At 42.7% G+C, this 60,948-nt stretch overlaps 2 protein-coding genes across 10 annotated transcripts; one reads left to right on the top strand and one right to left on the bottom strand.

Annotated features, from left to right (window-relative positions):
* Window positions 1–220: 220 nt before the first annotated feature.
* On the bottom strand, window positions 221–29,303 carry kdm1a (lysine (K)-specific demethylase 1a). 9 transcript variants are annotated; one of them, XM_031829180.1, is made up of 21 exons: window positions 29,198–29,303; window positions 28,289–28,340; window positions 27,145–27,444; window positions 26,735–26,909; window positions 26,486–26,619; window positions 26,038–26,209; window positions 23,244–23,350; window positions 22,876–22,957; window positions 21,550–21,644; window positions 20,558–20,575; window positions 20,035–20,177; window positions 17,824–17,914; window positions 17,553–17,687; window positions 15,236–15,309; window positions 13,444–13,555; window positions 12,752–12,884; window positions 12,462–12,649; window positions 7,847–7,961; window positions 5,771–5,898; window positions 5,354–5,500; window positions 221–1,327 (listed from the first exon to the last, which is right to left on the bottom strand). In XM_031829180.1, the coding sequence occupies exons 2-21, from the start codon at window positions 28,331–28,333 to the stop codon at window positions 1,142–1,144; spliced, it is 2,580 nt and encodes an 859-aa protein (XP_031685040.1). In that variant the 5' UTR covers window positions 28,334–28,340; window positions 29,198–29,303; the 3' UTR covers window positions 221–1,141. The 9 variants fall into 9 exon arrangements, with proteins under 9 accessions (XP_031685040.1, XP_031685042.1, XP_031685041.1 ...); XM_031829182.1 differs by having other exon boundaries at window positions 26,741–26,909; XM_031829181.1 differs by having other exon boundaries at window positions 26,735–26,906.
* Window positions 29,304–30,058: 755 nt separating this feature from the next.
* tmem30b (transmembrane protein 30B) lies at window positions 30,059–41,575 on the top strand. The gene is made up of 8 exons (XM_020488315.2): window positions 30,059–30,293; window positions 37,646–37,838; window positions 38,215–38,322; window positions 38,431–38,538; window positions 38,637–38,727; window positions 38,850–38,987; window positions 39,822–40,028; window positions 40,689–41,575. The coding sequence occupies exons 2-8, from the start codon at window positions 37,650–37,652 to the stop codon at window positions 40,865–40,867; spliced, it is 1,020 nt and encodes a 339-aa protein (XP_020343904.1). The 5' UTR covers window positions 30,059–30,293; window positions 37,646–37,649; the 3' UTR covers window positions 40,868–41,575.
* Window positions 41,576–60,948: the final 19,373 nt, after the last annotated feature.

The raw sequence follows: 60,948 nt of genomic DNA, 5'->3' as shown, positions 1-60,948 counted from the left end.
GTTAGAGCAGTCACCTCGACTAGCTTGTCAATTTAATAGATCATCTTTGAAAGTGTGTACACTTCAGGAGATAATTGGGAAGCACCCTCTGTGTGTGGACACAGGAAGCAAGTCATTGACCATCTCCTCCACTCATAATTGCCTGGGTTGTGTTCACTAGGAATGAAATGGAAGAAGTGAAACAGGGAGGTACTATCTGAACCTGTTCAATAACAAACAATTTTTTGGGACACACATGCATTTATTAGATTTGTATACCCAAATGTTGAAAACATATCAAAAAGGTATGCAACGCCAACAATAAAATACACCAAGACAAGCTGCTAAATACAATAAGTAACAAAAACATTCACAACATAAGTCATAGTATTTATCTTTTCCTCCACTACTCCTCTATGCATCATACCCTACACGGTACAGGTCCTATTCAGTAGGAGGCATACAACTAACATTATCCTTAAAACAATCAATACAATGCACTGTAGGCTACAACATCGTAGCAGCTAGAATATGTTTAATAGAAAAATACATCAGGAGTGAAACAGTGCTAATGCTAGCTAGGGATGGATCAGCGAGTGATTGGCTGTCCTTTGTGGCTTATTGGCTGCTGATCCTTCTCTTCAGCCCCTCCATCCATTTAATGTTAGGGAGGTGGACCAGTAACAGGAAGGTCGCTGGTTCAAGTCCCAGGCTGGGCAACGATAAAGTGGACCAGGGTTAGCATTACACCTAGTGTAGTGTCTTCCTACTGGAATAAGACTGGGAACCAGATCTGTCCTCCCAAAGAGGCTTTCATTACCTTCAACAACCAGATCCTAGCATGAGCCTGTTCAAACAGCACTATGGTTAACTAGCGGTGCTGGAAGGGACACGAAACCAGCTGAGAGTTCCATTGGAGGTTCCACTTAACTGCATTGACTGTCGAGGGATGAGGGGGAACGATGCAGGATAAGAGATGTGCCCGAGACATGACTGGTGCTGGCTCGGTCCTTTGGGAATGTGCAGTTTGTTTGTCCAGTAACATCGATGGTGGTTAAACATTAACACAAAATGACAGGCAAATTATTTTTTTACACCTTAGTTAGCGGGAGTCACCGACATCACTTGAACATAGAAGGACACTGGTAAAAGGGGCAGGGTTCTAGACACTGGGGGAGGGCTGAGGGGCGGCAGTCGGCGTGGCTTGTCGGGGGAGGGTGTACATGGCGCCCAGGAACTGGTCGGCGATGCGTCCTGCCTCTCGCAGGCCGCTGAGCAAAGCGCCGTGCACCGTGGCCGGGTAGTTGCGGATCGTGTGCTCGCCGGCGAAGAACAGACGTGGGACGGGCTGTGAACGAAAGGGGGGGGGGGGGGGGGGTGACAAACATATCAACCAAAACAGAAATATGAGTGTTCCTATGTCAGAACGACTTGGATTTGCTAAGGAGGACGAGATTTTGCAAATATGCTCTGGTTGTTCCGGGTATGTTTTTTAAATATAAACTTGCGCTAATATCCAGTGTTCTCATTGGCTTAGAACAAGGTGAAGGTTCTGATGATGTAATAGATTGGGCTTTACACTCTTTATTCATAAGGACAACATGCATGTATGCAAAATAATGTCGGGTTCGGGCCTTTGCCACTCCATTCACTATATACGAATCAAAAGTGGGATGCCAGTACAGAAATAAGTAGTGGAGTGTGTTATTAGGGGTTCAGCAGTGATGGTGACACCTTATCATATTTGATCTGGTTCATTATTATTATACTTATTTCTCAGGTCCACCATTTTGAGAAAAACGCTACTCTTCTGGCAACAGATTCTTGCATTTGGAGATGTGCATCCATAGATGCAATATACCAAAGTTGGTGCCAATTGGTCCAGTGGTTCTGGATAAGAATACTTTGAAAGTAGTCAACCTCATTAAAAAAGATCAAAAATACATACAATTGAATTCTGATATTTGGCAAGCGTGGTAAACATTACATAAGTAACTCGTCCTAGGGCAAAGTGAAATGTTTCCTGATCGTGGCATAGTGGGCACATGACTGAACCCTGGCATTGCTGCTTGCAGCTATATGTATATATGTAGTGTTCACAGCTTCTTTGGTAGAGGGGGCAGCATTTTCACTTTTGGATGAAAAGCGTGCCCAGAGTAAACTACCTCCTACTCAGTCCCAGATGCTAATATATGCATATTATTAGTAGATTTGGATAGAAAACACTCCTGAAGTTTCTAAAACTGTTTGAATGGTCTGTGAGTATAACATAACTCATATAGCAGGCGAAAGGCAAGATACAGGCATAGGCAAGATACAGTAGATGGTATCGAGTACAGTATATACATATGAGATGAGTATGTAAACAAAGTGGCATAGTTAAAGTGGCTAGTGATACATGTATTACATAAGGATGCAGTCGATGATATAGAGTACAGTATATACGTATGCATATGAGATGAATAATGTAGCTAGTGATATATTTACATCATTTCCCATCAATTCCCATTATTAAAGTGGCTGGAGTTGAGTCAGTGTCAGTGTGTTGGCAGCAGCCACTCAATGTTAGTGGTGGCTGTTTAACAGTCTGATGGCCTTGAGATAGAAGCTGTTTTTCAGTCTCTCGGTCCCAGCTTTGATGCACCTGTACTGACCTCGCCTTCTGGATGATAGCGGGGTGAACAGGCAGTGGCTCGGGTGGTTGATGTCCTTGATGATCTTTCTGGCCTTGCTGTAACATCGGGTGGTGTAGGTGTCCTGGAGGGCAGGTAGTTTGCCCCCGGTGATGCGTTGTGCAGACCTCACTACCCTCTGGAGAGCCTTACGGTTGAGGGCGGAGCAGTTGCCGTACCAGGCGGTGATACAGCCCGCCAGGATGCTCTCGATTGTGCATCTGTAGAAGTTTGTGAGTGCTTTTGGTGACAAGCCGAATTTCTTCAGCCTCCTGAGGTTAAAGAGGCGCCGCAGCGCCTTCTTCACGATGCTGTCTGTGTGAGTGGACCAATTCAGTTTGTCTGTGATGTGTATGCCGAGGAACTTAAAACTTGCTACCCTCTCCACTACTGTTCCATCGATGTGGATAGGGGGGTGTTCCCTCTGCTGTTCAATCATCTCCTTAGTTTTGTTGACGTTGACGTTGAGTGTGAGGTTATTTTCCTGACACCACACTCCGAGGGCCCTCACCTCCTCCCTGTAGGCCGCCTCGTCGTTGTTGGTAATCAAGCCTACCACTGTTGTGTCGTCCACAAACTTGATGATTGAGTTGGAGGCGTGCGTAGCCACGCAGTCGTGGGTGAACAGGGAGTACAGGACAGGGCTCAGAACACACCCTTGTGGGGCCCCAGTGTTGAGGATCAGCGGGGAGGAGATGTTGTTGCCTACCCTCACCACCTGGGGGCGGCCCGTCAGGAAGTCCAGTACCCAGTTGCACAGGGCAGGGTCGAGACCCAGGGTCTCGAGCTTGATGACGAGCTTGGAGGGTACTATGGTGTTGAATGCCGAGCTGTAGTCGATGAACAGCATTCTCACATAGGTATTCCTCTTGTCCAGATGGGTTAGGGCAGTGTGCAGTGTGGTTGAGATTGCATCGTCTGTGGACCTATTTGGGCGGTAAGCAAATTGGAGTGGGTCTAGGGTGTCAGGTAGGGTGGAGGTGATATGGTCCTTGACTAGTCTCTCAAAGCACTTCATGATGACGGAAGTGAGTGCTACGGGGCGGGCGGTAGTCGTTTAGCTCAGTTACCTTAGCTTTCTTGGGAACAGGAACAATGGTGGCCCTCTTGAAGCATTAGGGAACAGCAGACTGGTATAGGGATTGATTGAATATGTCCGTAAACACACCGGCCAGCTGGTCTGCGCATGCTCTGAGGGCGCGGCTGGGGATGCCGTCTGGGCCTGCAGCCTTGCGAGGGTTAACACGTTTAAATGTCTTAATCACCTCGGCTGCAGTGAAGGAGAGACCGCATGTTTTCGTTGCAGGCCGTGTCAGTGGCACTGTATTGTCCTCAAAGCGGGCAAAAAAGTTATTTAGTCTGCCTGGGAGCAAGACATCCTGGTCCGTGACTGGAATGGATTTCTTCCTGTAGTCTGTGATTGACTGTAGACCCTGCCACATGCCTCTTGTGTCTGAGCCGTTGAATTGAGATTCTACTTTGTCTCTGTACTGACGCTTAGCTTGTTTGATAGCCTTGCGGAGGGAATAGCTGCACTGTTTGTATTCGGTCATGTTACCAGACACCTTGCCCTGATTAAAAGCAGTGGTTCGCGCTTTCAGTTTCACGCGAATGCTGCCATCAATCCACGGTTTCTGGTTAGGGAATGTTTTAATCGTTGCGTTGCTATGGGAACGACATCTTCAACGCACGTTCTAATGAACTCGCACACCGAATCAGCGTATTCGTCAATATTGTTATCTGACGCAATACTAAACATTTTCTATACAACGTTTGATATGTTTCTACGACCAGTAATCAATCGTCCGATATTTCTGCTGGAAGTTGCACGCGCGTTTCGATTTGTTTACCAAACGCCCTAACAAAAGGAGGTATATGGACTTTATCGAACAAATAAAAAATTGTGTGCATTCTAATGAAGATCATCAAAGGTAAGTGGATATTTATAATGCTATTTCTGGAACATGGCAGATATTTATTTTGGCTGGTTTGGGCTCTGAGCTCCGTACTCAGATTTTTGCATGGTATGTTTTTTTTATTTTTATCTGACACAGCAGTTGCATTAAGGAGAAGTGTATCTAAAGTTCCATGCATAACACTTAGTATTTCTGTAAATTGATGTGGCTCTGCAAAACATTACTGAACATAACACGCCAATGTAAAATTAGATTTTGGGATATAAATATGCACTTTATCGAACAAAACATACATGTATTGTCTAACATGAAGTCCTATGAGTGTCATCTGATGAAGATCATCAAAGGTTAGTGATTCATTTTATCTCTTTGTGCTTTTTGTGACTCCTCTCTTTGGCTGGGTTTTTCTGTGACTTGGTGGTGACCTAACAATCGTTTGTGGAGCTTTTGCTGTAAAGCATTTTTGAAATCATACACTGTGGCTGGATTAATGAGAATTGTATCTTTAAAATGGTGCCTAATACTTGTATGTTTGAGAAATTTGATTTATGTTGATTTGTTTTTGGCGCCCTGCAATTTCATTGGCTGTTGGCGAGGGGTTCCCTGTTCCCAGACAGGTTAATCACAAAGCAGAGTACTGCACAGAAGTAGCCTATTCCTGGACCTGAAAGCACTTTGAATGGAGATTTTCCACTGAGTGTACTTATTGACCCAGGACTGGGCTTAATTTGTATCTGGGAAACTGTCTCGTAATGTATCGTATTTCTTAGTGGTCAGATGTGTTACCTGTGACGCTCCGGGGATGGCGGGACCGGGGGTGATGGGCTGGGCCATGAGGTCATAGTCGTTACCGGAGGAACCGGCCGCCACGTACGAGTAGGAGCCCCGTGCCCAGGGGTCGGCACGCCAACGCGTCACCACCGTTTCCTTGGGCTGCCGTGACAACAAAGAAAAGACACAGTTTCCATACCGATATTAGATTCCAGTAAACATGGTTGGGAAATACTAGACAGTTCCAACACGAATAACTACATATGAACCATTTTTTCATGATGTATTTGACTGGTGGTTGGAAAGGACTCAAACTATAGAAATTGATATTATGATTCAAGTTTACGTTACGTTACGTGGTGGGAGGACCGGTGGAGGCCATATTGAGTGTTATTCTATTTTTATGTACAAAACAAGCAAATTCACACATACCTGAGGTACAGCGCTGCTTCCGAAGATACCTTTGAGGATGGCGAGGCAGCGTCCGACAATGACGTCGTCGCTGATGTTCTCCATGATGCCGGCCGCCTCTCCGGCCATCAGCGCCAGCAGTATGGGGGCTGGGAGGGAACACATGGGTCAATTTCGCAGTAACACTGTCAAAAAGGAAGTTGTGTAAAGTAACTACGTAAAAATACTTTAAAGCACTACATTTTGTGGGGTATCTGTACTGTATTTTATTTAACTAGGCAAGTCAGTTAAGAACAAATTATTATTTACAATGATGGCCTAGGAATAGTGGGTTAACTGCCTTGTTCAGGGGCAGAACGACAGATTTTTACCTTGTCAGCTTGGGGATTCAATCTAGCAACCTTTCAGTTACTGTCCCAACATTCTAACCATTAGGCGACGTGCTGCCACAACTTTTACTCCCTTACATTCCTAAAGAAAATCTGTACTTTATACATTTTCCCTGACACCCAAAAGTACTTGTTACATTTCAAATGCTCATGCAGGACAGCTATATGGTCCAATTCACGAACCTATCAATATATCGCTATGACAGACTTACTAAGCACAAATACTGCGTTGGTAAATGATGTCTGAGTGTTAGTGTGCCCCTGGCTGTCTGTAAATAACAAGCAGCAAGATAAGTGTACCATGTGATTTGCTTAATATGAGGAATTTGATGGATGGCATTTACTTTTATTCAAGTATGACATTTAAGTAATTTTCCCACCACTGTACTTAAGTACATTTAAAACCAGATACTTTGTCTTTTAATGCGTGACTTTCACTTTTATTTGAGTCATCTTCTATTAAGATATACTTGAGTAAAAGTAAAGATGACAATTGAGTAATTATTCCACCACTGAAAATGTAATATTAATTTAGAGAAGGAAATTCTGTCAAAAAGACAATGTGTGACTATATCCAAATATCAACGTCTCTAACTCAGTTGCTTATAAATCTATCCTGTCCTTTATCTGCCACGGGAGAAGACTTGACAATTGAAAACCACATGGTGGAAGAAGCTTATCATCAGGCTGGCTTTCACCTGATCAGTGCAATGAAGGAGATCAAAACAAAGAGTCACAGTTGACTAGTTCACTGTGCTCACCTTTAGGGCTGGGTGGTATACTGTATTTCACATGGACTGGTATGAGTTTTTACTTTACATTCTATAATGGTATTTCAATGTTTGGTTTGTTAAATGTGATATGCCGTGTGTAATGTCCATTTTTATAGTTGACTTTGCTACTGGAGTCATCTCTCTCTCTCCATGTCGCTTTCCATAGATTTAGCCCCGCCCCCTGACACTCAAGGAGCACATTTGTTTTTCCTTGAGCACGAGACACTTGCGTTCCGTCTGCATGGTCAATGCAGCACATGCAACAATGTTGATGACAACAATGCTGTTTTCACTTTGCTTCTTAATTTAATTACACTATCAATTAGTCTTTTCTTAGTAAGTTGGGCCTAAACCTTGTTAGCCGCTAATACTAGTCGCTAGGTAGCTAATAAATGTACTGAGTCAGAGCAATCATAACTAGCGATACAGCCTGATAATACCAGTGCATGTTTTTTGTGCAACAGTATCTTCTAAATCAAAGACGAATATGTGAAGCAAGAATGTTAGCTACATGAAGTTGCTCAGAGAAAACATTCAATGTAGCCAAAGATTAGAGTCCCCTAGGAAACACTTGTCAACACTTCGGTTCCTACCGTGTCACAATAACTCCTCCCTGGCATTTTCATTTGTTGTTATTAAGTCAAACACTGTATTCAAAGTGCCCACTATTATATTCTAAATTTAAAATTTGAATAATCATTCAATTTCAAATGATTCCAACAGTTCACCCAAGTGTTTTGCTCTAAATCACAATGCAATTGCAACATTTGGTAAAAAAATAAGGCCTAGATTGTTTGCCTATATCTAGCAGCACTACGTGTCAGTGTGGAAATTCTCAAATGAGTGCAGGAAATTGTGAACTTATTATTATTAAAAACATAACTATTTTTTGACCATGAAATTATATTTTGTCCATATCACCCAGCCCTACTCACCTTTGTAAAGGTTCCAGAAGAGGAAGAGTTCTCCCCTGCTGGCTGTAGTGCTGCCCACATGGCCAAACAGGTTCACACTGGGGTCCCAGAACACACGGTCAAAACACAGCACCACCTGGTGACGGGAGGAACATACATCAGCATGAGTGACTCAATACACCCCACAGATACCAGTCTATTCAGGACAGTTTCTCAGACACAGTTTGGAGTTGAGCAATGAGTCAATAAATTGGGCAGGGAGCCAGAGATTGAGGGAAATTCTGAGCTCTAGGCCTTTCTGATGAAGCTAGTGATCAGAACGAAACCAGAAGTGTCAGAAATCAGAATTGAACTGTTTTATAAGGAGACACCAAAGGGAAAGTTGGAACCGGACCAAATGTGAAGTCTGAGCAACTGCATTTCAACATCGTTCTGACCCACAGTATCAAACGCAACTGAATTATATATATCTCTATTGTTCCAACTGCCTGTTCTATATTTGTGAGAAGTTGTTTAAGACCCATGTCACGCACAATAATCTTTTCATATGCAAACGCTGTCATTAGAAGCAGATTGCTCCATTCAAGTGATCCAGAGACGGAGCTCCCTCTGGTGGACACGAGGTGCCACAAACAGGTCTCATTGCATAATAATGCCGCATTTTCTGCTGCAGCCGAATTAGCAGATTGAAACTCTGCAGTAGATGATGCACATCAGGGCTCAGGAAGAAAAGAAGAGGAGCGAGAGAGAGAGAGTGGGGGAGGACTCTTATCTGATTACTAACAGATTTCCAAAACACTCACTCACCCGCACATTCCTCTCTCCCTGAATTGCTATAAAGCAGGATAAATAGCTGTGTTGGGGAGAGAAGTAACCTTGTACTTTTTATTTTATTTTAAATGAAAGCCATAAAGAGTTGGTTACAATTCCAATTTCATCCTTCAGAAAATGTTGAACAAATAAAAGAGCAAATAATATGGCTAAAATCCAATATACTAATACAAATGTATAAGGGAGGTATCATGTTTATGAACGACATCGTAAATAAGGACTGTGAAAGTGTTACACCAGCAATTCAAGGTGTATGGAGGTGTATAACCAACTCAACGCAGCTCTGGCACAAAAAAATGGAAGAGGCAATTGCTCAAAGTAATGAATTGGTTTTGTCTGCCTCCAATGAAAAACCATCCATGGCTTAAAATGACTAGTATAAATCATAAAATGTATCAGTTAAGGTCGATAGGTTTGACAACTACACTGCATAAAATCCATGACAGTTGGGAACAAGTCTAAAGGTCCCAATACCATGGCTACGGGTTTATGAACAGATTTACAAGTGACGCATCGAGCCGTTCTTTTCAATTTAAACTATTGTATAAAATTCTCGCCACAAAAGGAATGCTTAATATATGGAGCTTTGGACAGTCAGCTCTGTGCAGACTGCCATGAGGGAACAGAATCAATAGATCATCTCTTTTGGTACTGTTTTTGGCATCAGGTCAAGGAGTGGTTGTTAAGTCATAATGTCTGTGTTCACACGGACCTATAAACAGTACTGTTAGGAGATCCGGAAAACTATAATCAATCAATGGGAAATATGATTATACTCTTAGGTAAAGTGTTTATTTTTTAGAGGCAATCTCTGTAGAAATGGTCCAAATAGGAGGTTCAAGAACCTTGTAAGACATCAGTAAAATAGAAGGATGTTGTTGCAAAAGTAAAACGGTAATGTACTGGGAAAGATGGGTTTGTCTGAACTAAGACCGGAGTGATTCATTGATGGGCCGATACACTTGGAGTCCAGTCCAATTAAAAAAAATAAAAAAACGGTATATATATATTTACACACACACAGTCAAAAGATTGGACATCTACTCATTCCAGGGTTTTTCTTATTATTTTGATTTTTTAAACTATTTTCTATATTGTAGAATAATAATAAATAATAATTAAACCCTAAACTATGAAATAACATTTGAGATTCTTCAAAGTAGCCACCCTTTGCACACACTTGGCATTTTCTCAACCAGCTTCATGAGGTAGTCACCTGGAATGCATTTCAATTAACAAGTGTGCCTTGTTAAAAGTACATTTGTGGAATTTCTTTCCTTCTTAATGCGTTTGAGCCAATCAATTGTGTTGTGACCAGGTTGGTGTGGTATACAGAAAATAGCCCTATTTGGTGAAAGACCAAGTTCATATTATGGCAAGAACAGCTCAAATAAGCAAAGAGAAACAGTCCATCCTTATGTTAAGACATGAAGGACAGTCAATCTGGGAAACTTTTAAAGTTTCTTCATGTGCAGTCGCAAAAAACAAAGAGTTAATGACGGGCTCTCATGAGGACCGCCACAGGAAAGGAAGACCCAGAGTTACCTCTGCTGCAGAGGATACGTTAATTAGAGTTACCAGCCTCAGAAATTGCAGCTCAAATAAATGCTTCAGATTTCAAGTCACAGACACATCTCAACATCAACTGTTCAGAGGAGACTGTGTGAATCAGACCTTCATGGTCGAATTGCTGCAAAGAAACCACTACTAAAAGGACACCAATAAGAAGAGGAGACTTGATTGGGCCAAGAAACGACAAGTCCAAATGTGAGATTTTTGGTTCCAACCGCCGTGTCTTTGTGAGACACAGAGTAGGTGAACGGATGATCTCCACATGTGTGGTTCCCACCGTGAAGCATAGAGGAGGTGATGTGATGGTGCTTTGCTGGTGACATTGTCTGGCACACTTAACCAGCATGGTTACCACAGCATTCTACAGCGATACACCATCCCATCTGGTTTACGCTTAGTGTAAGGGCTATTTGACCAAGAAGGTGAGTGATGAAGTGCAGCATCAGATGACCTGGCCTCCACAATCACTCAACCTCAACCCAATTAAGATGGTTTGGGATGAGTTGGACCGCAGAGTAAATGAAAAGCAGCCAACAAGTGCTTAGCATATGTGGGAACTCCTTCAATACTGTTGGAAAAGCATTCCAGGTGAAGCTGATTGAGAGAATGCAAAGGGTGGCTACTTTGAAAAATCTCAAATATAACATATTTTGATTTGTTTAACCCTTTTTTAGTTATTACATTATTTCATAGTTGTGTTGTCTTCACTATTATTCTACGATGTACAAAATAGTAAAAAGAAAAGAAAAACCCTGGAGTAGGTGTGTCGTTTGACTGGTACTGTATATCACAGGGCCTTCAGAAAGTATTCACATCCCTTGACTTGTTCTACATTTTGTTGTGTTACAGCCTGAATACCCCAGAATGTCAAAATTACATTTTGTTAAGATTCTTTTAGATACACCGAACCAAAATATAAACACAACATGTAAAATATTGGTCCCATGTTTAATGAGCTGAAATAAAACATCTTAAGATTTTCCATTCGCATAAAAGGCTTATTTGTATCAAATTTTGTGCACAAATTTGTTTATATCCCTGTTAGGGATAATTTCTCCTTTGCCCCAAAAATTCCTACACCTGACAGGTGTGGCTGATTAAACAGCATGATCATTATATAGGTGCACCTTGTGCTGGGGGCATTAAAATGTCCAGTTTCGTTACACAACGCCACAGAAGACTTAAGTTGAGGGAGCATGCTGTGATGAAACATTTTATGTTTGTGCTTTTCTAATAACCAATTTGACTGTGTTCTTGCAAGTGACTGATTGATCGTGCCTTGGAGGGAATCCTCACTATCAGAATCTGCAATCTGGTAATACGCCCAGAACATTGTTTGAGAACGAAAGGGATATTTCAGTTTGGAGAGAGGTATTGGTCGGTCACATGCATGAACCAAACATTAATGATGAATAAGCTAAATCATGCAAATATAACATGTCTTATATACTGCTTACACAGACAGCTAACGGGACTGCCCCGGCGGAGCTCACTTCAGACAGCTACTTTATGCATCTCCAGCATGCTGTTAATAAAGAATGATTCATTTAAGATTGACTTTGAGTGTCCCTGTGTAGAATTTCCACGACAATGTCATTGTAAATTCTCAAAAATCTATTTAAATTACAGGTTGTAATGCAACAAAATAGGGAAAAACACCAAGGTGGGGTGAATGCAAGGCACTGTATATATTTCATTTCCGTTTTTCAACAAGTCCTCCAACCAGGGGAGAGTGGTGCAGGGGCATAATAATAAAAACCTTGTTCTCCACACTATGTCCAAAACCCCCAGGCTGAATAATGCTTGATACAATGTAATAAAGATGCTCATGTAAATTGATAGGGTGACTGAATGAGTGAAATACATGTCTTAACAGCGGGAGAGATTATCAGAATTTGACTTCACTTCCTGGTAGTTTAGTATCAAGTGAGCCAAGAGGCTTTTTATCTGTACCCACGTCCATTTTTACAGCAGCAGGCTTCTCACTGAAGGTCAAGTTCCTTCTTCAAGGACACAGCAGCAAGACTGCAAAATGAGTCTTCCATCCATCTCAGTCCAGATGGGTAGAAACACCGAAAATAACAGAGACACAAGATGTCACAGCACCCCAGAGAGGGATTTTCAGTTCCTTGTTTTAGCAGCAAGACTCCCAAAGGACTTGTACCTCAGTACAAACACCAAACATAACAGAGACGCAAAGTGTTACAACGCCAATTGGAGGGGAGTCCTGTACCTTGTTGAGGTTTCCAAAGCCCATCCTCTGGATAGCTGCGGTCTTCCACTCGGGCAGGGGGGGGACAAACTGCACGGCGGGGGGCTGTTGTTTCATGACACCCAGGGGTAGGGTGCACAGCACCGCGTCACACTTGTATATGAAAGTCTGGGTGGTGGAGCGCGTGTTGACTGCTATCACTTCACAGCCTGGAGATATACACATGGTTAGTCTAGTTTAACACACATAAACAAAAAGAGACGCACAGATTGACAAACAGACAGCTACTCACACACATCCTGTAAACTTACCAGAGGCTGTGTACCGGACCTGCCGTACTGCAGTGTTCAGTTTGATGTCCAGGCCCTCGGCCAGAGCCACAGGGACACAGGAGTAGCCGTTCCTCACTGTCAGGTGGCTGCCTGTGAACTCAAAGTCATCGTCCTGGACAGGAGAGGGAGGGAGAAAAAACAAAAAGTGGGTTATATATGGTTTACAGGGACTAGAAAACATTCAAACGGGCTCAATGTCAGTTATGTGTGGTTTATGGAGACTAGTCTGGTGGTTTGAATGGCCTAGATTCAACTGGACCTGGTGTCTAATAGCAGTTTATAGTAAGTGCATACTGATGTCATCATCTGATCTAGTGTGGATGTGCTTACTAGGAGAGAAGTGCCAGGACAAGACAGATTGGTTTAGTGGAAGGGCAAGAAGAAATCTTAAAGGTAGACTCAGCAAGATGACGTTGCAATGAACAGCACCGTAGATAATGAGATGCGCGTGATTCAATCCTTTGCTCTCACACAGTCACACAGTCACACAGTCTCTGCGCTTCACGCTGCTACAACCTGGTAGCTACTGGAGCAAAAGAGCTGACAAGTTTAGCCTCGAGCTTCAACGCTCTTAGCTGTTGCAAAAATTCACCCGATATTGTGTTTACTTTTAGTATGCAACTCATCTCGCTAAGTCAACCTTTAATGAGTGACTATGAGTGGGAGTGTACCTGGTCCCAGTGCTTGAGCGAGAGGGTGGAGAGGGGTGTGGCGTTGGCGAACTCCAGGTTGGCAAAGTGCCAGTCGAGGATCTGTCTGTCCCGGGACGACAGGTACACGTCACTGTGGAGAGAATATCAGAGGGTTAGATAAAGAAAGGATGGATGCGAACACATCTAGCCCGCTCCCAGACCCGCCGGTGGCCCGCTCCCAGACCCGCCGGTGGCCCGCTCCCAGACCCGCCTGTGGCCCGCTCCCAGACCCGCCTGTGGCCCGCTCCCAGACCCGCCTGTGGCCCGCTCCCAGACCCGCCTGTGGCCCGCTCCCAGACCCATCCTGTGGCCCGCTCCCAGACCCGCCTGTGGCCCGCTCCCAGACCCGCATGTGGCCCGCTCCCAGACCCGCCTGTGGCCCGCTCCCAGACCCGCCTGTGGCCCGCTCCCAGACCCGCCTGTAGCCCGCTCCCAGACCCGCCTGTAGCCCGCTCCCAGACCCGCCTGTAGCCCGCTCCCAGACCCGCCTGTGGCCCTCTCCCAGACCCGCCTGTGGCCCTCTCCCAGACCCGCCTGTGGCCCGCTCCCAGACCCGCCTGTGGCCCGCTCCCAGACCCGCCTGTGGCCCGCTCCCAGACCCGCCTGTGGCCCGCTCCCAGACCCGCCTGTGGCCCGCTCCCAGACCCGCCTGTGGCCCGCTCCCAGACCCGCCTGTAGCCCGCTCCCAGACCCGCCTGTAGCCCGCTCCCAGACCCGCCTGTAGCCCGCTCCCAGACCCGCCTGTAGCCCGCTCCCAGACCCGCCTGTAGCCGGCTCCCTGATCCTTCTGTAGCCGGCTCCCTGATACAAAATATTGTCAGGTTTTGCAAATGCTTCACTGGATCAATCTGAAACTTTTTTTACACACTGCTAAATTGAGCCTAAACTGCAATATTATATTATGGCCTTCTGTGTTTCAAATATGATGGACCCCCAAAAAAATTCGACGGGTCTGACCCTTCAGAGGTTTTAAGAATACGCTGGAGTTCAGGGGTTAAGAAATAGGGCCACAACAGGCCTTTACGCTGGAGTTCAGGGGTTAAGAAATAGGGCCACAACAGGCCTTTACGCTGGAGTTCAGTGGTTAAGAAATAGGGCCACAACAGGCCTTTACGCTGGAGTTCAGGGGTTAAGAAATAGGGCCACAACAGGCCTTTACGCTGGAGTTCAGGGGTTAAGAAATAGGGCCACAACAGGCCTTTACGCTGGAGTTCAGGGGTTAAGAAATAGGGCCACAACAGGCCTTTACGCTGGAGTTCAGGGGTTAAGAAATAGGGCCACAACAGGCCTTTACGCTGGAGTTCAGGGGTTAAGAAATAGGGCCACAACAGGCCTTTACGCTGGAGTTCAGGGGTTAAGAAATAGGGCCACAACAGGCCTTTACGCTGGAGTTCAGGGGTTAAGAAATAGGGCCACAACAGGCCTTTACACTGGAGTTCAGGGGTTAAGAAATAGGGCCACAACAGGCCTTTACACTGGAGTTCAGGGGTTAAGAAATAGGGCCACAACAGGCCTTTACGCTGGAGTTCAGGGGTTAAGAAATAGAGCCACAACAGGCCTTTACACTGGAGTTCAGGGGTTAAGAAATAGGGCCACAACAGGCCTTTACACTGGAGTTCAGGGGTTAAGAAATAGGGCCACAACAGGCCTTTACACTGGAGTTCAGGGGTTAAGAAATAGGGCCACAACAGGCCTTTACACTGGAGTTCAGGGGTTAAGAAATAGGGCCACAACAGGCCTTTACACTGGAGTTCAGGGGTTAAAGGTTTACCTGGGTGGGTTGGCCTCTAGCTCCTGGAGCTTCTCCTCCAGTTTGACCTGCGACTCCACCAGCTCATCATACTCCTACAGGAGACAGGGGACAGCAAGGTATAAACACTGTGGGACATACAGAGGTGTGTGTGTACTGTATGCTAAGTGATATTAAGGGAAACAGTATGTTCTGCATACACCCCCAAAGAGGTTCTAAGTCAAGTAGGAAGGATAGCAGCTTAGTCAGTATGTTCTGCATACACCCCCAAAGAGGTTCTAAGTCAAGTAGGAAGGACAGCAGCTTAGTCAGTTAAATACACCCCCAAAGAGGTTCTAAGTCAAGTAGGAAGGACAGCAGCTTAGTCAGTTAAATACACCCCCAAAGAGGTTCTAAGTCAAGTAGGAAGGACAGCAGCTTAGTCAGTTAAATGGGCTGACTCACCCTATCCAAATTTCACCACTTACCCCTGCAGCCACCAGCTGGCTGACACGGCCTAAAAAAATATGCCCAACTAAAACGAAAACCCCACAACCTTCTGCCCAAGGCTACCCCGACCATGACCTAGCCTCTACGTGTGTATCAAACACGCTCTCAGTGTGTGTGTGTGGACCATTTTCAACCAGACAGACACGCCTTAGAAGTGGCTTTTTCAGGAGGCAGTCGACCGAGGCAGTCGACAAGTTCAGACAGCAGCTGTGTTTAAACTTGCCTCCTGAAAGTACACGTCTGAGGTGAAGCTTTATCCGTGCCTTTAATGACACACCAGACAAGGCATTAGACCAGTCAAACACATGCTGCTGAAACGGTCTGTTTTGCTCAGAGCTAATGCCATTGTCACAACTTATAGCATTTTTTCGTCTCTATCCTAACATTCTATTTAAGTCGAATTCTCACTTAGTCGTGTGTTGATGTCAATAGGAGGCCGAATGAAAGTTGGACTTAGGTGAAAGTAAGGTATCAAGTACACTTCTTTGTCCTTGGCTTAATGGCCCAAATCCAATCTCTCCATTTGTTACATTAACATTATTTCTGTTAAAGCTCTTAGGCTGCGTTTAAACAGGCAGTCCGACTCAGATTCTTTTCCCACTAATTGGTCTATTGGGCAAACGATCTGAAGTAGGCTGCCGGTGTAAACACAACCATAGTGTGACAGGCAGCAGTCTCTAGTCAGTAGTCTCTAGTCATTAGTCTCTAGTCATTAGTCTCTAGTCATTAGTCTCTAGTCATTAGTCTCTAGTCATTAGTCTCTAGTCATTAGTCTCTAGTCATTAGTCTCTAGTCATTAGTCTCTAGTCTATAGTCAGCAGTCTATAGTCAGCAGTCTATAGTCAGCAGTCTATAGTCATTAGTCTATAGTCATTAGTCAGTCTCTAGTCAGTAGTCTCTAGGTAGTAGTCTCTAGTCAGTAGTCTCTAGTCATTAGTCTATAGTCTCTAGTCATTAGTCTCTAGTCATTAGTCTCTAGTCATTAGTCTATAGTCATTAGTCATTAGTCATTAGTCTATAGTCTATAGTCATTAGTCTATAGTCATTAGTCTATAGTCATTAGTCTATAGTCATTAGTCTATAGTCATTAGTCTATAGTCATTAGTCTATAGTCATTAGTCTATAGTCATTAGTCTATAGTCATTAGTCTATAGTCATTAGTCTATAGTCATTAGTCTCTATATTTCTCCTTGCAAATCAGTTTACTCAAATGAAGAAAATACTTGAATGGAGGAGATCCTTGCTACATAACAACCACAAAAATGACAATGGAAAGTCTTTATGAGTTGATGAGTGAGTGGTAGAGAGACTAGGCCTTTACTGTAGCTGCAGGCCATTCTGCTAGTCAAGCTGCTATTTGGAGTTCCAGTCCACAGAAAACATACTCTGATAATCACATGAAAGTGGCTTAAAATAGGTGTGATTCAAAACGCATACGTTCATAACGCCTTTAATTGAATCAAATTGTGTCTGGAGCCTAGAAATAGATGATTGCTCCTGCTAACAACTCCAGCTGTTAGATTTATAGCTTATCCATGTGGTGTGTGAGTCGAGAAAGTACCACACCACAGAGGAATGGAATTAGTTTGTTTTGGAAAAACAAATAAGTAAACAGGAAAGTAATCAAAGTAATGTGTCATTAACTGCTTGCAGCTTCAAGTCATTTGTATGGAACAAGTCAATTGAGGTGACGAAGATTTCAATCGCATTTTGTTCCTATCCACTTCAAAAACCACCATTATCAATCATCCCTTCATCCATTTTCATCTATCCTTCCTCTGTACCTCTACTCTGCCTCTACTGTAGGGTGGTGTGACTGAGAATGTGAGTGGTTGACTTGTGGTCTCACCTTGCAGAGTGCGGTCAGGTCGCGGTGCTTGCTCTTGACCAGGAACTCAGCGGTGATGTCTCTTGGGGGCTTGACCTCGCTGGCCTCCTTGTGCTGCTGATGCAGCTCTTTGACCCTCTCCTTGGTACCCACCATCTGAGGACATGAGGGAAAGCGAGAAAGGTAGATATACAAAAGAGGAGAAAAAATATTAAAAGGAGGGACAAAGTACATCTACAAGCAAGCTACTCTTGTTGTTATTTTGACCTGAGATAGTGGCTCTCATGGTCACCTTGTTCAACAGCTCCTTGAGATCCTCTTGGGTCTTGACTATCTTCTTCCAGTGTTCTATCTGCTCATCTTTCACATGTTTCTCCTGCAACCTATTGGATGATACCAGACAAAGAACACCTCAGCCTATTGGACGATACCAGACAAAGAACACCTCAGCCTATTGGACGTTACCAGACAAACGAACACCTCAGCCTACTGGACGTTACCAGACAAACGAACACCGCAGCCTACTGGACGTTACCAGACAAACGAACACCGCAGCCTACTGGACGTTACCAGACAAACGAACACCTCAGCCTACTGGACGTTACCAGACAAGCGAACACCTCAGCCTACTGGACGTTACCAGACAAACGAACACCTCAGCCTACTGGACGTTACCAGACAAGCGAACACCGCAGCCTTTTGGACGTTACCAGACAAGCGAACACCTCAGCCTATTGGACGTTACCAGACAAGCGAACACCTCAGCCTATTGGACGTTACCAGACAAAGAACACCTCAGCCTATTGGACGTTACCAGACAAACGAACACCGCAGCCTATTGGACGTTACCAGACAAACGAACACCGCAGCCTATTGGACGTTACCAGACAAGCGAACACGCAGCCTATTGGACGTTACCAGACAAGCGAACACCTCAGCCTATTGTACGTTACCAGACAAGCGAACACCTCAGCCTATTGGACGTTACCAGACAAGCGAACACCTCAGCCTATTGGACGTTACCAGACAAGCGAACACCTCAGCCTATTGGACGTTACCAGACAAGCGAACACCTCAGCCTATTGGACGTTACCAGACAAGCGAACACCTCAGCCTATTGGACGTTACCAGACAAGCGAACACCTCAGCCTATTGGACGTTACCAGACAAGCGAACACCTCAGCCTATTGGACGTTACCAGACAAGCGAACACCTCAGCCTATTGGACGTTACCAGACAAGCGAACACCTCAGCCTATTGGACGTTACCAGACAAGCGAACACCTCAGCCTATTGGACGTTACCAGACAAGCGAACACCTCAGCCTATTGGACGTTACCAGACAAGCGAACACCTCAGCCTATTGGACGTTACCAGACAAGCGAACACCTCAGCCTATTGGACGTTACCAGACAAGCGAACACCTCAGCCTATTGGACGTTACCAGACAAGCGAACACCTCAGCCTATTGGACGTTACCAGACAAGCGAACACCTCAGCCTATTGGACGTTACCAGACAAACGAACACCTCAGCCTATTGGACGTTACCAGACAAACGAACACCTCAGCCTATTGGACTTTACCAGACAAACGAACACCTCAGCCTATTGGACGTTACCAGACAAGCGAACACCTCAGCCTATTGGACGTTACCAGACAAGCGAACACCTCAGCCTATTGGACGTTACCAGACAAGCGAACACCTCAGCCTATTGGACGTTACCAGACAAGCGAACACCTCAGCCTATTGGACGTTACCAGACAAGCGAACACCTCAGCCTATTGGACGTTACCAGACAAACGAACACCTCAGCCTATTGGACGTTACCAGACAAACGAACACCTCAGCCTATTGGACGTTACCAGACAAACGAACACCTCAGCCTATTGGACGTTACCAGACAAGCGAACACCTCAGCCTATTGGACGTTACCAGACAAGCGAACACCGCAGCCTATTGGACGTTACCAGACAAGCGAACACCTCAGCCTATTGGACGTTACCAGACAAACGAACACCTCAGCCTATTGGACGTTACCAGACAAACGAACACCCCAGCCTACTGGACGTTACCAGACAAACGAATACCGCAGCCTTTTGGACGTTACCAGACAAACGAACACATCAGTGATAATAATGTGCCATTGAGAAAGAGGGATACTTTTTTAAATGAAAAACAAAATACAACCACTATCACAGAATTTGAACAAGTTGCTCGGCCGTTAATCTCTAGTGGGCAGATTCAGCACGTAATCCGAAGAATCTGTCGCGACGGGATGGAATGCGTAGGGTTTGGGGTTTTGACGATTATTTGGGTATATCAGGATTGGGTGAAAGTGGTGCTTAAACTTGAACTGCTTCGCACGTGTGGTGAAATTAGTGAAGAAAACTCCCAATTTCTAACACGTATGGACCCAGAACTAAATCATGCAGCTCACCAAATTGCCCAAGATTTTATTTCTGGGTTAATTGAGATGACCTGGCCAAAGGGCCAAACACTTACTGAATGACCACCTCCAGGGCCTGTCCCAGAGACACAGGCTTGTTGTTAAGGAAGTTGAAGTCCAGCTGGTGGCTGAGGTAAGAGGTGGCCTCCAGCAGACGATTAAACTCCTGCTCCACCATCTCATCCTTCTCCTTGGGCACCTGGGGGAGCAGTCATTCATACAATGACATGTTAAGAATCAACCATAGGATTACAACATTTGATACTAACAATTTGATGTCAATCATGAACATGAAGTCAGCAGGGAGGGCAATCCAATTTAGAAAGCAATCCTTATTTTCTCTGCAAAAAGAAATTGACCTAAAGGAAGTATCGTTTACCATTAAGGTATCGGATTAGAAGGGAAAAAATTGCTGACTACAAACATACTACAGCCAATTGAACCATAGACACACTCAAGAACAGACCCAGTTCTATTACAGTCTACTACACAGTTGCTTCATTGGGAACTGACAGCAGATTTGATGTTAATTATTAACAATAGATGAACAATGTTATCATGTAGAAAAACAATACATACACTTGTGCATCGTTCGCCCTTTAGCAGTCAGCCAGGAGATGAACCAGGAGGTGAACCAGGAGGTGAACAAGGGAGGGATTGAGGCCAGGGGTCAAAGAAATAACAAATTAGATAAACAAAAAACACACTTAACATTGAACAGATTTACATACACTTGAAAATGACAATTAGCGCCCCCTGCAGGAAAGGAAAACAGTTGCACGTGGTGTGGGAAGCAACCGTACGCATGTCTACCACCTCTGTGAACTTTGTCATATTCATTAGGTACACAACAGAAGACAATGGACTGAAACAGGGAGGGACTACCTCAACATGTCTAATAAGAAAGGCTTATTTATATTGTATTTGGGGTTTTGCCCTAATGAATACAACCCTGGCCTGAAAATAACCTCAAACATCGTACCGCTGCATGACAGAGAGGAGGGAGAAAATAATCGTTCAGAAAGGACACTGCTGTTTATTTCCAGTCTAACAGTAATACATTGGGAGAGTCCGGTCTCAACCTGGAGAGGGCTGAGCTATTCGGCAATGCTAGGCTAAGCGCTAACTGAATCCACCCTGTTAAGCGGCTAACTGAATCCACACTGCAGACAAAGTGAAGGGCCCTGCTAACACAGCACATAGTTGTGTCCTGAATAAAATCTAAACATCTTCAGCACAAGAGTTAAATAACAAATAGAGCAAGTTAACATAGGGGAACGAGAACCAAATAGTGATGTACCCAAATAGTGATGTGTACAATAGCAGTAGGTTCCAATGTTAGAAAGTTGCATCTGGAGTAAGCAGACATTTAAACTGCTGAAACCGAGCACGCTTGCACGAGACACCAACACGGAAATGTAGGCCTCATAGAGCATTACACCAAAATGAATTGTCATATCTACACACAGGCATTCCACTCCAACTGCAGTTCATTGGCATCAACGGGGAGCGTGGCCTAAACCTCATAATGCAAAGTAAGTTAACTAAATAGTTAGCGATGCAGCACTCACAGCTTGACCGTTTGCTTCGTACAGAGGGCACTTCTGTTTAATCTTGGCCAGCTCCATGTTGACCTGCTTACTGACCACTGCCATGGGATTCCCTCCTAGAACACACCAGATAGAACATCAGGATATAGGCCTACACAACCATAGAACCATCACATAGCCTCCATTTCATCAATTTCAACTACAAGGCTGTTTACTAGCCTGGCAGATCACTTGATGATAACTATTGTGTACATATTATGAACACACAACAAACTGAATACGAACAAACGTGTTATCTATTAAAACACATCTTAGGAATCTCATCGTCCTGATATTCAACAGTCGTTTTTGTATCCTTTTTAAGAAACTGGAGAAAAGTGGTGAACAAGTATTGTTTTTGCCTCTCCTGTCCTATTTATTCACACTACATTTGATTAGACGACATTGAAATGGTCAACACCACCCTCTGCTGGTGAGAAGCTGTCCTAACAGGAACACTGACAAATTCAAAGTAGAGGTATCATGAAGTCAATAGATACTTCAGAGTAAATTGTTCCTTGATAATAGGTGAGAGGAATTTGAGGCGAATTGGAAATGACTGTTTAAAGTGAGTTTCAATCATCTACATCCTCACCTGTACATGTATGTAATTGTGTCAATTTTGTTTTGCACGTCTCTGGTTCATCCTTACTAGGGTTGCAAATCTCCGTTAAATTTCCCAGAATTTCTAAAAATCCCAGTTGGAGGATTTCCTGCTTATTCCCCACTGATTCTGGGGATCTTCCCATCTGGATTTCCTGCTTATTCCCCACTGATTCTGGGGATCTTCCAATCTGGATTTCCTGCTTATTCCCCACTGATTCTGGGGATCTTCCAATCTGGATTTCCTGCTTATTCCCCACTGATTCTGGGGATCTTCCAATCTGGATTTCCTGCTTATTCCCCACTGATTCTGGGGATCTTCCCATCTGGATTTCCTGCTTATTCCCCACTGATTCTGGGGATCTTCCAATCTGGATTTCCTGCTTATTCCCCACTGATTCTGGGGATCTTCCAATCTGGATTTCCTGCTTATTCCCCACTGATTCTGGGGATCTTCCAATCTGGATTTCCTGCTTATTCCCCACTGATTCTGGGGATCTTCCAATCTGGATTTCCTGCTTATTCCCCACTGATTCTGGGGATCTTCCCATCTGGATTTCCTGCTTATTCCCCACTGATTCTGGGGATCTTCCAATCTGGATTTCCTGCTTATTCCCCACTGATTCTGTGGATCTTCCAATCTGGATTTCTGGAAAACATGGTCTTTAGCAGAAGTTAGCAGAATTTTGTAACTGTAATCCTTACCCAGTCCTGTCACCACCATGGCCCCCAGATCAGCCACATAGTTGCCCTTCCGGAAGGTGGCCACTCTCCCCCCAACGCGGTCCTGAGGAGACAATAACCATATGACACAACTACCATAGTGAAGAGGAACACCTTAACCATTAGCTGTTATACCAGGTCAAAACAGGACACAAGGCTGAAAATAATATATTACTGGTCAGTTCAGTGTATTAGCTAATGGGTAGATGTAGGTTGTGTTCAATTAGCACAAAACAGAAGAAATCCATCAGAGGCGGAGTGAAACAAACTTTCTGAGCTTGTCCAATAATAATGATTAGTTTTTCTACGGTTATTGAGCTCTGTTGACAAGCAAAGTGCTGTTGACCCACCCTGGCCTCCAGTACGGTCACGTCCATGCCGAAGCTCTGCAGCTGCCGCGCGGCTGCCAGCCCAGACACACCCCCTCCGATGATGATTACCTTCCCCGTCTTCTTCGCTGCAGGGACACAGGAGAACCAGAGTGGTTGACAATCACATCATAGTGATGTGGGATGAAATCGATAGTTGCATATCGCAATATTATTTTTGACCGATATTACATTGATGCTTTGGCTCTAAGTATCAATATATATTTTTTTGCTAGGTAGCGTTAGTTAGCGCTAGCCGTTTGTACCTGAGCCAAAACGGGTATTTTTCATCCCATCGCTTGTTCTCCATTTTTATTTCCCTGACTGATCAAAACTCATTATAATACCATCTTGTCTCTCTGCAACAGACGTATAAGTGAGCAATACGTTTTGAAAATGAAATCGCAATAAAAATGAGTATTGAATTGCAACACATATAGAATGCTGAGAATTGCATCAGCATCTATGTATCGTGATAAAATCGTATCGGTCCTTGTCAATTTCCAGCCCTATCACATAAGTTATTTTGACACACACATTGCAAAAAAAAAAAAAAATGATTTCACAAGGCATTTTTATCTTGTTACAATATCCCTGTTACACCTAGAGAGTTTGCCATAGTCTGATGCTATTCCATCTGGAACTCTCATGTTGTTTAGAGGTGTAGCCAGACCTCACCTTCTTGACCTGCCCTCGCTTAATCCAGTTGACTCTCCAATAGAGAAAATGTGTTTCTCCCTACTCCCTCAGAACAACAGATCTTTACGTGCTTTATTTCAAAGGGATATTTTATCCATTCCTTACGTCACAACTTACTAGAATACATTTGTCAATAATATCTGTTGGGAAAAAGTATGTTTATTACCACACAAATACCTGCTTGTTAACAAGGTCAAAGAGGTCTCTTTCAGAATGATCCATGATGTTACCCATCCAGAAACAGTTTAGCATTTATTTTGGCATTGTCTATGTGTAAATAAAATTATGGAAAGACATTCATAGTTTTATAATTGTTAATATTCTTGATGACTTTTGTTTGTTATGGGAGAACGTGCTGCTCGGTTTCCTTTACTATGATAAGGATAAAGAAAAACAATTTGACCTCAAATCTAATTGCAATAATGGACACTGCTACACTGCTTTGCTTTATCTTGGCCAGTTTGCAGTTGTAAATGAGAACTTGTTCTCAACTAGCCTACCTGGTTAAATAAAGGTGAAATAAAATACAAATATTCATAAATGTAAATTTAAAAAATAATAACTATTTTGTGTTTTCTATAATGAATTTGAGCAGTACATTAAGACCACTCTACAATCTTCTAATAAGAAAGCTGTTACAACAATCAATGTGTGTTTCTTTTAAGGTCTTTGTATAATCTGTAATTTGTTGTACCCTGTAGCATTATGTTGGTTTTTCTGTAATAAAATTACAAATAAAAAAATATACAAGAAGTAAAAAACAAAGTCAATCTCTCTTTTGGACCTTCTGTCTTAAAAGGGGCAGCGTCCTATTTTCAAATCTTCTCAAAATGACAAACTTCACAAACAAAAACAAGGTAATTAATACAAAGCTAATTTAATGAATCGACTAATGACTTGCATTGCTAAATTATTACACAGCTTTCAAATACATTTCATAATAACCAAATGTAGCCTATTAATAGCTGAATATAGAGAGAAAACATGCCAACCTATAGGCCCTGCATGATCCCAATGCATTTAAGAACTACACTATGTCCAGCCCTGTAGAAATTCTGTTTGGGCCAGCAGATTTTTGGCCAACTGGACCGACCAGGCCAGTGAGGAAAAAAATTTAACATTAGATTCTGGCATGTTTCATATGTAGCCATGAAGTGGTGACGTAAAGGCTATATACTGTGCTTCGATTGACAAACAGCAAGCTTGTCTCGTTTTATAAAAAAAGTGTTGAACTGACTGAATGAAGTCGATCTCATACAACCTTCCCATTCATAAATCTTACAATGCAGTTATATATCCACTGTATCGCATTGGGACTACTAAAGATCTTGTTTGTATTTTCAATATAAAGTCCATCAGGACTTGCCAGACAGTGACGTTAAAGTGAGGGACTAGTCAGTATCCTACTGAATTGAATCGGTAAGAGAGCTGTTCATTTGGCTCCCTCATTTGCATACCGGTAGGCTTTTTGGCGATTATCTACAGATAAATGATGAAAACATTAGATGCAGATGGTGAATCCTCCTTACTGCAGGAACAATAGGTAGGCTAGTGGAGAAAGAACCTCACTCTGGTCCAAAATATTATAAAAGAAAACAGATTTAATTGTTTTAAAACCTAATGATACATATATGGAATTTTCACATATTGATGCAGGGTCTACTGATTTAAATCAAAGTGCTGACAATGGAGTAATCAACTGCTGCTTTCTGTGTAGCAAAGCTTATGTTAAACACCTTCTTCATTCTTTAATCATCCCTGTATTGCAGATAGCTGAGAAAATGAACATTTGATAGTTGCTGATTGAAAATACAATCTAGCATTAGGATGTACCAGAGGACACCAAATTAAAGCTTGTTCAGCAAAAATCTCTTAACCCCTGATGTCTTAACCCCCCCTGAGCGGCTACTTTCTCTTTTGTCGGGCTACTCCATGTGCTTGTGGAAAACATTGTATATGCATGCCTAAATACCTATAAGTACTACTGGTGTGTTTAATATGCACATATCTAAATGAGTGTAGACATTGTACATAAAGTGTATGTATCACGCAGAGAGTGGAAAGCTAATATACTCACTTGGTAAAGGCTTGACTCTCTTGTAGATGCCAAAGTTGATGAGGCCGTGTCTCTCCAGGTAACTGTGTATCCTGTGCACCAGCACTGTATCACTGTTGTATGGCGCTTCAAGTTGCTGTGCTGTGGCTTCGAAGGTCAGCTGGATTTTCGGGTTATCGAGCCAAAGTTGGAGCTAGAATGGAGAATTCGCCACTACTTCAGACCAAAGCCCAAAATGTACAATATTCTCCAGAATGAAGCAAGTCGTGTTAATGCAGTGCGCGTTTGCATATGGGGCGGCAGGTAGCCTAGGTGGTTAGAGCGTTGGACTAGTAATCGTAAGGTTGCAGGATCAAATCCCCGAGCTGACAAGGTGAAAATCTGTCGCTCTGCCCCTGAACAAGGCAGTTAACCCACTGTTCCTAGGTCATCGTTGAAAAGTAAAAATGTAAATAAATAAAATTCTCACCGTGCGGTTGCGGATGTACAGGAACACTTTCTGCGTCTGCTGAGGCCCGCTGATGATGTCCGGGAAGCAGGCGGCCTCCTGGGAGGTCATGCGGTCATGTGGGAGGCGGCTCTGGAACGCAGCTCCCTCCACGCCTGAAAAACCACAAACACACACTCACTACCTGCCCTTACACATACACACACACCTTTCGCTGCCCAATGTGACATTCACGCTCGCAGACACACACTTTCGCACAGTCCGACTCACACTCACCAGAAGGCTCCTCAGGCTCGCTGTCCGGCTCCTCCTCCACGGGCGGAGCCGGCGGTGGGATCACCTGCTTTCTCTCTTTTTCTGCCTTGGCGTTGCGCTCCTCCTCCGAGTAGTATTCGTCCTCAGACAGATTGGCCAGGCTTTCGTCCATCTCGCGGTACTCCACCTGCAACAATGGGCACAATAAACGCTCCATTAAAACCATGTTCCGGCTCACCTGAGATGAGGTCAAAGGTCAAGCTCCCTGTGATCCTCTGGTGTTGTTCACCACTAATTAGATGGCCATACAAAGATTGCTGTATTCTCAATAGTCATTCATTGTGCTCCTGGTCTAGGCATGTGCTTGTAGTGACTTATTCTATTTCTCTCTAAGATAGGGGGGACAGGAGTAATAGGTTTTTTACTTTTGATCGCTTGCGACGGCTTGTCCTGCGGCCCTCGGCCGTGTCCGGGTCCACACCCCCGAGGCCGGGAGGGTGGGGCAGCGGGGGTCCGCCAGGCTCCCCGCTTGGGGAGGCCCGCTCTTTCTTCTTGATATCCATGGGGCCTGGTGCTGAAGCAGGGGCCCCAGCCTGGGCAGAAGCCTGGGCTTCAGGGGCCCGTTCAGCTCCCCCTGCCGCCGAGGAGGAGGAAGATGCGGAAGAAGAGGTACCTGCATCCGACTTCTTACTCGACAGCATAATGGAGGAAGACAGAGGTCTCTCCTGGAAAGTGGAACCACAAAAATAGGCATGAGACAAATCCATTCGGTGCTCTAGAGTTACCGTTGGTGATGTGATGCTCTAGGATGGCCAGTGTTTTAGTTTTTTTACAACGTTGATCCATTGTGGTGTGATCAAAAATAATAAACGGCCTATGAAGTTGCATATTAGCTGCATTTCGCTAATGAAAATGACTATGACTTGCTGTTCACAAATGTTTTAATTAGATAATTTTGTAGTTTACCAGCTCAACTAACATTTCCCAGTCTAACTGAATGTTACATTTTTATTCCAGGTTTCATAACTTTTTTTGTCTGATTAAATGCATTCACATTCTCACTTTCTACATGGACAATATCCATATCATGATGAAAAAAATATGGAAAAGTGTTCTGAACAACTCCATAACAGCTAGCTAAATACATTTATATAATGAACAACTCCATAACAGCTAGCTAAATACATTTATATAATGAACAACTCCATAACAGCTAGCTAAATACATTTATATAATGAACAACTCCATAACAGCTAGCTAAATACATTTATATAATGAACAACTCCATAACAGCTAGCTAAATACATTTATATAATGAACAACTCCATAACAGCTAGCTAAATACATTTATATAATGAACAACTCCATAACAGCTAGCTAAATACATTTATATAATGAACAACTCCATAACAGCTAGCTAAATACATTTATATAATTTGTATTGTTTGGGCTTTAAATGCACCTGCTAGTCACGGGAATTGTAACGTTAGCGTGCCTAAGAACTGCACTACTAGCTAGATGCGTTGACAGATGTGCATGATGACAAATGTAAGAGGACGCCACAATAACCTTGTCTTGTTTTACCCATTTCTCCGGGCACCTGGTAATATCCATTCAAACACTAAGAAATAAAGACAGAATCAGAAATATGGTCATGAACAACAGAAACTGAGAAATAGTTAGCTAAATCCACCCAGCCAATCAGTCCTGAGCCCGGTTCCCCAAAGGCATCTTAAGGCTAAGTTCATCCTTAGAAGGTTCTATCTAGCTAACGATTAACTTAGCCTTAATAAGTTAAGATCTCCAGTTGTATTAGCTAGCTAGGAGTTAGCAATTTAGCTAGCTAGCCATGTATCTAGCTAGCTATTTTTAGGTAGCTAACTACTTCAGGTATTGTAATTGTATTTTAAACATGCAGAGAAAAACAACCGTTGGTATTAGTAGTTAGGCCAGCTAGCTATCTATCTAACATGACTTGGTTCAACCATTCGCCTTTTTCGTAACTAAAAAAACATGTCGACGTACAGCAGCCAGTCAGTCGAGCTAGCAAGCCATTTGTATGGCTACGGTTAGCAAGCTTTGTATGGCTACGGTTAGCAAGCTAGCCATCTTATAAAACCCAGTCTGACATTATTATTACCTAGCTAGCTTCTCTGACTTAACAAGGTCGATATTCCGGGTGCTGTATGTTGTACTACCCTCATCGGATTCACAAACGAATCGATGTATGTAGATAACTAACTAGTTAGCTAACGTTAGCAGGCTAACAATGAGTCTCAGCAGATGAACTGGGTCTGTATGAGCTAGTTAGCAACTAGCTAACGTTACCCGTGTCCGTGAAAACATTGCACTCCAATGACATGTTAGTAACGCTAGCTACGCTATAAAATAATATCGCATTTCACTATTCATGCGATACTGGGCCGTGAGATGAAAAGTAAAACAGAACTAGCTATATGCATAATATGATCATTTTACCTCTAGATCTTCGCAATTTGTCAACACAAAGACAACTCGTCCTCTCCCGTTGAATGATATGACCCGCCCCTCACTATCATCATATTGGTTAAGGAGGAGAACGTCTAAAAGCTCGTGAACGCAATGATTGGTTTTGGACATTGTCAATTACCAAGGAAGAGACGATTTTTTTCAATAACGCCGAAAATTTACATGAATTGCATATTCTGTAGGCTACTAGTGCATTTGTTTTCAGAGTGAATTAAAATAATGAATTAATTGAAGTCCATGTAAATTCCATAGAGAAAGAAACCCACACTATGTGCACATAGGGTAGGTCACCAACAAAAAAAATGTAAATAGCCCACCCTTTCTCACCTACCTCATCCCCATACTGTTTTTATTTATTTACTTTTCTGCTCTTTTGCACACCAATATCTCTACCTGTACATGACCATCTGATCATTCATCACTCCAGTGTTAATCTGCAAAATTGTAATTATTTGCCTACCTCCTCATGCCTTTTGCACACATTGTATATAGACTCCCCCTTTGGTTTCTACTGTGTTATTGACTTGTTAATTGTTTACTCCATGTGTAACTCTTTGTTGTCTGCTCACACTGCTATGCTTTATCTTGGCCAGGTCGCAGTTGCAAATGAGAACTTGTTCTCAACTAGCCTACCTGGTTAAATAAAGGTGAAATAAAAAAAATACAAATAAAATATTGCACCTCAGCCATCGCTCATCCATATGAATATGTACATATTCTCATTCACCCCTTTCGATTTGTGTTTATTAGACAGTTGGGGAATTGTTAGATTGCTTGTTAGATATTACTGCACTGTCGGAAGTAAAAGCACAAGCATTTCGCTACACTCGCATTAACTTCTGCTAACCATGTGTATGTGACCAATAACATTTGATTTGAAATGACGTCAATGTGAGGAACACCATTGAGGCAGGAAGAGAAAGGAAAAGGGAAGGAACCGTCAGGTAAAGGTGTTAGCGGTAGGCAGCGCCCTGTTTATTGTCTATTGACTTTACGCTGCCTATTTTGGATATTCCTCAAACGAATCTGGAAATAAAGATAAAGATTTTCTTCTTCGTTAAAACGGGTAAGTAAGCTAGTTTGCAGTTATTTACTTTCCAACTTATCAGAGTGAAGAATGGGGTGGTTCATTGTCTCTTGAACAAACGTAGGCGACAGGCACGCGGAAATATTCCAAATGTTCTTAAATTCTGCCAGTGGAGAATGCCTTGTTGGCCAAATGCTAGTCACTAATCTGATACCACACTCGGAATACTAACCTGTATTTCATTTAACAAAATAAGAAATGCTCTCATTTTACCTCAATCGTCCCTTTTGAAAAGACAACTAGTATTCATAAGTGCAATCATTCAGTTGTCAATACACCATTTCTCCACACTAGAAGTAAAACAAAAATACAGTTGACATAAACATAACAATGCTCATTATTTCTATCAGCTGTTTGAGGAAAATCATCATACTTGGAATTATATAAAACCCAATATCAAAGAAGCTGTACTGGTATTTAAAGGTAGCCTCAGCGATATGACGTGATGGAGAAAGTAAACCGCATAGTGGTTCATGCCCCATTCAAAACAACTGGGAACTCTTACATTTCCAACTTCAGTGTGTTCAGGACAAATTGGAATGAGAAGGGGGTGAGAAACGAGCTCCAAATGGGAAAAATATATTTTTTATGGTCATCCAACTCGGAATTCCATATCGAGAACTTGGGCCTCTTTCTAAAGCTCTAACTTAACAACTTGAAGATCACTGACGTCATGATTTGACCTCTTTTTTTCTTTTTCCCAGTTGTCTTGTAAGCACCATCAATTTCTAAAGGCTTCCCATCGGTGGCGGCCACTGATTGGCTGAATACACTGGGTGAGAGGTGGTTGGAGTTGCCACTGTTTTGAACAGATTAGATTATACCAAAGATGGTACAGTGGGAAGATGGGCATAAACTGCTTCTCCAGTAGAACGTTGGTTAGCTAAACTCATTAGCAGAAACATTGTCAATGGGTCTTAACGGTCGCCAAACCTGCGCATGTGCAGGCTGTCAAATCAGTTTGTCACTTTCACGACGTTAAAGTAATAACATGTTCAACTACTTAAGACATTGGCTCGAATCTAGGTTGTGCCTTTTTTTAGATTTTAGAGAACATTTAAATAAATATGAATTGTTCACTTCTCTCATTGACTTCTCAAACCCTGGTCTGTTTTGCAAGCATTCCCGGAAGTTCCAGATTTTCCGGCCTCTGGGTTTAGAAACTCGAATGAGCAGCCAGCTCACAAACGAACTAGTGCACCAGGGCAAATGCAACAAGCAGCATGCAGATGCAATAAGTGAAAACACATGATCTAACTGAGGATAGCAAGCTAACATAATGTCACAAAGCATGTTGCATTAGCCAGTTAACTTTCATTCTGAAAGAATACACCCGGTTTGATACACCCGGTTTTATGCTGTTTAGTGTACACATGTCACCCTGTCAGTAGAACCTGATGATGAAAAACATGGGAGGACGAGACAAATGGCCATGTTGTTTTTGTTCCCCCAGATCTGTGACGAGAAGGTTCTAGCTAGTAGTGTATCCCTCTGTCCTGTGACTCTTTTTGGGTGTAGTTGTCCAGTTTATCAGGTCCCAGGCTCTCATAACTTATTATTTATTTACAAGCCTATTACAATTTGCTTTATACGCCATCTGTACCTGATATAGCGGATCTAGTCTCACGTGAGGAAGTAAGCAGTCTGGTGCGAGAGACTCATTGGGAGGAGACTAAAGCAGACCCAGAAGTTCTGACTGAACATTTGAGCACCCCAGGGTGGTCCATTTTACTTTGTGCTGTTATAATTTCTGCTATGAAATTCTGCGATGTCATTGGTGCAGTTCCCTTTCATAGCAAATAGCTGGCAAAGCAATCCAAGCAATGTTCTCATGGCCTATGCACCCTCTGAGGTGGTGCTGCCTGGCAGTCACTGAGGAGCAGAGTGATAACTGAACATCTTGTTTTGAACCATATTTTTTTTTATAAGAAAATGTACACATTTACCTGGCTTTTTTTGATGTCATGGCTTTAGAAGTTTCTGATAGGCTAATTGACATCATTTGAGTCAATTGGATGTGTACCTGTGAATGTATTTCAAGGCCTACCTTCAAAATCAGTGCCTCTTTGCTTGACATCATGGGAAAATCTAAATAAATCAGCCAAGACTTAAGGACAACAAAGTCCTTAAGTGGCCATCACAAAGCCCTGACCTCAACCCTATAGAATATGTGTGTGCAGAACTGAAAAAAGCATGTGCGAGCAAGGAGGCCTACAAACCTGAGTTACACCAGCACTGTCAGGAGGAATGGGCCAAAATTCCACCAACTTATTGTGGGAAGCTTGTGGAAGGCTACCTGAAATGTTTGACCGAAGTTAAACAATTTCACAGCAATGCTACCAAATACTAATTTAGTGTATGTAAACTTCTGCCCTACTGGGAATGTGTTGAAAGAAATAATAAATAAATCATTTTCTCTACTATTATTCTGACATTTCACATTCTTAAAATAAAGTGGTGATCCTAACTGACCTAAGACAGTTCATTTTTACTAGGATTAAATGTCAGGAATTGTGAAAAACTGAGTTTAAATGTATTTGGTTAAGTTGTATGTAAACTTTCGACTTCAACGGTGTGTGTATGGAACTTTTTTTTTACCAATCACAAGTGGGGCACCGGCCCCTAATGGGCGGGCTGCCGCTGGATGCCAATCCGAAACAGTAATGAACAGGTTTTTTTGGTCGTTTTTGGGAGGGCTGTTCGTGCGCACACCACTTTTTCTCGAGGCAAGCCGAAGTTCGTAGCTGAAGTCTACTCCCCTTCATTAGACAACAGTAGGGATGCTTCAATGAAGTGTTTGTCATTCAACGAGGATGCCTCGTTTCATGCAAATCTTCACTTGAGAAATAATGCACCAAGCATCTTAGTTAGATTTAAAATTATGCAACTAAGATCTCTGCAAAAACTTGATTCTTAGATTAATTCGGACTTTTGATGAAGTGGCTACGACATCTCAAGATGGACGCAGTACTCTTGCAACTTTTTTTTAATTTTTTTCAAGCGAAGGTATTTTAAGGGAGTATGTGAGCTCACTCATTGGGTTCGCCTAGCGGAGTTTGGCTAGGTGCCAGCTGAACATTTACAATGTTGAAGCACAAGGCTCAACTTCTCCAACGTTTTGGTGCCCTGGCTACCAGCGGGAGGTGAACCCATGCACCTGCGAAGATACTGTGTGAGAGCGAAGTCTTTCATCTCGCTCATCTCAATGGGAGCGTTCGAGCTGAGCACTTTTGTCAAGACGTTAACCAACGTTGGTCACCACCTTTGTTTTGCATTATGGGTATAAAAAGGATCCGACAACCATGTGATCAAAGGTCATGAACTTTCGACTGCAGTCGACTAGAGTTTTCTGCAGTTGCTCCTCACCAACTGCAACTTGAAGTCGTAGCCAAAGCATTGTGGGAGACGAATTTCTGTTTTTTTTGGAAGCAAAAAGCAGAGATGGCGCCATACTGGATTGCCACCGTTTTGCAAGCGCCATGGATTGCCACCGTTTTGCAAGCGCCATGGATTGCCACCGTTTTGCAAGCGCCATGGATTGCCACCGTTTTGCAAGCGCCATGAATTGCCACCGTTTTGCAAGCGCCATGGATTGCCACCGTTTTGCAAGCGCCATGGATTGCCACCGTTTTGCAAGCGCAATGGATTGCCACCGTTTTGCAAGCGCCATGGATTGCCACCGTTTTGCAAGCGCCATGGATTGCCACCGTTTTGCAAGCGCCATGGATTGCCACCGTTTTGCAAGCGCCAACCCAACTTTATTTTCACAATGTATCCGCTTCCATTTCTTACAACCTTTTGAACATCAAGTCAGCAGTTACTTGCCTTAATTCCATCTTTAACCTCGACCCATCTGCCCTGGGCTCCTTGTGTAATTCCGACCCAATTTTCGGACTACTCAAGAGGAAATGCAGGCATTAGAGGCAGGGGATGGGGGAGATCCTGGTGAGATTAAGGCGAAGGCAATACCGGGCCACCTCTTCCCTCCAGTCTACTGGCCAATCCATTGCTATTGAGATCACTGATTTGCTACCAACGGCACCCTCGACTGCAATATTCTCTCCTTATCTGAAACATGGCTCTTGGACAATATACACCCCCCCCCCCCCTCCCCCCATGGCTGACCTTAATGAGCAAGTACCCCAAACACCAGTCTTGGGGTCAATATCAAGTGTATTTGACTGCTTGACATAGTGTTTACCCAGTAACTTATGTGAACTGACATGTATTGTCTAACATGCTGACCATGCCGCCCATGTCACAAAAATACATTTACACGTACATGGTATTCAATCTTTGCACCCACACTGCTCGCACGCGTCAAAGGGCGTCTGCGTATCCAGGCGCTAAAATAAAACTTGGTTCTATTTGTGATGCTTGACGCGCTGCAAGTCCCGCCTCTCCAATCTTCTCATTGGTTTTGAGGAGCATATACCCACTTGGGTGATTGAAAGAAACTGAGGTCCACACTCCAGTCCAGTTGGTAGTGGTAATGCACCTTTTTAAAGTTTGTTGTCAACCACCATATAAAGTCTGAGGAAGAAGCCTGAAGGAGACCGCAATGGGAGATTGCAAATCTGAAAATATTGCGGAAGCGGACAATGAAGTGGATTCTGAATCCAATGGTGGTAGAATCAAGGAGAATTGGAGTATTGTCCAAAAGAATGGAAAACTGAGAAAAAATATTGTACAGTGATTAAAGTGACCCTTCATATCTAGTAGGATTATGGTTTGTAAATGAGGAGTAGCTGAGCAAAGTACCAATTTTGAAGAATCCATTTGAATTATCCAGACATGGGGCAGAGAGTGCTGGGTAAAGCGAAGGCTGTGATGATTATAAGAGGCTTGCTTGTTTAGTTTCGTTTTTTTTTTTTTTTTTGTGCTTCTGCGGATCAGAAGGAATGTGCGTTGCATCTCACACTATTTTGATACATTTGAAGTGTTGTGTGTGTCTTTGGAACAGGGCACCCTTCAAGGGGGCTATATCTGGCGTCTCGTGGGAAGTCAATTTTGAAGAGATTAAAAATATTCCTGGAGTGCTTGATGCACGTCAGTTGAATCGTATGGTGAAAAAGGGAAGTCTCTGTTCTTTTTGAGTCTCCCTACTTGCAGTTGGTATATAAACTACAGAGTCAGAGTATTTGTCCCAAGAACAATGCAGTGTGATCATTGTAAAGCTTTTGGTCATGTTTCAAGTGTTTGCAGAAGGGAGAAGCCGAGATGTCCAAGGTGTGGAAAATGTGACATATTGCAATTGTGGTGGGAACCATGAAGCTACATCTTTTGATTGCCTGACAAGGATAAAAGAGAATGAGGTGGCCAAAGTCAGGGCTGTCCAGAACAGTTCATATGCAGCAGCTGTTAAAAGGGTTGAGATTTTGAATGGTGCTCCTGAAGAGTCCATGGTGGTGGATAGGCCTTCGCTGCAGGGGTTGCCTTTCACCAGCAGGACCCTGGCATTTTAAAGGTTAAGAAGGTGGCCTTCATAGCTATGGGGTTAAAGGGCACTGCCAAGGTGGAGAAAAGGTCCAGGAGGATAGAAATTGTGGCTGCGGCGGAGTGGTTCCTGGGACTGAAAGATTTCTCAGCGGAGGAGTTACATGGAATATTGTCACAAGCCATACCACCCTCAGGCCCTAGAGTCTGAGAAGGGAGATATGGAAATTTGAAAGAAGGAAGAAGTGGGAGTTGTGTTTTGTTGTCAAAGTACTATTCTTATTTGAGTGGATTACGTTAGGGAAACGATCACATATATTTTCTTTTCACCTTGTTTTGGGTTTTCAACCCGTCCAGTTGGTGGCAGCAGTACACAGTTTATTTGGGTTGTAGTCTGCCATAAAACCCACAGAAGAAGAAAAAGCCTGAAGGAGGAGAGATTACTAGAAACCAACTCAGTTTACCCTTTTATCTGTCTATTTAATTGCCTGAGTAGAGGACCTTGTGCATTTCAAGTAAAATAACAACCCAATGTTTATATCCCAGGACAAATTAGCTGGCTAAATTGCCAAAAATGTTTAATGATTTTCAACCGGTCCCCAAATTAATATAATTGGTTCAGAGTTAATTTTGATAATTCAGTCTGCGTGTCCTGATCGCGTCCGGAGTGGGTGGACAAAATCAACGTGCGTGCGATGGCGCACGCACATGAGCGGTGTGGTAAACATGTGATCCTTTTCTGTACAGTGAGTGTGTTGTCCTTCATGTGATTGAATCAAATTCTGCAAACTGACAACAACATGAAGGTTGAGAATTAAAGAAATACACTGGAGGTTGTAGTGAAGCTGACATGAAATCAATTAACATACAGTAAGAATCTTTGTACTCCATTTAATCACAATCTGTTCCAATTCCATGTTGCACAATCACAATTAATAAGGTACAAGGGCATGACGTAATGGCAACAGCAGAGCATATGCTGAAAAAACACCTATGTTCTCATTCTAGTAGCCTATGCACTCACTAACTGGTTATATTTTGGGAAGACCATCACAAAAATACAAAACAAGTCTTGTGAATGTTAGAGCTCGGGCTGGTATCTAATTTCCTTATCAGAATATTCATTCTTTGGACCATGTTGATCATGTTCGGCTTCGTGTTGGAGAAGTGGAATTCCGATTGTTATTGCCAATGAAGTGGATACAAAGGCAACTACAATGTCTGCCATAGTGGTGTTTCCTAGAAACGGCAGAAGGTAACGGACTAGCTGATGGTGAATATGTGCCTCCCCTGACTTTACTCCTCGACATCCGTCTACAGTCGACTACTTTAAGTTTACCACTCAAATGCGCCCAACCGCTGCTGTGCTGCTCCTGGCAATGTCATTTTGCTGAGTGTATCTTTTTAACTTTACAGTTGTTTTACTTATTTTGCCAAAGGTTAGGTGTATCATAGTTGGATTATAATGGTGCTGGGACAGTTTGATTAAAAAAAGATTTAAGTAAAGTTAAATATCTGTCACATGATTGCATGAAACACAGGGCCCTAATCATGTCAGTGCAACTGCATAGTATTATTTTAGTTTTTCCTTAGGAATTCCTGCATGGAGAAACTGAGGCCTACATATGTTTCAAGTCAATTAAAATTGAAGGTAGTCAATTCAGGTAGTAAACTTCAAAAACAATTCAAAATGTGATCTGCATCTATTTTCAATTACTTCTCAATAAACTGAGTAGAAGCTATAGTATTTATTTCAAATGTTTTTGAATATTACACTTAAATCACTGCCTGAATTTATTGCCTTCAATTCGAATTGACCCTAGACCTGATCTGCCTGGCCACAGCTCCCTGAATTAAAAAAAATCAAGTCCCTCCCTATTGTTTCTTACTAACAGAATCATGATGAAAGAAGAGCTAGAAACGACCAACCGGCCAGACAACACAGCCTTCACACAGCAGAGACTCCCTGCTTGGCAGCCCATGCTGTCGGCTGGTATCGTAATCCCTGGGTTTGTGCTCATTGGCCTGGCATTCATTGGCATAGGTGTTGCCCTCTTCATCACCTCGCAGAACATCACAGTGTTGGAGGTAAGAGTATGACTGACAAGGGCATCACTGGTCAAAAGTGACTCCTAGTTTCAGGATTTATGATACCCATGTTTTGCTATTTGCATAAAATGTCATATTGTCCAGTTGTATGTTCTCAATTTAGTTATGAACTTCATCAGAGCAGCTCAATTTTTACTAGTTCAAATTAGACATTGCCTGTAACTCTTTAGGTAATTGTGTGCATCTTCTCCTTGAATGTTACTCTTGCGATCTGTTCAAGCTTGTTTACTAGCTCATTCGGTCACACAGGATGAAGATGATGGTTTCTGGCACACAACATAATGGAGGTGTGAGTTGTGGTTTTATGTTGATAGGTGCTGATCAATATTTAATGCAATGCTTCATGTTAACGCAGAAAGATTACACTGGAGTAGAGACCACCTCAGACTGCTACAAGTGCTCCAACCCCAGCGACAAGAACTGTACGTGCAAACTGGAGTTCTCCCTCTCCAATCTGTTTGAGGTAACGTGACATTCGTACCCCTTCGCTTATTTAAGTTATCACAGTAATGTGAGCTCTGCTCATTACATGTAGCGAAGAGCTGGTTCTAACTCACTTTTTGTTCTTCAGGGTCCTGTGTTTTTCTACTATGGTCTGTCCAACTACTTTCAGAGCCAACGCTCATATGGGGCTTCAAAAGATGAATACCAGCTCTCAGGGGATCTGGACTACTTTAAGGTGGGAAGAGATGTGAATGTGTGACAAATGATCCATGAACAGCCTCAAATGTTGTGACTGACGACCTATCACCAACTGTTTTCCCCTCTTTGTTGCAGACACCTATTTCTGCATGCTCTCCCTATCAGTATGATGCCAACCAAAATCCAATTGTGCCCTGTGGATCATTAGCAAACAGCATGTTCAATGGTACAAGCCCATCATTCATTAATCAGAACTCTAGTAGACTGTTTTATTACCACGCTGCACTTGGAGTAAATATTCTGTTCAACGTTGTCCAGTAATTCAATCTCTGCATTGTTTTTTTAAAGACACCTTTAAGCTCTATCAGATCGTGAACGGTACCAAGAAGCTTGTTCCCTTTGATGGAAAAGGAATAGCATGGTGGACTGACTACAACATCAAATACAGGAACCCTTCTGTTACGCCTCTAAAGAACGCATTCAATGGTAATGAGCTCCATCCAGAGACCATGACATGAATGTATACAGTGACATCCTAACTTGAGATGCCTAATCAATAATACCCTACATCCACATGTCTTAACACACTGACCTGGGAGTTTAAAACTTTTGTTTCCTTTGAACATGCTATATAAATAAAGGCATTTATAATTCATTCTATGAACAATGCCTTGGTCCTCCTTTCTTTTTGATGACCAATTTATCCCTTTAACCAAAGAGCACCTTCTATCTACCAAAAACCAGCTACTGTGTACCTTAGCACCTTCTGTCTACCAAAAACCAACTATTGTGTACCTTAGCACCTTCTGTCTACCAAAAACCAGCTACTGTGTACCGTAGCAGCTTCTGTCTACCAAAAACCTACTATTGTGTACCGTAGCAGCTTCTGTCTACCAAAAACCAACTATTGTGTACCGTAGCAGCTTCTGTCTACCAAAAACCTACTATTGTGTACCGTAGCAGCTTCTGTCTACCAAAAACCAACTATTGTGTACCGTAGCAGCTTCTGTCTACCAAAAACCTACTATTGTGTACCGTAGCAGCTTCTGTTTACAAAAACCAGCTACTGTGTACCGTAGCAGCTTCTGTCTACCAAAAACCAACTATTGTGTACCGTAGCACCTTCTGTCTACCAAAAACCTACTATTGTGTACCGTAGCAGCTTCTGTTTACAAAAACCAGCTACTGTGTACCGTAGCAGCTTCTGTCTACCAAAAACCAGCTACTGTGTACCTTAGCAACGCTTCCCTTCCTGCATGTTTTCTACACTCACCTAGAAGTTGGACGTTACATCGACTTTCATTTGCTTTCCTCACGTAGGTACTGTGAAGCCATCCTTTTGGTCCAAGCCGGCTTATGAGCTGGACACCTCTGACCCATCCAACAACGGCTTTGTGAACCAGGACTTCCTGGTGTGGATGAGAAGGGCTGCCCTGCCAGACTTCAGGAAGCTGTATCGACGAATCACAGAGGGTGACTACGCCAGGGGCCTACCTGCAGGGAACTACTCCCTTGAAATCGCCTACAGTATCTTTCACTACAATATGTATAGGTATATGGAAATGTCTATAAGTCAGTGGGCATGTGTGAAAGGGTGCAGGCTTAAGTCCTTATGAAGCGTTTGTTTTGCCTGAAGACAGAAGAACTGAGCAGTTCTGTAATTACATGCGGAATGACCGATGATTCAAGCATTACAATGTCATATTACGTAATTCAATGACTACTCCTGTAAATTGATGAGCGCTTATTTAATTCTAATCCAATTGGCATTTCCACTCACTCATTCACCAGAGTGAGTGGAAATGAGAACATAGACTGCATGTTGATGCTATTACTCCAGCTAAATGCAAGCAACTGTAATAATAATAATGTGTTTTTTTTGTACTCCGCTTGGAGTGAGTTGTATTTCACTCCCATGGGGCTAGTGTCTCGTGTTACAACAGTTTGTTGCTCAATGGTTTACACCTGCATTTCAGCTCAACTGGTCTTACCAGTTGGGTGGGACTCTGCTTTTCAAACAGAGGAGAATGGCAGACATGACGTGGTAGTTTTTCGGCCTTGGAGAAAGCATATGCTAGGGAAAGAGTAAATCTTTCTATATAAATATTACCAACAGTGTCTAATTTGTATGGTCACTCTCAAATGGCACTCTATGTCCTGTTCGACCTTAACACACTCCTCCTCCAGACTATCCCGTGTTGAGCTTCGGTGGGAGGAAGAAGGTGGTCTTCAGCAACGTGTCCTGGATGGGCGGAAAGAACCAGTTCCTGGGCATCGCTTACCTGGTGGTTGGATCTTTGTGTGTTGTCATGTCGATGGTTATGCTCATTGTGTATGCCAAGTTCAAGTTCCCTGAGGATGATTAATGTTCCGGCTCCATTTGACCTTTTAGAGGTTAGTCATTATCTGGGTAAATGTAATAACTTTAAATTACTTGATTATACTGCCATGTCTGTCCAATATTGAATCTCGTTGAGAGAATTATGATTTGCTGGGAGAGTTGATAGAAGGCTCTTTGCATAGTTCATTAAGGGTTTTAGTTAAGAGGTGAGTGAGGTTAAGTTGGACATTTTAAAGTTTTAAAAGCTATGTAATTTGATACTCTGGGAAAGCTGCATTTGAATCTTCTTGTATAGTTTAAGACCTTTAGGATGAAAAAGCCATTCATAACTTATTTTTGTTGCGTTACGTCACATTGGTAAGTAACTGCAGCTTTTATCATGGGTCAGAAAAGACCAATCTGTTCATACTGTTTGTTATAGATTTCTGAAAAGTAGAGGATCATTTACAAACATGGAGTGATTGCTATTTTTAGACAGGACATGTAAGCCATAGAATTGTATTGCCATTTTGTTATTGGATAAAAAATTCTGAATTGATGTATCTGAAATGTTTTCCTGTAACCTTTTCTAATGGGAATATATCTCAGGGTTGTATATACTGCACATAACTGAACATCCTCTTTTTAAAATGTTTTTATTGCAGTATGTTTCTTGTAATGGAATTTAGAAAATTCCTTGGTGAATTTTAATTTGTTTTCTCTGAAATAATAAATGTACAACTTGAGGAATGAACTGATAGCTCTCTGCCATCCCTTTGTTGAGTTGATATGGAATTAAGGTTGCATCATCAATGATTGTCAAACAAGGCTCTGACAGTTCCGTGGAATTGTCACAATTACAGCTCTGAGTGGAATGTTGCCGAAGATTCTATGCTCAGTTTGACACATTATACATGTCTAATGTCTGTCTCAGCTTCACTGTGTATGGTTTAATCTGGTGAAGATGGTCTTTTCTATATGGCCCTTTTCCAGTCCCCCACCCCCCAAAAATTCAATTTTCCCCAGCCTGCCGGCATGGGCAACGGTTGGGTTAGATATAACTCCAGAGGAACTTGCTGCATTTTTCCGACCCAGTACCAGTGGGATTAGCCAAGTTTTCAGTGCAATAGAATCTGTGCTCCCGTACCTGCTGGTGATCTTCTTGCCATTTTTTGCCTTTAATATTCTTCACAAAATATACAAGAGGAAGCTGATCAAAATATTACTGGTAAGTAACATTATCATCCACTTTCACATCAGGGCAACATTTTAGATTTTTTGAGAAGCATCACTGGATATGTAAGTCTGCTTCTTCTATATTGGTGCTTGTCCAGGTTAAGTCTCAAAAAAGCTGGTGGTAAACAGACATTTCTGCCCCAAAACATTGAGGAATACTAAGGATTTAACTTATCAAAATGATGGTTAAAAAAAAGTAAAGAGAATCCAGAAGGGGGGGGGGGTCATCTCTGAAATGTGTTTTTCCTGCAGAAGTCGGATATGCTTAACACATCTGCCATGCTGTCAGAGCATCTCCAACAGCTGAAGGGCGTGGAGGTGAGGCTGCTAGCCCTGGAGAAGAAGCTTCAGGTGGTGGAACGTAGGAGTTGGGGGAAAGCACCTCGAAATAACAGGGGCCGAGAACTAACCCGCTGTGACGCTGTGGAGTCTTCCTCATGTTGCTGCTCATCAGGAGAGAGTGAAGACGAGGGCAACCAATCAGGAGCTTTGACAACCAGAACCGCGGAGCGCTGACAACGAGACAGGACTTGGAGCCTGTTCTGTTCTTGAACCTAAAATATAACTAAGTTCTGAACAAAATGTTGCCGCCTTGTGTGTTGATACACCTCTGTACTGTGTTTGTTTTAAGAAAACTATTAGAGTGTTAGAATAATTAGAAAATTGTATAATTCATTATTTAAGATGCACAATGCATCGGCTTGTTACACTTGATTTGATGAGCACACCAGGGTGCTATTTTCACAAATGATTAATTTCCAAAGTTGGTATAGTTGTCACTTGGCTGTCATGATGCAATCACGGCACAGATGATGTAATAATGGGGCTGCTGAGCTATTCTGAGGGTGCACTGGCTCAGGTCCTCATTCGTTACTCAGACACGATTGGATTCACATCTCTGGCCTCCAAAGATAAGAACCCAGAGCTGTTTTTTTGAACTACTTCATTATCTGAAGATGGTCTGTGTTGGTATTGGCGTGGGGCACTGCAAACACCCAACCTGGTCAAGGGTTGGGATGGAGATCACACCCGATGAACTGAGAAAGGTAGTGGAGAGCAAGGAGTATGACACCTCTTTCTTGGACATGGCCCTGCACAATGTTGGCTGCATGATCCTGGCTCTCTGCATGGCCTTTCTGGTCGTCTCCATGATTTACCTGTGGATCAGCAGGAAGAAGAGCCCTGGACAGGTTGGTGGTGAATAGTTACTCTTAGTCAATTTGTGAATCCAGTTACATCATTTTTGGTGGTAATAAAATCTCTGCCCTAGTTTTACATATGGTCTACATTGAAAATATGCACCTCTGTGTACTTAGCTACATAGCTAGCCTACGCTGCTTAGATAGGTTGGTGAAAGTCCTGAAATCATACTGCTCTCTATGTATTTCTATGTTACTGTTTTTTGAAGGACACATTTTTGTTTTTTGAATGTATGTCTGCCAACATTTCTGTCAGGGCAAAGCAGGATTCCTCCAGTGCAAAGGCAGCATGCAGACACTGCGCCAGGGATTTGAGTTGCAGGAGCAGGTCCTGCTCAAGATGGATGGCATGGAGCAGCGTATGGTTTCCCTGGAGGGTTTCCTCAGATCCATTTGGAGGAGGAGATCCAGAGGCGATAGCAAACAGGAGGCCGCTGACAAGTACAGAGATGTCCCGGGCTTCTCTGACCGCTCCGACTAATACCTGATTAACCGCTTCACACCTGAAGACCTGGTTTATGGAGACTGTTTTATGTCTACTGATTTGGGGATTCTGTTTTATGGGCAGTTATAGTGCATTTGGTAAAATAAGCATTCTAAAAACATTTTTAAATGATTTAAAAATAAAATGTGTGAAATTGCATCAGAATTGTTTACCTTTTATTTAAGGTTCATAGAATATGATTGTAAACCAAGGATATATGCTTGATATATATATTAATAGTTATATATTTAAAAAATTGAAATGGGAAATTAGGTAAAGCAAGATATATAAATCACATCAAAAAGTCCTAATGATTTTGAGGATTACAGGAAATTGTTTGACTTTGGCTACATTATCCAGCATTTGACAGTTTGATTTCCAAATCAATAGTGACATATAATTTAGAAAAAATGGGTGGTAATTGTAAATAAGTACTTTATTTGACCAATTGCTGTGATTTATTATAATTTAATACGCGTGATGTTCCCATACGAGATATGACTACATTTTAATTTAATGAATACTTTGGCATATTTGTGATGAGATGAAATGACACTCCCACATTGGAGGACAGGTAAACTATTTACGTCAAAATGATCCTACGAAATGATGGCGGTTCTGTTCCATCACTGTTCATGTTGATTAAGATATTTTTTTCCTACCGTAATCTGGGACTATACTAAATATAATTCTAATTTTTGAAAGAGTCAAGTAATAGCAAGGGAACCAATTCTCCATACATAGGCTCGCCTACCTGTCAGAAAAACGAAAGAAAAGCACCTGTATCGAAGCACCCATTCTACTATCTTTGACCATGGTTTTCTCAAAGTGGAATAAATTTTTTTTACATGTCTTTTGCCTCTCGTTTACATTAGCGAATCAATCAATTCGTTATTTGTATCTAAACGTGCAAACACTGCATTGACTGCATTGAAGGTGAACGGAAAGGCTCTGGAGCAACGAACCGCCCTTGCTGTCTCTGCCTGGCCGGTTCCCCTCTTTCCACTGGGATTCTCTGCCTCTAACCCTATTACAGGGGCTGAGTCACTGGCTTACTGGGGCTCTTTCATGCCGTCCCTAGGAGGGGTGCGTCACTTGAGTGGGTTGAGTCACTGATGTGATCTTCCTGTCTGGGTTGGCGCCACCCCTTGGGTGAGATCTTTGTGGGCCTTGGCGGAGATCTTTGTGGGCTATACTCGGCCTTGTCTCAGGATGGTAAGTTGGTGGTTGAAGATATCCCTCTGGTGGTGTGGGGGCTGTGCTTTGGCAAAGTGGGTGGGGTTATATCCTTCCTGTTTGGCCCTGTCCGGGGGTATCATCGGATGGGGCCACAGTGTCTCCTGACCCATCCTGTCTCAGCCTCCAGTATTTATGCTGCAGTCGTTTATGTGTCGAGGGGCTAGGGTCAGTTTGTTATATCTGGAGTACTTCTCCTGTCCTATCCGGTGTCCTGTGTGAATTTAAGTATGCTCTCTGTAATTCTCTTTCTCTCTTTCTTTCTCTCTCTCGGAGGACCTGAGCCCTAGGACCATGCCTCAGGACTACCTGGCATGATGACTCCTTGTTGTCCCCAGTCCACCTGGCCGTGCTGCTGCTCCAGTTTCAACTGTTCTGCCTGTGGCTATGGAATCCTGACCTGTTCACCGGACGTGCTACCTGTCCCAGACCTATTATTTGACCATGCTGGTCATTTATGAACATTTGAACATCTTGGCCATGTTCTGTTATAATCTCCACCCGGCACAGCCAGAAGAGGCCTGGCCACCCCTCATAGCCTGGTTCCTCTCTAGGTTTCTTCCTAAATTTTGGCCTTTCTAGGGAGTTTTTCCTAGCCAACGTGCTTGGAAAAACACCTGCATTGCTTGCTGTTTGGGGTTTTAGGCTGGGTTTCTGTACAGCACTTTGAGATATCAGCTGATGTACGAAGGGCTATATAAATAAATTTGATTTGATTTGACGTGTGTGCCTCTGCCATACATACATTTCTGAACGTAGGCTGCGCTACATCCTATGCTGAAATTTTGCTCTGAAGACTGCAATTGTTATACTTGTCCAGTAGATGGCAATGTCGCACACCTTTCTCTCTAACATCAAATCCAATTTTATTGGTCACACACATTTTTAGCAGATGTTATTGCAGGTGTAGCGAAATGCTTATGTTCCTAGCTCCAACAGTGCAGTAATATCTATCAATTCACAACAATACACACAAATCTAAAGTAAAAGAATGGAGTTAAGAATTATATAAATATTAGGACGAGCAATGTCAGTGGCATTGACTAAAATACAGTAGAATAGAATACAGTATATACATATGAAATGAGTAAAGCAGTATGTAAACATTATTAAAGTGACTATTGTTCCATTATTAAAGTGACCAGTGATTCCATGTCTATGGACATAGGGCAGCAGCCTCTAAGATGCAGGGTTGAGTAACTGGGTGGTAGCCGGCTGGTGATGGCTATTTAACAGTCTAATGGCCTTGAGATAGAAGCTGTTTTTCAGTCTCTCGGTCCCAGCTTGATGTACCTGTACTGACCTCGTCTTCTGGATGGTAGCGGAGTGAACAGGCCGTGGCTCAGGTGATTGATGTCCTTGATGATCTTTTTGTCCTTCCTGTAACATCGGGTTCTGTAGGTGTCCTGGAGGGCAGGCAGTGTGCCTCCGGTGATGGGTTTGGCAGACTGCACCACCCTCTGGAGAGCCCTGAGGTGGCAGGCGGTGCGGTTGCCATACCAGCCAGTGATACAGCCAGACAGGATGTTCTCAATTGTGCATCTGTAAAAGTTTGTGAGGGTCTTAGCGGCCAAGCCAAATTTCTTCAGCCTCCTGAGGTTGAAGAGACGCTGTTGCGCCTTCTTCACCACACTTTCTGTGTGGGTGGACCATTTCAGAACGTCGATGATGTGTACGCCGAGGAACTTGCAGGCATAGACTTCATAAGGGACGGTTATTGTGGATCAATTGGGAAGTGGCTGCATAATTTGTGAGTAACAAAACATCTGCCCCACATTGAAATGATGCACTGCAGTGCATCTCCATATTCTATAGATTGCACTGTAATCTCCTGAGTTTGTTGCATGTAGTTTAGGCTTTTCTTGTAGTTTGTCAAAAAGCAGTTGGTCCATGTCAATGCCGTATATTATAAGCTAGATTTTGTTGACTTGCCTTTGATTTGATACAACAGGGGGATTGATATCCATATTTAATATAAACCATGATTTTCCAGTAACCTATCCAATTAATTCCCTGGCAGTATGCCTGTGTAGCCTAACTCAACGTCTTTGAAGGAGATAGTGACAAGCACACCATGGAGTAGCTTGTCAATTGTTCATCTGGGAAACCACTTTAAATGATGTTGTTGAATGCTAATTTGCATATTTCCTCCACATGAGATTATGCTATTTATATACCTAACTAGAATTTGCTTTACTTTCTCATATGACAGTGTAAGAGGCAGTAGCGATGCGTGGGTAAAATCACTGGGGCCAAGCCAGGGAAAAAAAGCCAAATTACAACCTGTGTGTTGTGATAATTGCGTTATTTGCTCTATAATCTGTTATATCAATATGGCAAGGCATAATGAACTATAGGCCTAAAGGCCGAGATAATAAGAAGACACCGTGGCTGAATAAATTCAACCACACCTTTGTTTCATCACAAAACCGGAGAGCAACATCTGTCTGGCGAAGCCCCCAAAGTATTTTAAATAAAATAATAGCCAATTACAATTTTATCTAGCTAGCTAGCCACCAGAGGACAAAGACACAACGGGATACAATTCAAGTTTTTTCTGTAAATTACGTTCTGCTTTTGATGTGATGTGATTGGTGTGAAGCCAAATCCTAACTGGTTTCCCTTGACATTTTTTTTTTGGTGCGCCACGACCATTTACAGTTGAGCACGCTCAGTATAGCACGCTCACTTGAGCTCAACGCTGATTGGCTATTATTTTATTTTTTTAATTATCAAGGGAGTGCAAATGCTCACTGGCTTCCCTTGCATTCATTGCTGTGGGTGGCAACAATACCATACTCTTTTTGACCATACAGCATCAGATAGAAAGGCTACACATACAGAGAAAGAGGGGTGCTGTTTTGCTTGCCGGAATCTTTCTCCGGTGAGATAAATTCAAGCTCTTGCAAAAAAATGAAAAAAGATACCACATTTTTGTAATTTTTTTTGTAATTTTTTTTATTTTGGAGGGAGGGGGGGGCTTCCCTTGGTATCCATGAGTACATGCCAGTGGTGAGAGGGGGAGGAAAAAAATTACAATGGCTGAAATACCACATGGCCTACCTGTGCTCACGTCATGTCTATCCAGCCTGCATGTGATCATGACGAAAAGGAGAAGTGTGGAGAAGATGAGGAAATAATAAATCCATGCTGAGTGCGTTAATCAAAGTCCATCATCTTGAAGCAGGGCCGGACCCCTCATTAGACAGGATTAGGCGGCCACCTAGGGTGGCAGATTAGTGAGGGCGGCATTTTCTGAGCTAAACAGTGCCCACTTTGTCAAAGGCAGGGGCGCAAAATATTTTGCTTCTTCATTCCCAGCGCACCTCTCCAGGGTGCTGTTGGAGAGACACATCGCTGCGGCACTCCAACGTAAAAAAAAAAAAGATCTAACATAAATCATGTAGCAGATACAGTCTATGGTAGAAAGAGTAGGTCAAGGCCTTTTCTGTAGCCTTACAGGCTGGAGATAAAATGTATGACATTGTAGTGAGATGGACCCTTTTTAAACATCATGCACATTTCTCAGATCAAATAGCCTTACCTAAATGACGCCCAATCAAATAAAAAATGCGCTGACATGTTAACGAACACCACATCCTAAAAACAGGACAGATCAAAGTCAAATGAACAATATGGACAATCAGGCTACTTACAACTGCTGTTTAACCCATGGGCTAAAATGTCATGATCAGTGGTTTCAAGTTTGTATCCATCAGCCGATCAAAGCGAAAAAGAAAATACTTATGCATTTCCTGCTGTGTAAACAAATGGATTATCATTGAAAATAAACTCAGGATATCTCCTGATAAAGTTGGATAGCTGATATTCCGAGCTTAAATTTGATACTGTGAGATTTCAAAACTTTTAAAACCATCACTAGAGAGATCAATGAATAAAGCAAAGAGCTGCTGTTTTTATAAGTAAGTTAATGTTTAAGTTGTTTTTCAGCACTTTGCTCAACACTTTTATAAGCCATGAAATGCTAGTTCTCCCTACTTCCACTCACGCTACAACCAGCATTGCAGCTGCAATGAATGATTCTAGCAAGGTGTTTCCATAAGCTTGTGTTGTTATTAATAGCGGCTTGTGTCTTTTTTAATATCGAGGAATAGAGCCAGTTTCATCATATCGCATGATGGTTTTTGCGACTGCACTCGAAGAATCTTACAAAGTTCTTGAAATGTTCCGTATTGACTGACCTTCATGTCTTAAAGTAACGATGGACTGTCGTTTGTCTTTGCCTATTTGAGCTGTTCTTGCCATAATAATAGCCTATTTTTCCCAAATAGGGCTATCTTCTGTAAACTAATCCTACCTTGTCACAACACAACTGATTGGCTGTAGCCTTACAGTGCATTTCCACATAACACAATGGGGGATTTGAAACAATGGAGCCCAATTCATTTTCAGTGGAGGGAAGTGAAGTGGGTGGGGGGGGGGGGGGATCATTGGGCGACGCGAGCATGAGTGAGGGAGCATGAACAGAGCAGCACCAAAGTTGGGGAAAGCTGAACTTTATGCAAATAGTAAGCAATATTGTGCAGCGATTGACCAATCGAAGCTCCCTATAGCTTCCCCTACTGGATTTGCTGTTGATACCTAGCACTACGTAGCCTACTTGCTACCTTGCTAGCAGCCACATTAGGGTGAAGCTAGCGTGGCTATCTGAATTATTGTGTTATGTGTCAGCGTGAGCCCATTTTCCCTGCCTATAGTGCCGAGCCTCATCATCTGTGTGGTGTTATTACTCTGCGATACGGCTCCCTTCATTTCCTGTTTCTCCAGCCGTGTGAAGGCAGAACGGCAGCGTTATTGAAAGGGAAGGGTAAAAGAGCAGAAGCCGTCTCCTGTCACAGCTGATTGTAAGACATATTGCACTGTCACTGTGTCGCACACACACACACACACACACACACACACACACACACACACACACACACACACTGGGCGCAATATGTCATATCTTTTCAAAATAAATGAAATAAAGCAATCGATGGTGAAGCATGACGATGATGCAGAGGCCAGTCTGTATTCCTCACACCGCAAAAATATCAATCAACAATTTGGTCATGTCAATTTGTCCAACGTACACCCCCACAAAGACGCAGGGTCATCATTATTAGAGTGAAAGTAGTTCTTCTCTTGCACCATACGTTCATGAATACTGGCTCATCTTGTGGTAGCCTGTACCCACATGACTTTTCATCAAGCAACATGTTATTTTTCCTGGTTTAATTATGATTCGTGTTGATGTTGGACAAGTTCACACAGTAATACCTGGTAACCCTACTGTTGTACATCACAGTATTATTGATGTGGTGGGAGTTGTCATAACAACAGCTGCTTTATCGTTAGCGAGCTGTCGGGCAAGCTGGGCCCCAGAAGAAAGTTTGTTTACTGTTCAGAGAACCAGAATAGAGAAAGAAAGGGAAAAATAGAGGGAGAGTGAGCGCGATGCTGTGTTGGTCCAGATGTTTTTCAGGAATGAAGCAATTGAAGCGGGGTGAGGCTGAGTTGTTTGTCAGGTGGAAGCTTGATAGAGTGAGAAATAGAGTCAGCTCAGCGCCATCGACTCTTGATCGCAGTGACGCAGAGTACGTTCCCCACACCCTTTTATTTCCACACCAGCATAAATTAGCAATTTCTTTACAGTTTAGATTTAGTTTGAGTCATTTCAATGTCGATTAAGATCGTCCGTATGTTTAACACCACTGGCTTACTGTATTTATACTTGGGATATAATTTTTCATTGGGAAAAGTAATTTTTTTAAAGCTGAATCTTAATATCTTAATTAAGCTTTCAGCAGCAGGATTTTTGTTGTTGTTGGATGACTGAGTATATTGGCCAAACCAGTGACCTATTCTGTGGACCTGTAAAACCACTGAATAGATGGGAAGTATTGGAAAAAGCGATAGCCTAATGTTGATACTATCTGTGATTTGACCTTTTCATTCCGTCATACTAACAAATAGACTATCTGTTGCTATTATTAGGTGGATTTAGCGGTAACTGCTTTCACTAATTGAGACTAGTACGCACTGCACATATTTCAAACATAGCCAACTACAGTATGTAAACTATCAACAGCTGCCAATATTTCATATGTTATTGAAGTCATAAATCTTCCAGACAGAACTGGGTCAAGCCTAACAGTACAGTTTGATGACCATGAGAGAGAAGACAAGATACCAAGGGCATGGTGTTCTTGGATTTGAAACCTCAAATCCCTTTTAAACCTCCTATAGTTGATGTCCTCGCCCTGTGGAAACCTCATTTGCATAGTAAAGAAAATCACCTCTAAAGATGTATCAGTTTAAGCTATAGATACACTACATGACCAAACGCATGTGGACACCTGCTTGTTGAATATCTCATTCCAAACACCTGGGTATTTCAACTAGATTTTGGAACATTGCTGCGGGGACTTGCTTCCATTCAGCCAAAAGAGCATTAGTGAGGTCGGGCACTGATGTTGGGCGATTAGGCCTGGCTCGCAGTCGGCGTTCCAATTCATCCAAAAGGTTTTCGATGGGGTTGAGGTCAGGGCTCTGTGCAGGCCAGTCAAGTTCCTCCGCAACGATCTTGACAAACCATTTCTGTATGGACCTCGCTTTGTGCATTAGCTAATGTTGTACAAATGGCCTGGGTTTAGACAACAGTTGATTTGATCAAAAGAGAGAAGGGTATAAGGAGGGTAATTCAGGAATATGCTTGTTGGTTATTTCTTTGAGTTAAGGTATTTCTCATGGAGGCGTATTCTTAACCATCAGACTGTGTAGCTTCTAGAGATGGGGGGGGGGAAATCGATTCAGAAAAATAATATATTATTTTTGACTATATTATATAGATTCTATGACTCTAAGTATCGATGCTCTAAATAATAATACGAATATATATATATTTTTTGCCAGGTAGTTAACGTTAGCTAGCGCTAGTCGGCTGTAGCTGTGTCAAAACATTTGTATTCCTCCTCCTATAACTTGATCTCAATCTTCTTTTTAAATGGTGAGTCAACATGTTTTCAGCACTTTTATTTCCATGACTGATCAAAATGTGTTTTTATTATGGCTTTCTCTTGTCCCTCTGCAGCAGATGTATAGTGAGCAATATGTTTGGAACATTGAATCGCAATAAAATCACAGTATCGATTTTATATAATTATGATAAATGATAATATATATGGAATCACAACACATATAATTGTGATAAATCGAGATACATACTGTATGGAATTGCAACACATACAGTGCATTTAGAAAGTATTCTGACCCCTTGACTTTTTCCCATTTTGTTACATTACAGCCGTATTCTAAAATGGATTACATTGTTTTTCCCCATCATTGATCTACACACAATATCCCATCGTGACAAAGCGAAAAAAAATAATATTTGCAAATGTATATATATTTTTTTAAATACTACCTTAAATACACTGCTCAAAAAAATAAAGGGAACACTTAAACAACACAATGTAACTCCAAGTCAATCACACTTCTGTGAAATCAAACTGTTCACTTAGGAAGCAACACTGATTGACAATAAATTTCACATGCTGTTGTGCAAATGGAATAGACAACAGGTGGAAATTATAGGCAATTAGCAAGACACCCCCAATAAAGGAGTGATTCTTGTGGTGGTGACCACAGACCACTACCTCCGCCTTTGTGCAAGGAGGAGCAGGAGGAGCACTGCCAGAGCCCTGCAAAATAACTTCCAGCAGGCCACAAATGTGCATGTGCCTGCTCAAACGGTCAGAAACAGACTCCATGAGGGTGGTATGAGGGCCCGACGTCCACAGGTGGGGGTTGTGCTTTACAGCCCAACACCGTGCAGGACGTTTGGCATTTGCCAGAGAACACCAAGATTGGCAAATTCGCCACTGGCGCCCTGTGCTCTTCACAGATGAAAGCAGGTTCACACTGAGCACATGTGACAGACGTGACAGTCTGGAGACGCCGTGGAGAACGTTCTGCTGCCTGCAACATCCTCCAGCATGACCGGTTTGGCGGTGGGTGGCATTTCTTTGGGGAGGCCGCACAGCCCTCCATGTGTTCGCCAGAGGTAGCCTGACTGCCATTAGGTACCGAAATGAGATCCTCAGAGCCCTTGTGAGACCATATGCTGGTGCGGCTGGCCCTGGGTTCCTCCTAATGCAAGACAATGCTAGACCTCATGTGGCTGGAGTGTGTCAGCAGTTCCTGCAAGAGGAAGGCATTGATGCTATGGACTGGCCCGCCCATTCCCCAGACCTGATTCCAATTGAGCACATCTGGGACATCATGTCTCGCTCCATCCACCAACGCCACGTTGCACCACAGACTGTCCAGGAGTTGGTGGATGCTTTAGTCCAGGTCTGGGAGGAGATCCCTCAGGAGACCATCCGCCACCTCATCAGGAGCATGCCCAGGCGTTGTAGGGAGGTCATACAGGCACGTGGAGGCCACACACACTACTGAGCCTCATTTGGACTTGTTTTAAGGACATTACATCAAAGCTGGATCAACTTGTAGTTTGGTTTTCCACTTTAATTTTGAGTGTGACTCCAAATCCAGACCTCCATGGGTTGATAAATTTGATTTCCATTGATCATTTTTGTGTGATTTTGTTGTCAGCACATTCAACTATGTAAAGAAAAGCGTATTTATTAAGAATATTTCATTCATTCAGATCTAGGATGTGTTATTTTAGTGTTCCCCTTATTTTTTTGAGCAGTGTATATTTAGACTCTTTGCTATGAGACTCTTTGCTATGAGAAATTGAGCTCAGGTGCGTCTTGTTTCCATTGATCATCCTTGAGATGTTTCTACAACTTGATTGGAGTTCACCTGTGGTAAATGCAATTGATTGGTGATGATTTGGAAAGGAACACACCTGTCTATATAAGATCCCACAGTTGACAGTGCACGTCAGAGCAAAAACCAAGCGATGAGGTCAAAGAAATTGTCCGTAGAACGCAGAGACAGGATTGTGTTGAGGCACATATCTGGGGAAGTGTACCAAAAAATGTCTGCAGCATTGAAGGTCCCCAAGAACCAAGTAGCCTCCATCATTCTTAGATGGAAGAATTTTGGAACCACCAAGACTCTTCCTAGAGCTGACCGCCCGGCCAAACTAAGAAATGGGGGAGAAGGGCCTTGGTCAGGGAGGTTGCCAAGAACCTGATGGTCACCCTGACAGAGCTCCAGAGTTCCTCTGTGGAGATGAGAGAACCTTCAAGAAGGACCACCATCTCTGCAGCATTCCAGCAATCTGGCCTTTATGGTAGAGTGGCCAGACGGAAGCCACTCTGCAGTAAAAAGCACACGACCGCCCACTTAGAGTTTTCCAAAAGGCACCTAAAGGACTCTCAGACCGTGAGAAACAAGATTCTCTGTCCTGATGAAACCAATATTTAACTATTTGGCCTGAATGCCAAGCATCACATCTGGAGGAAACCTGACATCATCCCTACAGTGAAGCATGTTGGTGGCAGCATCATGCCATGGGGATGTTTTTCAGTGGCAGGGACTGGGAGACTAGTCGGGATCAAGAGAAAGATGAACGGAGCAAAGTAAAGAGAGATCCTCCAGAGCGCTCAGGACCTCAGACTGGGGGCGAAGATTCACCTTCCAATGGTACAATGATCGCAAGCACACAGCCATGACAATGCAGAAGTGGCTTAGGGACAAGTCTCTGAATGTCTTTGAGTGGCCCAGCCAGAGCCCGGACTCTCCAGGAAAGACCTGAAAATAGCTGTGCAGTGGCGGTTCTCATCCACCCATACAGAGCTTGAGAGGATCTGCAGAGAAGAATGGGAGAAACTCCCCAAATACAGGTGTTGCCAAGCTTGTAGCATCATATCCAAGAAGATTCAAGGCTGTAATCGCTGCCAAAGGTGCCTCAATAAAGTACTGAGTAAAGGGTCTGAATTTTCTGTTTTGTATTTATTTTTAATACATTTGCAAATGTTTTTGCTTTGTCATTATGGGGCATTGTGTGTAGAATGATAAGGGAACATTTTGACTTAATCCATTTTAGAATAAGACTGTAACATAACAAAACGTAGAAAAATTCAAAGGGTCTGAAAACTGTAATTGGGATAAATCATAATACATACACTGAGTAAACCAAACTTTAGGAACACCTTTGCCCTCAGAACAGCCTCAATGTGGACTTGGCTGTTGGCTGGATGTCCTTTGGGTGGTGGACCATTCTTGGTGGAAACTGGAAACTGTTTAGTGTGCAGTTCTTGACACAAACCGATGCGCCTGGCACCTACTACCATACCCCGTTCAAAGGCACTTAAATCTTGCCCATTCACCCTCATCCTATGTCATGGAAAGAGCATATTTGTATATTTCAGTGCAAAACTTTTGAAAAGGTCGAATTAGCTCTTTGTTTTTATTCTGTGTTTAAGTTGGAGCTGGCCGGAGGGTTTTCATGTACTCTCAAAAGTTCCCAAAATATATCTTTGAAAAAGATGAATGTGCTTTAGCTCAGTTCATTTCAATGTCAGAGGTCGCTGAAGGTTTATGCCGACTGACTAGACGGGGGCACAGACAGTCTAGTAAAGGGAATCCAAGGTCAATCTTTCTAGCCTGCTATGCTATTTAAAACCCACTCCATACCAATCAGGGAAACTATTCAGTTCTGAAATGGAGACTAATGACCCCACTGATGTACAGCACCTATACGTTTAATAGATGTACAGCACCTATACATTTAATAGATGTACAGCACCTATACATTTAATAGATGTACAGCACATATACATTTAATAGATGTACAGCACATATACGTAATAGATGTACAGCACCTATACGTAATAGATGTACAGCACCTATACGTAATAGATGTACAGCACCTATACGTAATAGATGTACAGCACCTATACATTTAATAGATGTACAGCACCTATACATTTAATAGATGTACAGCACCTATACATTTAATAGATGTACAGCACCTATACATTTAATAGATGTACAGCACCTATACATTTAATAGATGTACAGCACATATACATTTAATAGATGCACAGCACCTATACATTTAATAGATATACAGCACCTATACATTTAATATATGTACAGCACCTATACATTTAATATATGTACAGCACCTATACATTTAATATATGTACAGCACCTATACATTTAATAGATGTACAGCACATATACATTTAATAGATGTACAGCACCTATACGTTTAATAGATGTACAGCACCTATACATTTAATAGATGTACAGCACCTATACATTTAATAGATGTACAGCACCTATACATTTAATAGATGTACAGCACATATACATTTAATAGATGTACAGCACCTATACATTTAATAGATGTACAGCACCTATACATTTAATAGATGTACAGCACATATACATTTAATAGATGTACAGCACCTATACATTTAATAGATGTACAGCACCTATACGTTTAATAGATGTACAGCACATATACATTTAATAGATGTACAGCACCTATACATTTAATAGATGTACAGCACCTATACCTTCAATAAACTCCGTCCTCACCTTTTACTCTTATCCTGTCCATTTTATTCAATGTAATATTCTGTCAGGGACCATTCAACCCAACCATTGTGTCTTTTTCTTATAAAGGGGAATTAATCAAAAATCTTTGGAGAGAAACTCAATAATTAGACATCTCTAATTCTCTGATGAAGTTGGTAATGAACTGTGGCTGAAAGAAACAAACGTCATGATTTCGTTCAATAAGACAAAAAAGAAAGTGGAAAACAATTTCCCGAGGCTTTATTATTAGTTAAGCTCAACCAGAAGAGATATCTTCTCTTAAGCTTTGGACCCACTGTGAGGTCGAACAGCTCAGCGGGTGACCGTCCTATCGTTTGCTGTTGCTGCAGTGTGTTATAGCAACCACTTGCTGGGTGTCAGCGGGCTGTGGCTATTGTCACGTACTCAACCTGTAGAAAATAACAGACAATGTTCTGTTCATATACACTCTTTTGTACTTGGCCGTCCATCATTCTGGTGTGTTTCCTCTGTAAGACATTTCATCTTTAAGAAATTGCTTTTGTGTCTCTATTTCATAGTCTTCTCAATAACAGTGCTTCAGTGCCATTGTTTGAGATGCAGATTGTGACTACTGCCTCTAAGCATGAGATGATTTAGGATTTATATTCAGATCCCCATTAGCTGTTGAAGGAGCAGCAGCTATTCTTCCTGGGGTCCACACAAAACATACAGAACTCTAAGGGACAAGAACAGCAACACAAATGAAATGTTTGCCTTTGATATTTTTATGTACCGCTGACTCACTGAATCCTCCGGTGTTTGTGCCTCTCAATGCTCTCTCAACCAGATGTTCTGCCATTGAGAGTTCCAGTCAGACCATATGTGGTGAAAAGCCTGTCCCAGTTCCACTCTCCACTAGCATCTTCCCATTGTGCTGATAACAGTATGTTCATCTCGCGTTTGTGACAACTCAGTATTCACCACACAGCTGCCACTGCCTTACAAGCCTCTCCCGTTTTTATTAAAAACTCTCCCTGGCGTTCAAGGATCTCTGTCTGAGGTTGATCAGGGACCAGAATAGATACTGGAAATAAAGGGAGGAGAGAAGAGGTCTTTAAAAAAAGGCTTTTCGTTTCGGTCAAATTTATACACCACATTACTTGTATTGTTCTATTATTGACGACGTCTTCTTGTTGGAGCTAGCTGGATCAACCCGGTTTTCATTGTTTAGCCAGACTCTCCATAATCTCATTGTTTGCTATGTATATATATTTCCCAAGGTTACATTGTAATGTTGTCAGAGAGGTTTAATGCGTGCCTCTTACGTCAAGTTTTATGTTACTGGAATGCAATGCCCATGGACTTGAGAAGCTGCACTGACTCTTGTACTTTTCAGTTTGAATTGAAAACATGGCTAAAATCTATCCAAACCTGTACACCTGAGTTATCTGTGGTTCCTCATATGTTAGATGACAGTTGATGATAGTGTTGTTGTTTTAGTGAGTATGTGTATTGTTGTTGTGTAATTGTCCTTAGCTGTCCTGAGACTACGGGTGCAAATGAGTTTTTGGCTAACCCCGGCACATTTACATGGTTGTTGCATTATTGTAATATTGATGTTGATTAATGTGCATTGTCGCCTGTTAATAAATAAATCAAATAAATGTTTGGCTATGTGGATATCCTTGGTGTTTATCAGTTATATTATTACCCAACACTGCCAGCCTAAAGCACTTTCAACATCTGGTTTGATTGACAGAGCGATATGTGTTGTAGACAAGGTGCTGGGACTGACACCTCACATATTAGTGCTGGGCATGGCAATTTCTCTGCTGCAGTGATGCCAGCTGTGCAGTAGAGGGTCAAAACACACGTAAAGACTGTTTACCCACCTTTTGTGGGGGAAAAAATGCTTTGAAAGCAAATGGAACCTCAGAATTTACCCATCTTTGTTTTACCACTACATCACTGAATGATGCATATCTTACATCATATTACACCCTGTTATGTCATCCAAGAAGGTTATGAAAAAAATATATACATATATTTTTGGATTAAAGCTACTGTTTCACTTACCCAATATATCTTGCGAGCCTTACATTCCTTTTTTGGGTTGGCTACTACAGCATGAGAACATTTTCCATAATAGATTTGACCAGCCACCATTTTCAGTATTTCAGGAAATTCTGCTTATTTGGCTCTGCTGATAATACAGCCTTTCCCTGAGGGTTATTGTAAAGATCTGTGTGTGTCCACCTGTCACAAACATTCACAGAGGAGCTAACCTCACCACACACAATGAAACTACCACTAGTCAGTCAGACAGTCCAGCTAGCCTTGGAATATTTTTGGTTTCATATTGGTTGTAAGAACAAAGTCATACGCTTCATGACTGTTTTTTAAACGTGAACATTTAGCCTCTTCTGGGAACGTTTATTTTTTTTATGTTGCAGGGAGGTTCTGAGAACGTTTTATTCTGGTTCCTTAAATGTTTTCCTGGAAGGTTTTATTAACGCTCTGAGATGGCAAATGATGTTATCATGCGGTTTTTGAATAACTTCCACTGAATGTTTCAATAAGATTTTTTTAATCACACTATTTTATTTTGGGTTCACTTTTTTGAACTCCAAGCACAGATAGGACACATAGAAATTAATTTCCTTAGGCCTTAATCATGCAAACACATTAACTTTTTATTGTACTACTACATCTGTTTCCATGGAATTAGTCCACTACGACACCAGGATGGAGCTAGTATGCCATGTTTTTTTACGCAACACTTTCCAGAGGAGGAAAGAGAGAAGAGAGGGATTAAAAAAGCCTGTTTTGAGAGGGATGAGAGGGAGTCCATCGACTGGAGGAGGTATGACTGACACCTCCAAAGACAACCACTCCACTTGAAGATATCAAAGACTACCACGCCACTTGAAGATATCAAAGACTACCACGCCACTTGAAGATATCAAAGACTACCACTCCACTTGAAGATATCAAAGACTACCACGCCACTTGAAGATATCAAAGACTACCACGCCACTTGAAGATATCAAAGACTACCACTCCACTTGAAGATATCAAAGACTACCACACCACTTGAAGATATCAAAGACTACCACCAATCTTTCCTATCTGTGGAGTTCTGACTCTGTTTCATGTCAATGTCTGCCTGCGTGAGAGAGAGAATTTGTTTGTTTGAGGATACCCCTCTTTTTTTTAAATGAGAAAAGCAGATTATGCTGGTGGCCTTTAGAGGAAAACCTCAATCTTCCCTTGGAGTGTTCACCAAGGCTTTGATACACCACATATCATTTGTGATAAAGTCCTGTGAGAGAAGGGCCAATGGATGCCTTTTGAATTCAAGGCTCCTATAGTCCTCTGATCCCTCTAATACACTTCCTCTTCCCCTCCTGTCTCGGGTTTCCCTGACACATTCATTCAGTCTCTCTCTCTCTCTCTCTCATCCCACGTTCCTCTTTACCCGTGTGGACCTTTCAGACTAAAACATATTGCCTAATCTGGGAGGTACAGCTGGCTGGAGAGAGGTTGAAGCAAAGGCCAGATAAATAAAATAAATAAAAGCTCTGAATGTGTGTTGAACCAGAGATAGTCCAACTTCACCTATAAGCATACCTTGGTTGCCGCTACGTCTGGAGAATGTTCATGTCACGTTTGTTATAAGGATCGGACCAAGGCGCAGTGGGGTATGTGTACATTCTTATTTATTAAAAGAATGAACACTGAACAAAATAACAAGACGTGACGCTATACAAAAGAGTGCTGACAGGCAACTACACATAGACAAGATCCCACGATCCATATGATCCCCAATCAGAGACAACGATAAACAGCTGTCTCTGATTGAGAACCATATCAGGCCAACTCTAGACATACAAAGACCCTAGACAATACAAAAACTAGTGTAACCACCCTCGTCACACCCTGACATAACCAAAATATAAAGAAAACAGATAACTAAGGTCAGGGTGTGACAATACCCCCCCCCCCCCCCAAAGGTGCGGACTCCCGGCCGCAAACCTGAACCTATAGGGGAGGGTCCAGGAGGGCATATACCCTCGGTGGCGGCTCCGGTTCTGGACGCAGCCCCCCATCTTTACGCTGATCCCTCTGCCTTTGTAGAACCAGACTGCGGATCATCGCCAGAGGCTCTGGACTGCGGATCATCGCCGGAGTCCCCGGACTGGGAACCGTCGCCGGAGACCCCGGACTGGGGACTGTCGCCAGAGGTTCCGGACTGTGGACCATCTCAGGAGGTTCCGGACTGTGGACCGTCTCAGGAGGTTCCGGACTGTGGACCGCCTCAGGAGCTTCCGGACTCTGGACCGTCTCAGGAGGTTCCGGACTCTGGACCGTCTCAGGAGGTTCTGGACTCTGGACCATTTCAGGAGGTTCCGGACTGTGAAACGTTGCCGGAAGCTCTGGAGTGGGAACTGTCACCGGAAGCTCTGGACTGGGAACTGTCGCCGGAAG

The sequence above is a fragment of the Oncorhynchus kisutch genome, linkage group LG7 (assembly GCF_002021735.2).
Source record: "Oncorhynchus kisutch isolate 150728-3 linkage group LG7, Okis_V2, whole genome shotgun sequence".
NCBI lineage: Eukaryota > Metazoa > Chordata > Actinopteri > Salmoniformes > Salmonidae > Oncorhynchus > Oncorhynchus kisutch.
Note: the sequence above shows the minus strand (reverse complement) of the source record. Positions and strands in the feature narration are given on the sequence as shown.

What these genes read in the sequence shown, in the direction of transcription:
- kdm1a (XM_031829180.1), bottom strand. Translation starts at nt 28,333, where the DNA reads ATGGATATTACCAGGTGCCCGGAGAAATGGGTAAAACAAGACAAG. An exon ending in AATGGGTAAAACAAGACAAG is followed by an intron (nt 27,445 to 28,288) that starts GTTATTGTGGCG and finishes TCCACTTTCCAG; the next exon opens with GAGAGACCTCTGTCTTCCTC. An exon ending in CTAGAGGCCAACCCACCCAG is followed by an intron (nt 13,556 to 15,235) that starts GTAAACCTTTAA and finishes TTCTCTCCACAG; the next exon opens with TGACGTGTACCTGTCGTCCC.
- tmem30b (XM_020488315.2), top strand. Translation starts at nt 37,650, where the DNA reads ATGATGAAAGAAGAGCTAGAAACGACCAACCGGCCAGACAACACAGCC. An exon ending in AGCAAACAGCATGTTCAATG is followed by an intron (nt 38,728 to 38,849) that starts GTACAAGCCCAT and finishes GTTTTTTTAAAG; the next exon opens with ACACCTTTAAGCTCTATCAG. An exon ending in CTCCCTTGAAATCGCCTACA is followed by an intron (nt 40,029 to 40,688) that starts GTATCTTTCACT and finishes CTCCTCCTCCAG; the next exon opens with ACTATCCCGTGTTGAGCTTC.